The sequence below is a fragment of the Pezoporus flaviventris genome, unplaced genomic scaffold, assembly GCF_033815535.1.
Source record: "Pezoporus flaviventris isolate CSIRO_AGI_PZ_B2104156 unplaced genomic scaffold, CSIRO_AGI_Pfla_v1 ptg000007l, whole genome shotgun sequence".
In the NCBI taxonomy this organism is placed as follows: domain Eukaryota; kingdom Metazoa; phylum Chordata; class Aves; order Psittaciformes; family Psittacidae; genus Pezoporus; species Pezoporus flaviventris.
Genome location: NW_026892555.1, coordinates 64,952,643 through 65,024,731, shown reverse-complemented (window position 1 = coordinate 65,024,731; position 72,089 = coordinate 64,952,643).

The window sequence follows — 72,089 nt, the reverse complement described above, 5'->3', positions numbered from 1 at the left end:
CTCCTAGAGCTTTTTACCAGTAAATTTTGCAGGCCTGCTGCTGGACCTGCTTAGTCCTCTTTATACTTTTAACTATATTGTCCACAAATTCTTTAGTCTGAAGTGCTAGTCTTTCTGATATGAAATTGATTTTGCCATGTAAGATCCCTCAGGTTACTGTGTCAACAGTGTGCCCCACCAGAATACAGCTGGATGGTTCTTCCCTATTCTCTTCAAGGTAAGCATTCTGAAATATTATTATTTTTTTTTAGTGAGAAAAGTAGATTATTGGAAATTTTCATTTAGTAATTCTGCTTCTAATGGCTCATGAATGTTACAAGTTGAATAGCTCTGCTATCCACAACAGCAGCTTGACATGCAGGCTTTCTTAGAAAGTGACCCTCCACTGTGGATCGTCTTTTTACTCTCTGGCACGTCTTTGGCATTGTTCTTGTGTTCTTAGTGCTAATGCAGAAAAGAGCAAAAATCTCCATGCCCCTCCAGCCCAATCTTTGCAGAACTCCAGTCTGACATTAGATATAAGTAAAGAAAGATGTTTTGACTAGAGTCAACGAAGTTTGTTTTCAAGATTTCTGTCTTGTATGTGTAGGAGATTAGGGAAGGAAAGCACATTGCAACAGAAAAGTGATCATGGAAAACAAGAATTAAACAAATATTTGAACCCATAAAAATTTAAACCAGCATAACTAATATTTAGGGGAATATTTACACGTTAGGAAAAAAATAGCAAAAACTCAAAAGGCATCTATTTAAATAACCATCCTTTCAAGAGGTTAGATCAGCATATGCTGACAAGAGGCTTGTGTTGTGGGTTTTGTAGTACTCTTAGCCTAATTAACAAATGCATTACTGGCACAAGTGAGCCTGGAACAATTGCCAGTCAGAACACTCAGAGAGAAGCCACCAGGGAACACTGGATAGCAATAAAAAGCCATGGCTGCTTATTTTTAATTCTTTGGAGGGCCAATTCAAACAGCAAATGTAATTACAATTCTGTAAATAGAACACCCGAAAGCACTCCTTCTGGCATTAGTATGCATATCTTTGATATTTGTTTAACAAATGATCAAGTAGCCCTTTTCCTATGTTGTTTCTTATTTAAGGGGTTTGCAAATTTGAAAAGCAGTGCTGAAAATACCATATAGTTGTGAGGTTTTCACTTTCAAATGCATTGGAAAATTACTGATTGGCTGGTGAAAGAGCCTGAGTTACTTTCTACTTCATGTACAATAAGCAGAAGAGGTAGGTTTGCAAATACCTTTCATGTTGGTATTCCTTTATTTGAAGACCAGACACTGATTATGTTGGAGCAGGATAAACCCAAATTATTTCAAAGGAAGTGATAGCATTTGAACATCTAAATGCTAAATTAAATTATTTGTGTTCCTGCTCTACTTAGCATGAAAACAAGAGTCAAAATACAAAGAAGAAAAGTTTGCTGTCCTTCAGATGTGGCATACTTTCCCATTACCTGACATACCGAGTGTCTCAGCAGGATGTTATCCTACTTTGTAGTACTTTGTGCAGCAGGCTGGCTTGCTGTTGTAAGCTAATTCAGAGAGAGAGTGAAAGCAGCTAAGGCACAGCAAGATGTGATCATAAATTAATAATGTTCAATGGACTGTGACTGTGAGAGCTGCTATTGGTGTTTCAGGTCAGGATAATCCCTAGACTCAGTTTAATTTAAAAAATGGCAGCCATATATTTCATGTGCAAGTGGAAGAACACAGAAGACTTGTGGGGGACAGAAAGCTCTTAGAGAGATGAAGGCAAGTACCAGAGGGAGAAAAAGGAGAAAAGAAAAGGCCAAAGTAAAGTATCCTACCATCTGTACATGAGTACTTGATAAATACAGTATCATTAACAACATCATACCTGTATTTAAGACTCACATGATCAAAAATATGAAATTCTTGCTAAGGTATTTCTGGTTTTCCTATAATTTGGGGAGTTAATTGACAGCTTTTAGGTGGTCAAAGAATAGTATCAGCTGTCATTAAGATGTAAAGAAGGAAAAAGCATCTTTAAAAGTTCTTTCTGTGCCTCATCCAACCTTCCTGCCTGCCCCAGTTTCATAGTTTTAATTGGGTTTTAGGAAGCAGAAACCACCTCTTTGGCTACCAAAACCCATATCTATGAACTCTTCTAATTTCATTATTGCTCAACAGCAGTACTTCACACTGACTTTAAAAGGCACTACCACATTCTCAGCAGTTAAAATCGTACCAGCTTATTTGTGCAGCAGGCACAAATATTTGCCTTTTGTTTCTTAAAAGTCAGTCTTACTGCTGGAATGTATTTACCTTTCTGAATTTATGACAGAGAGGAAAGCTCTGTAAATTGACTGACTCCAGTCTGCTTTAAAAGTACCTGTCCTTTCAAAGAGGTGTGGTGGTGCAGAAGAGAGGCTGGCTGCTTGTTTATCCCAGCTGGTGCACTTCACCTCTGCCCCAGCCTTCCCAGGACGAGCAGACTGCTCTTCATGACAGGAAACAGTCTGCTCTGTCAGGGATGCTTTGGGAATGCGGTGTGGGGCAAGGAGAGAGAGTGGCATCACAGGATACCCAGTTTTGTAACTGAGCACGCTTCAGAGAATGCACTTCCTTAGCTGCTACCCTGTGGACATGCTGTATACAACGGCTCTGTTCAAGTTTTTTTGTGTTGCAAATCAATACACACCAAACCAATGAAGTTAAAAATAACTTTTAAAAAGGTTATTTGTAACTCAGATAATTTCAGAGAGCTGATTTACAGTATGCCCTCCAAACCTGTTGTGTGGGCACTGCTGAATGGGCAGTGAACTAGAGTGTGAGAAAAACTGCTTGGGAAAAAAGAGTCTTTTAATTTGGCTTTGCTGCCAAAGTCAATATATCTTGTACTCATGTCCTGAGACAGACAGCAAACAGGGTGCTTGCAGCATGAAAACCAACAGGGAGGCTTCTCAAAGAAACAGGAGCCCTGGCCGCAGCAAAGACCAAAATCCCAGCCCAAAGGCTCAAAGGTGACAGATGGTAAGAGGCCTCCCTAGGGACTGTGTGGGACCACTGTAGCTGAGGAAGCCAACAAAAAGACTGGAGGGAAAAAGTCAATTCTCAAAAAGACAGTGCACAGACTTATTTTTCTAAACCTTCATTTTACCTGTTTCACTTTTTCTCAGCAGATCTGACTTCCCTGTTGGAGGTATTGCCTTCTCCTGTTTTTCTTTGCTGATAGACTCAAGCTTTGGAGGCTCGTGGTACACCCATGGCAGGGGGAAGAGGAGGCAGATTGTGCCTCTCCATGGTGATCAGCACGGCATTTCCTCTCAGGAGACTGCAAGCGTTTGTGAAGGCTGAATGTGAAGACAACATTTAGCCAGCAGCTAAAGCTAACCTTGACAACATGAGGACTTTTGTCTTCCTCTTAAGTAAGAAGGCAGAGTTAGGGAGGACAAGGGTCTTCGTGGTGGAGAGGCCAGTAACTGTCTGAGCTTACTCCAGGAAATTAATTAGTACAGCTGTAGCAGGGGAGCACTGAGCCTACAAAGCAGTGTTACTTTCAGTTGTAAAGGTGACACAGCAAGACTTGGGTTAAGGTTGAACATCAGAGACAAGCCCCGGTACCCACCTCCCAGGGCCAGAAGTTTTGAAGCTAAGGTGAGTGATATCAAGAGCATATAATCTCTTATCTAAATTTTGGATTTGGTCTTTAAGCTCTGGTGAAAACTATGTATTCCCCAACTTGTCTTGCCTGTAGGGCTGAAACTTCTATATGAAGCTGACCAGTGGTGAAAGTTGTCACCCAATTTGTGACAGACAGGGAGTCAAATCAGTCTTGAAAGCATTTGAACTTACTTGTTCCAGTTCTCATATGAATGATTTAACTACCTTGTAGGAGATACTCTGGAGGCTCAATCTGTTTATTTTAATATTTCCCATCTGTTCCATATTGCACAAAGTAATAAATCCTTATTGGGTGTAATTCTACAAAGCAATGGATACAGGAGATACAGGGTAACTCCTGCTTCAGTCACTGACATCTAATGCTTTCGCTGATGTGTGGGTGTGTAACTGCTGAGTGCTTCCACTCTACACATTCACTCAAGTATTGCCATTTATGGCAGGATCTTACATAATCCAGGCGGTTGTTTACATCTGGCCATAGCACAAAGTAAAGTAAGCAATACGATTTGTAAGAGCTAGAACTAGGTTTTGTCAGAGTACAGAGAAGAAAAAATTGATAGTAATGACATACAGGAATGCAGACTACACAAGCAAAAAGAGAAAAAAAAAAAAAAGAGTAAGAAACTACACGAGAGTTACCAAAAAATCTCTCCCTCTTCTTGTCAGGACACTTCCTTTCCTTATCGTTTGATCTGATTCTAGCAACATTTCAATGGAGTCCTACCTTGCACCCAGTTTCCCCTAGTCCCTATGAAAAGTCTTCCCTATCCTTCCTCTAATGTCTATTATGCTTTTTTCCTCTGTATTTTACCCTTAACTTCTTAAAAATTTTCCTTTACTTATATTTTCAGAAGTTTCCTCTCACCCAGAATACTGCAAAGAGGCAGCTTTCCCCTCTTCCGTACAACCATGGCCTTTCAAAGTTGCTGAAGGGAATGTCTAGAGAGCACACAACAAAAAAACAGCTACCCTGACTCACTGCTTCTGAATTCTTTCGATATTGGAGTCAATATCTCTTCAGAAGGTGTCCTTGGGTTCAGCAGCAGCAGTCATTTTTTCTCCTTCTTGGTAGCTGGTGCAGTGCAGTGTTTTGACTTTCAGCTCGGGAACAGAGCTGATAGCAAGGATGTTTTGGTTTGGCCAAGGACTTTGTGAGCCTCATGCTCTGCCAGGGAGGAGGGGAAGCCGGGAGGAAGCAGAGACAGGACACCTGACCCAAACTGACCAAAGAGGTATTCCATACCACAGCACGTCATGCCCAGGATGGAACTGGGAGTGAGCCGGAAGGGCTGGGAGACTGCAGGGTTGGAGGAGGTATCGGTCGGAGCTTGGTCGGGCTTGGGGGGCGAGTTATCGGTCAGATGGTGGTGAGGTGTTGTATTCTCTTCCCTTGTTATTTCCTTTATCATTATTATCATTGGTGGTAGCAGTAGTGATTTGTGTTATACCTTAGTTACTAAACTGTTCTTATCTCAACCCATGGGAGTTGCATTCTTTCGATTCTCCTCTCCGTCCCTCCGGGAGTAGGGGGAGGGAAAGAAGGGGGGGGAGTGAGTGAACGAATTACCTGACTGGGTTTAAACCACGACAGAAGGTAAAACTACTTTTTCCCTGACATGCACTTTGGCCACTGGTCTGGTGTAGCCTAATCTGATTCTTTTGCAGCCTAATCTGATTTATTGGGATCTGTTTCTCCGAATCTCTTATTTCTCGCAGTCTCCACACGAGAAAAAAAAACGTATAAATCCAAAGGTTCTGTCCCATTTGCCCTTTTCTAGCAACACTAGGAGTGTTGGCTGGCCCTGGACCTGCTTCTGCTTTCTGTGTCCCAGATGGATGCTCTGGTGCAAGAGAGCTCACCGCAAACCACGAAAGCTAGCTAGGAAACAGCTGGTCCTAAAATTGGTGCTACCAATGCCTGAGCTAGCTCCTTCACAGCAATGTCATTAGTGTATATTCAGAAGCTCAGTTGCACGTTTTCCGTGTGGTTCATGTTTAATTTTCTGGGATCAACATTTTAATCAATTTCCAAAGTTTTATTTTAAGGATTTTTTTCTCTCTACTTTAGCAGATGCATATTAAAAGTTTTACCTCATTTGCAAGGCTTGTCATTTTAAGAAAGATTTCTAGAATTCCAAACAGGGACTTCTCTTGAGCTAGAGTTTATGAAAAGCAAGACAGAGCTTAGCTGTTAGGTTCTTTTTTAACATTTGATGACTAAATATGGAAAGGTTTTAATTATTTCTGCTAAAATAAAGTATAAAATAACTATATGTTTTAAAAATGAATTATAAAGGCTTGGTAAATACTCAGATGAACAGTCAATTTCATACAAAGATATGTTGTCTGAGAAATAATGTCATGTTCAAAAGCTTATTGTGCATTTAATTCATCAAAATATGAGTAGGAGTAAATAAAAGAACGTGTATATCAAGACAGAATTCTGCTCAGTTTTAAAATTTCCACTAGCTCTTATTTTATACAAAAGCATACAGTATATTTTTAGATGTCTGTGAACAATTCATAGATCCACAGCACAATATTTTATGCTGACCTTTTACTTTTTGGTTTGTTTTTTTTTCTGAGGAGAATGTGACAAGCATATGATGTCAGGTAATAAACCTGTTTTTACAAAGCAGCAGCCTAATATGCAGATGTGACACTTTTGACACTTTTGCTTAGAATAATCTGTATTAATTTTTTTTAATATATATGTGGTATTCATGAAAGATTGCTTACTTTCTTTTCAAAATTATTTTATCAATTTAGGACTTGGGTTCTTGGGGTGGAGTAAACTGGAGATAAAATAAACTTCTTCAAGCATGGCTCTTTGGGTTCCCAAGAAGCACAAACCCCCCAACTTCTGAGCAAGTCTGTATGGTTTCCTTTTAGAGCCAGATCAGAAAACAGCAGCCAGCCAGCCATACTTTGTTTTTTATCTTTGCAATTAAAATATAAAACCATAACCAGCAGAAAACCCCCACACGGTTTCTCATCCCTAAGATTGTGTTCCTTCCTTCACTGTGGACATTTGCATCTTTGAAGGCTTTTTTGTGTCTAAGGTTCTATCAAACATTTTCTTCCTGAAAGACATAAATAGTTCATCTATGTGCAGACATTGAAAACATCTAATTATCTCTGGCACTCTGAGTCCAGCAGAATTGAATATATGCCATTTTCTCTTATTTGTTTCCTAATTTCAAGTTTGAAGATGTCTATATAATCTGCAGAAGCAGGAAGTTTAATTATTCTTTACAGAGAAGACAACTATACATCTGTAGGAAGAGGAAAAAAGAGAGCAGGTGCATCCCTCGTTGGAGAGATCCCACAGTAATAAGAAAGGATTTAATCAACATGATGCCTGAATTTAACTGTATGGTGTGGTATAGCCACAAAAGCTTTGAATTTGGGAATGAACGTCGGTATTCATTCATGAGGATATTTCTCTACCACAAGAAATGGCAACCATATAATAAAGCTGCTTTGCTAACACATAAGTTCTTTCAGCGCAAAAGAGTTCTTTACAGCTGTGGTTTCACAATACTCAGGTGTGGGGTGTTGCTGGCAGTGTTGAAAAGAAGCTCTTGGGTCTGGAGGTTGATGGTGGCTTGCTGTGCTGCCTGGGCATCTCTGCTCATCATTAGAAGAGGTGAAGCTGCCTGTGGCTGCACTAGGGCTGAGGTGACTCTGAGTCTCTTCAGCCAGGGCCAGGGAGGAACAGAGTCTTCTGGAGTGGACATGGCTGAACTGATGCAGGCACCTACTTAAAATGTGAAGACCAAAAGAGAGGGATGTTATGAGCAAGGGCGCTAATTACTCCCAGGTGATCCTCCAGGAGAACTGCATATTGTCTCACAACAGAGGTGCATAGGGGAAGCATCACACAAACCTTTGAAGGCTGGAGCTGTTCATTTGTCACATTTCTGGTGTGAGTAGCTATGGGTTTGCTCCTGTGCATCAGGAGGTAAGGAGGGATGTAAACAGAGGGCTGGTAACCATCAGGGTACAGCCTCTTCTCTCCTTCCTTCAGGAACAACTCATTGTTTCCCATTAGAAGGATGTTGTCCATATTGTTGTCATTGGGGATTATACACGTTTGTGAAAGTTTCCTCAGCTAATTTAATCAGACCCATATAGCCTCTATGGAAAAAGAAAGACTGAGTTTTCTGGGTTTTGCTTAATGACTCTCTCATGCTTTTGTGCATCCTTAATATGTGCCACAGTAAATTGTCTGATTTTCAAAGTCCTCAACACATTCCCCTGTTAATGACCAAGATTATCTTTGAATCAGTTGTGTTGCAGAAGACAAGGTAATATTTTCTCCTTTATTTTCTTTTTAAAGCAATCAAAAATATCAGTTGGCTCTGCAACAATTTTGAGATTATTTCAAGAACAGTATTTTTAATGTCTTTTACATTTCATTTTTCAGTTTTCTCAGTGTTTCAGGTTTTTTAAGTCTTCCTTTCCATCCATTCTTTCTTTTTTTTTAATGCACAAAAGATGCAATTTGTCTCATCATTTCATAACTAGAACATCCTTGTATCCTACATAGTATGTCTTAACTATAGGATACTGTGTACCATGGGATACCAAGAAATGGCAAAACTGAAGCTTTCTTTTCTCTCTGGACTATGCTGTTCCTTCATAGGCTCTCTGCTATGAATGACAGAGGTTTGAAAGGACTTTGTCTCTTCTTCGTGTCCTTCCACATTTCTTTGAGCATTCTCTCCTTTCCTGCACTGGAACAGAATATTGAAGAAAGATGAAAGCAAGTAGTTGGTGCTTGAAGCACTTGATTGTGTTCCAAAGCACAAAATTATATATAATGACGAGAAGTGAAAAAACGCTGTTGATAGCAGAGTACAGAGTCAGTATGCTCAGTGGTGATAAACTCACAAGCCACATTGAGCAGGTGAAAAGGGAAATGTTCACTGCCTCCTGTTGAAGATTTGGAGGGCATCAAACAAGCAGGTAGCTGGCTCAAAACAGGCAAGAGAAGGTGTTTCTTTTGCAATGTATAGTTAAATATGGAACTGATTGCCGCAGGACATTACTAATGCTATTCATACACGAAATCAAGAGACAGATAGAAAAACTCATGGTAGAAAAGTCCATCAAGAATAATTATATACAAGGTTCTTCTTCCAGCTTAGGAAACTTTTGACCCCCAGATCTCAAGACCACTGGAAGCCCATAGTTACAAAATCTCTAGAGTTTGGGAACACCTTATTTGTTTCCCCAAAAGCTGGAGGCCTTATAGTCTTACCTAAGAATGCACAGTTTGATTTTGTTGGGGATGACTGGGCTGACTGTGTTTTCCATGCGATCTAGTGTGGATATTTTTATGACCTTAACCTAATGTTTATCAAACATTGCATTATCTATCCCAGGTCAAAGGAGCATGACTGTTGTTGACAATTCTTTCTGCTTTTTAAGGGACAAATTTTGCTGTCACTCCATTTTTCCATATTTTCAGAATATAATGCTCATTGTGTCCAGCCATCCTGAAGTTCCCTCTGTTATAGACTAGAAGGAGATTCTTGGTCTGTGAAGAAACAAAATTGCCCTTAAAGGATGTCACATCACTTTTCAGTCATCAAGTATATAACAACTCTCCTTCTGTTTTGCTGCTGCCAGATAATATGTAGGTGACATGTGAGAAAAGGAGGGGGCAAATAATTACAAAATGGAATATATAAACCTTTAGAATCAGTTTTAAGTAATGTTAGGTTTGATGGCTTTGTAACAGTAGCAATGGAAAATTACTGAGGTGCATGACACATAGAGAAAAAAATAGAGCACAGCTAGAGAACATACTGAGAATTCTCACAAGATAAATCGTTATAGTTGTGACATAGCTTAAGAAAAACAGTCTAGAAGAACAGGACACAGGGATAAGGAGTATCTGGGAACCGCAGGTGTCCAGGATGGGCTACAGTTAAACTAACTGATAAGTAGGAGGATAGGAGGATTATTATGTCTCTGGTGCTAACGAACCAATTAGACTGGTATGAGCATCTACTGCACATGCTTCAAAGGCTGCCAGAAGTGATGAAGATTGTTGGAAGAAGTAAACGATCCTCAGAGACCACCACCACAATTCTGTAGGTATCCAGGGAACTTTCTGGAAAATTATGCAATCCATACGTAGCCTCATGAATGTGTATGTATGCCCAGTGGCTATAAAAGGACGGCTTGTGTAGCAGTATGGAGACACACGTTAGGAGGAGCTATCCCCTGTGTCTCCCAGCGCCACAATAAATAATACCTGCTTGTCAGCTTGAAAACTTTGTTGGCAAGTTTGTTTCTGTAGTTTTCTCCGAATCACATGAGAGGACCAAAATGGGGAGGCACACACAGAAAAAAACTTCTTGTGGGACATGAGAAATTTCACTCATCCTTCACCCACCACAGAAACAAGAAAAGAATACAACGTAGATAAGAGGTTGGCATTTGGAAGAATCCTTAAATTGTGAATTTCACAGCTAAGATTTCCTTTGACAGTGTGTGCATATCTATTGAAAAGAAGTGAGAAATCCTCTATCCAAAATGAAAAAACAAAATCCCTTATATGATATGGCTTCCCTGAGTGGCAGAATAGAAGCTGCAGGGAGAAACAAAAAAAACAAAACAAAACAAAAACCAAACATAAACTACATGGTAAAATTATACAAAATTATATGAAGTTTATTTTTGTCTAACACATATTGATCTATAGGAATATTGCATGCTGATCCACTAAGGTGTAACTTCATAGTTATTCTGTCACTTGGTACCACAGTCAGCTAACAAAAATGAAAGAAATCTGAAACCATAAATCAGTCTCACAGCTACAGTACTTGGATAAACACAAGGAAAATGAAGGGTTGGAAGTGTTTTTTCTTGTACGCGCTGGTTAAATTGATTTATATCTGTCTGTCACTGAAACTCTGCTTTAAAACTAATGATTGTGGCTTCACGTAGAATAGTTGATATTCTGACCCACATCCTAAGGGCCTCCTTCAGTCCTTAGCAAACAGAAATAAAAATGACCCCAGGAGCTAGCAGCCTCCACTGAGGTGCTGAATCAATGACATCTTCTTTGTCCAATTCCACTATTTTTTTTCTTTTAACTAAAGAAAAAAAAAAAGCTTTTTTCACCCCTTTTTTTCTTTTTCTTTCTTTTTTTTTTTTTTTTAATAATGCCTGGGGGCAAACTCTTCTACCCCTTCCCTTTTTGAATGTTGCTGATGTACCAGGTTCTATCCAAGCTCCAATAACAGGCCACTACAATATAACTTGCTGGGCTTGGCTGCCAATCTATAATGTTCTTGGCCATGATTAATCTGATAAATAATAAATATATCAATCTAGTCTTTTAGACAAGGACAAATTCTTACCAGCGGGGAGGCACAAGGCCTCTTTTACAGCTGCCTGTAGTGCTGGAATTAATTATTTAATGCTTAATTCTTCAGGAAATGAGAAAGTTTTGATTAATGTTGTCCAGTGTCATTTCTTGCTTGTTTGATATGTGTCAGATAATTTTTCCTCTGCAGTCGCTCTGAAGAAGCCAGAGGCTACTGTCACTGGGATCAGACACTGAATTTCTAGAGATTAATTGAAGTGAAAATTTAGAGAAATGCACCATAAGTGCTTGCCCAAGATAACCTTTCAGAGGCTAAATTTAGCTTCCTTTGGTAATGTTAGCCTCCTATTGCCCTGGTGTAAAACATATATTTTTAATGCTGTTAGAGACCTATTTTGTTTCTTTGATTTTTTTTTTTTTCTTAACTCCATGTATGTCAGCATGATTAAAATATTTAGGACTTGATTCTCCTTTCATTTACCCACTGTAATTCTGTAATTTCCATGGAGACTCATATAATGTTTATTAGTTTATCATAGAAGGGGATGGGTAGCTAAAGACAAGCCATAAAATTAAAACTAGGTAAGCTAGGTATTAGCATTACCTGCAGATTGTGTTAGCTCTAGCTCTGCATCAGAATAAGTCTGAATGCTAGAGGCTCATTTCTCTTACTATCTGTGGCAAGGGTAATTCAACTAGCCTCAACATATTTGATGATTACATATATTAGTGTGAATTAAATATCACTCCTGTATTCACCAGATGTTTTGTGCAAGATGAGGTTTTCACTGAAATACTTAAGTGTTTTGGGAAATTATTGCAGTGTCTTTACACATTTACACATTTCTTTTTAATCTGGCCCTCAGTTTGCCTGAAGAATATTTCTGTGTAGGTTGAAATAATTGAAAATAGTTGTTTTCCTTCTCCTTATAGTTATGTGAGTATGACATTAAGAGATGAATGCTCTGCGTGCAAGTCGTATGCTTCATAAATCCCATTTCTCCTCTTTCCTCCATATCCATCAGTGTAGTATAGTTAGTCTTGAAGACAGGCTTCCATCAAGACAGAGAACCTGATACTGTTGTAACTGCTGTGAGCACTAAGATAAAGGTCACCACATAGCATATGGTGCTGCACATTCGCATGGTTGTTTTCTCTGCAGCTCACCACCCTCCAAAATACTGTTTTCTTGTGTTGGTCTTTCCCAGTGTTTAATTTACTTCCATTGCTGTCTTCCTTTTCTAGTAAATAAAGGTTGTATTCTACTTTCCTAGTTTACTTCTCTTCTAAAATCCTACAAGTGCTTGTGCGTGTTACATCATTTGAAGATGAAATTGTTTAAACGCTACACATTTTTATCAGATTTTCCTCTCACAAAAGATATTCTAAAATATAACAATTTTTTGCTAGTTAATCATGCTTGGCCAGAAGCTATATATTTATGATGTATTATTATGGCCCATTACATTGTGCTAGAGGTAAAGTTTCCTTTCCCTCAGCACTAGTGAGGTCATGCCTGGAGTGCTGTCTTCAGTTCTAGGCTCCTCAGTACTAGAGAGGTGTGGATGCACTAAGATGATGAAGGGACTGGATCATCTCTCCTGTAAGGAGAGGCTGAGAGAGCTGCGACTCTGTGAGAAGAGAAGGCTCACAAGGGACCTCGGCAGTGTTTATAAGTACCTGAAAGGAGGGTGCAAAGAGGCTGGACACAGGCTCTTTTCAGTAACAGGACTGGAGGCAATGGGCACAGAATGAAACACAACGGGCTTTGTGTGAACATAGGGAAACACATTTTTGGTGTGAGAGTGACCAAGCACTGGCACAAGTTGCCCAGGAAAGTTGTGAAGTCTCCATCCTTGGAAATACTCAAAAACTGTTTAGACATGGTCCTGGGCGACTGGCTTTATGTGGCTCTGCTTGAGAAAAAAGGACTGAAAATTCTTCTCCAGAGATCCCTTCCCAGCTCAACCATTCTGAGAAACAATTTGTGAACTATTGCTACAATACAACTTCTTCCTAATTTATTACAGATTCAAGTTTTTGGTATGATTTAAGAGGTTTCATTAAGTGATGCTACAGTTATCTCTCAAACTCACTTCTCCACCCCGGTGTTGTACCATTTAGATCTAAGGAGTAGGATGGGGGAGTGAAATATTTAAAACATACCCATAAATAATCTACATAGTTTTTTTCTAGACATAAAGAAGTATTGAACTAAAATGTGTTGACCCAGGCACTGTCACAGCTTTTGGCCAAATGTGCAGAGATCTTGTGTCTGGCCTGGCAGTGAAAGGAAACAAATAAACCTTAGAATTGTATTACCTGTCTAGAAAACAAAAAAAAAGTTTCCAAACTGGATACTGTTACTCTTTTTATTTGAGAAAAAAAAACAACTGTTACAAGGAAATTCTAGTTTAAGATTGAATTCTTTTAAAATCTTCTGGGCTTTGTTTCTTTTATTCTAGATCTGTTTTCAATATCAACTGTTTAAAGCTGTACGGGAGTTGGGAATCTTAAAATTTTAAACAGGTATAATAGGTGGTGGAATTGCAAACATATGATTAATTGCATAAAGTTTTGAAAAATACATTTACCGTTTCTTCCAATTATCACATGAGAATCACACACGTGCACATGAACACAGAGATTTGCTCACATTAAGTACAAATAATTTATGTGAGGATGTATCCATTAAACAGATATTTTAGATTTGTGAAGGAATATAAATCATCACTTAATGTGAATTTCTCTAATATGTAGGTAGAAATTGAGTGTGTGAAGCATAGGCATTGTCAGGAAATAAACTGTCATATAAAAATATTTCTACATTTTTCTGACTAGTTCATGGAACGTCAAGGGAATCTCACATTTTATTTCATTTGTTCTCAAAAAACCCAAAAATATTACTGGAGCAAATGAAAATATGAAAACTAAAAACTACAAAAAGTTTGACTACTTCTTGGCTCACAAAAAAATACCCCAAGCAAGCCTAGAACTTAACTAACCTAAGCTAAATGCAGGGCACAAGAGAAAGGGTTTACAATGTATGAATGCAACTTCTGAAGTCGAATTTGTTTAGGGAATTTGTATTTTCTGCTTCTTTCTTCAGGAACCTATTTGCATTTTAAATAATTAAAACATTAAAACTGAAAAATTTATAAATGAGAGCTGCAAAGAGAATCCTGCTTGGCAGACAATAGAAAAGAAATTATTACCCTGCTAGGTTTGCTTTAATGTCATATCTGTCACTCTCCCTAAGGTAGGTTCATTACCATACCAAGTGCACCCCCTGCCACTACCCCCCCCCCCCAACATTCATACTCTTTTTCTTCCACTCCCTGCCACTTAAGGACTCTGGATCTCTAGGGGACTTTGATCTCATTGTACACACTAACCCAAACAGAACCTCTGCTGTTCTCAATAATTTTTCCCTAAAAAAAAAAAAAAGAAGAAAAAAAAAAGGGGAGAGAGAGGAGTGTTGGGGGGTGGGGAGGGGAGTGAATTTGTGTGAAGAGTGACAGAACGCTTTGTCCAGCGCAGCTTTGGCTGGTTGTAACAAGCGTCAGGACATTAGACGCAACAAAAGCTGGATTGGCAGTATCATCAATCACGGGTCTGACAGTCTACTTCAGTTTGTTTGTTCCACTCTGCATAATAAGTGATTGGATCAGGTTTAATTAGATATTGGGTAATCAATCATTGCCAACAAGGCAACCCAGCTTGGGATCTAGATGCTGCAAAGGGGGGAAAAGAAGCAAATCTCATCTAGGGCTCATAAGTACTCAAATGTATAAGCACATAGGGTGAAGCTTCAGAGGAAAGGTACAAAGATATCTGCAAGATGGCACATAATAGAATCGTTCACATCTGTACTACTTGTTACCAGACATCTGCAGTTTGACATTTTACTTTCGCTGCATAATTACTTTTCAATATAATATAATATACTGACCTGAGGGAGAAAGACAAAGCAATTAAATTATGCATAAGATCCTTTCCTCCCCAGCCCTTACCAGAAAGACAAAAAAAAAAGAGAAAAAAAAAAAAGAGAGAGAGAGAAAGCAAGCATAGGAATTAGCATTCTTATGGCTTTTTACAGAAAAAGACAGAAAATTCTTCCTTCTGTCTGCCATGAAGATGAGTCCCACTTCATAACTTGTCAAATCAGCTACTCTGAATTGAGATTAAAGTAAATGATTCTTTCAATTTTATTTTGCAGTGTGTACCTATAGATTAAGGCCCACACAATGAAGTAAAAGGAGTGATAGATGGAGCAAATTAATCCCATTAAAATTAATTAATCCCATAAATTGAAAGAAGACTTTCACAAAATTCTTTAGAAGACCCAAAGGGAAGTGTACTTGCATTTTTTATAAACACATAATGCTGGTATAAATTAACACAGGATAAGATGTATCACTCATTAACAAGGACCTCATTATCAGAGGCCACTCTAATGTGCAAAGCAGGGCATACACAAGGTAGGTGCGTGCAATGCAATGCCCAACTCTGGTGTGTTCTGCTGCCTAACAGTGCACAGATTGCAGGTGGATGCATTACATTTCTATACAACATGTGGGGAGAGCTCTGAAGGAAAGCAGGTTCAGAGAAGCTGGCAAGCTGGGTGAAGAGTCACACATGCTCAGCAGCAGGCAGGAAAAACTCAGACTCAAAGTTCATAATATTTCAGTGGAACCAAGGCAAGCGTCCTACCCACTGTTACCTGGTGTTGGCATTCTTTCACTGAATATTTAGGCGCCTTGCAGGGGATTCAAAGAGCTGCAGCGAAAGATTCTGCAGCGTAGGGTACAGTGCTGCAGAAAAAGAGGTCTGTCTGGAATAAAATCGCTGCACCAATAAGGAAGGATTGCTCCCTGCACCTCCTACATCCTGGATGAAAGTTTCAGCTGAGACTAATTTAAGGGACTTATATTTTGTTTTATCTGATCTTGTACTTGTGTTCTGACAGCTGGGAGCCCCAAGGATCTATGCTTCGGTTATGCAAGACACTCTAAAGGGTAGATAGTATTAAAGGTAATGACCAGTCTTTTTAAAGGATGGGACAGTCACTGCTGTCCTTTAGACCTTTAAATCCTAACTGAGGGAGAAACCTACTAGAGGCTGGTGACTAACACCTCATGTAGCAATAGAGCCAGTTTGCATTCCTTTTTCCACAGCTCTCATTGCCAAAGTTTTCATCTTTGTAGTAGGAGTGAAGAAAAGGCAGCCAACATGGTCAGATATGATACTGCTCTGTTGAAGATGTGTCAGTTTGGAGGTAAGAATCAAACTTGATCAATCAAAAAAGCACAACCAAGAGAGGGTTTGTACAAGCAGCCTGTTTGATGACAGTAACAACCTGGTAGATTTGTGGAGTTGTCTGGAATTTGCAGGTGTTTTCTGTTCAGAGTGGGAAAAAATATCTGATTTTCTGTATTTTGGAACCAGCTATAAAAAGAAAAGGAAAGGAAGGCTACAATAAAGGCTTTCCCCTACTCAGCTGCTATGTGCTACATTGAACAATGTTTCATGTTTGACACACACTTTAACCTGACACCAGCATAGTGATAGCCTGAGTATTTTGTCCACTGGAGAAAGCTTTTATCTTGATTTGTTGTGTTATGTATTGCACATTTTATGATGTATCTGGATCAGCTGCCATGATTCCTAGACCTGGGAGTAGCCATCAAATTATCAGAGTCAGCCATCATGTCATTCTAAAGAGATAGTCTCCCCTGACTCCTCTTCAGTCTCCTCAGCTGTAAATCGGGAACAGGCCAAGCTTTTTTCAGACACTCTAAATGCCAAATTTATTTTCCTGCCATGACTAGTGAGACTGGACTGCTCTGTAACATTTACAGTGTAACTTTCTCACTTCCAAGCCCCCATTACCTGCTTCTCCCGATTCTGTTCAAACTTACCTAGTTTGAAGCCAGAGCCAATGATGTTTCTAGTCTGTTCTGCTTTTAATGCAGGGTGTTGTTATGTCTGATGCAGCTGCCCCATACTAAGTCCATAGTGGCCAGCAAAGTAGACAGCTTTGATTTGAAGATGTGAAGAAACAGGAACTTAATAGTTCTGTTAATCAAGTCACTGTTCACTGGTAGTGTTTAGAAAAACCTATGTCTGCTTTCATTTTTGTGGCCTGGATTTGGATTTCCTTGCAAAAGAGGTACCAAAAAATTTTGAAATATGCCCGTACCCTCTGTTAGAGCAAAGGACTATATATTTTTTAGAAGAACCATAACATTGATTGGCAGATAGGACACAATCAGGGAAAGGAGCTCTTGGGTTGCTGAACCTTGTCCCCTGCTCCAGCAAGCCATCAGGTGCATTGCTGTCATGTACAGAGTGTGTCTGATATCCAGCACTACCAAAGCCTTGTAACAAAACTATTCACCATCTTTGACTACCCCACTGGAAATGTGTTTTATTTGTTCATGGGATATTAGCTAATTGAGGATGTGTTGATTGCTATAGCCATAGGAAACTTCTAATAATTACTTATCTAAATACCTGATAATTTTCATGAAGTCACTTAAATTATAACAAAAAATAAATAAAGGGTCTGGGATTTTGTTTAGTACTGACATTTCTATTTCAACCTGATTTCCCAATCTCATTTGAATATAGCTGTTCATTAATTGTCCTCAGCTGCCTAATTGTGTCAGAATATTCAAGTGGACCATTCAGTAGTTTTGAAACAAAGTGGCTTCTGCTTTTTTTCTAAAATTTCTTCTATGCAGTTTTACATAAACCAGATTCTTATTTGTGAATAGCTTTTCACCACTGTTCTTGTTCAGAGCTACCTTTTCAAACCTGGTATTGATTTGCAAAGTGTTTTACATGACTTGGAAGGCTACTAGTGATGAAGATGAGGGAGAGACTGTGTTGAGAGCCTCAGTGCCATCTGCTTGGCAGTCTTGGAAGTATATTGTGACATGAAACTGCCAAACTGTGCAGAAGCTACAAATCCTGGGAATTTAGGCAGCAGATCCCCCATCAGACTGCCACTCAGGCTTCTGAGGAACCAAATGGATGAGCAGGCATGAGACCTGACTGAATTGGGTTGTAACCTCATCTAATTCAAACCTTCTAGTGAAATGCTTGTGATGTAACCAGTCTAAGAGATCAGTCAGTCAAAGGGAAACAGCCTTTTGAAGAGCTTTTCAAAAGCTCATTTTATTATCACCATCATTACTACCAGTGCAACAAGTACTATTCCTTTTTGTGTCCCAGGGCTCAAATAAAGATCAGTGGCCCATTTTGCCAGGCTTGAGATAGATTTGCTAGGGCACAGGCTGCTTCTTTCACAGTAACTTCATTGGGGTTCATATACAGTACCACAGATAATTAGGTCTCTAATCCATCTGTTAACTGTTCAAATTCACATGACTTCACTTTATTCAGAAATTCTGCAACAAAATAGCCTGTTAGCTCATCTTAGACTTCCTTTATTCCCTGACACTATATAGAGAAGGCTTCTTTTTCTCTTCCTGCTGCTCCACTGCAAGTAGTCATACAGCATGTGAAAGCAACTCTGCCCACAGACTCTTCTAATTCTTATTCCCTTTGCCTGAAAAGGACTTTTGCAGCTGTAAACTCAGAAATGGCACTTTCATTGACATTTCTCTGGCAATACCTACTCTGAAAGCTTGGGAAAAAAGCATTCATGCAAGTTCTCCTTGAAGCTAATGTTATTGATTTAGTGAAAGAGAGAATAGATGAAATGGACTATGGACAAATCAGTGAATGCTTGTTAGAAAACAAAAATGGAGTGGAGGGAAAATATTTTGATAATGCATTTACTAACTCAAATTAGACATTGCTTGAAACTGAATTATAGCAGTATTCTTTTCAGAGAGAAAATTGGTTTTCCCTCAAGTGTCTCACAAGATTATTTTGCAACCATCTTGTAAATAAAATTATGATTTCACAGTATTTGAGAAACAAATAGTCTTTGAGGGGAGGGTTAGTTGGTTGTCAAGTTTTTATAGCTGTGGCCAAGCTTTCTTAAGCAAAGTCCTCTTTTGAATGCTGTACAGTGAAGTATTTGTGATCCCAGGCATACTACATTTTTGTGATCCCCTTAACTACCTTTTTCCTATTTGCATTTATATATGCCTTGCTTATGTACAGATCCAGAAAAAAAAACCTGAGTTTGCAGTGTGTACACTTCGAAGAGATTCCCACTTTAAATATCTTCCTTCTGGGCCATATGGTTTAAGGATATCTCTGACTGTCCTCAGAGCTCATTTTCTTTAATCCTGGATTAGCCTTGTTGCCCTTCTTTACCTTTTCAAGTACTGCAAAGTCCCCCCCTTCATCCCCCCAGTGCAGTAAGGAGAAAAGAACATAATACCCAAAATGATTTAAATTTTGACCAAAGCAATTTGTAATCTCGGCATGTCCTCCCTGGATTTCTAAGCTTGCCTAACATTTCATTGGCCTGTGCAGAGGAATGCTTTTCCTACAACATCTTGACATTTTTCAAAAGAAGATGACAGTTGTGTTGCGGCCTTTATGGTATCTCCAGTAATCTTATCTGCTTTGAATGTTCTTGCATAAAAAACTCACTTTATGTCCAGTGGCCATGTACACAAACAATTGCAGTTAGTTTGTTAAAACAGATATTTACTATCAAGTTGTAGACGATTTAGGTGTAACACTCAGAAGTAACTTGGACATTTCAAACGATGATACTGAAGCACGTATCTGACAGCAGGACGAGAGTTGCTTATTTGGGATCAAGAAAAAGCCCCACTATAATTATGTAGTAAAAAGGCTTCAAATGGAGAAGCTGTGTTATATAATGCTTTGTGAATGCCAGATATATTAAATGGAATTTCTGAGGTTTTATACTCCTTTTTCTAATCTAGAATAGTAACGAGAGGATTAAAGATTGCTTCCATAAATCCTACTTCTTACACTGCCTTGAAAAATGCCATTTTAAAAAGGATTCATCTTCTCCCTGCAAGTACAGAATTGCTGAATGACACTCAAATATTAACAAACAACACTTGCAAATTGCGTGGCTCTAGCTTAATAATGAAGACTCTCAGATCATGAAAAATCACTGGCAAAACAGAAATCACACTTTTTCAGGAGCATCAAAATAATTTTGTCAGTCTGCAGTGGTGGGATGTCTAAGCAATTATTTTTTAATGGAAGATTAACACCTGCCAGAGTCCTGCATATTGGTGGCTTCCTAGCACTGAATGCCCTCTCAGAAACAACTATTATGTTCTTAATAAAAAGCAGAACAAAAATAACAACATTTAAACCAAACTAACCAGTCAGGAATAAAAAAAAATAAAAAAAAAGAAGTAACCCCATACGTAACACACAGAAGATACCTCCACGCCTGTTGTTATCTGTGCATATTCACATTCAGTGCTTATAAATGTTTTAATGTCTTGACATATTTACCCTGATTTTGGTAAAAATAGCTTCATAGTGTGGATGGCCTCCTTACTAACTCTCCCCCTTGTGCACTGAAGTTTGCTGGAAATGACTTCATGATGCTAAAGAGGAGAGCAGGGCTCCAAGGTGTAAGTAAGAGAACAAGAGAGAGCTGAAAAGAAGAAGCTGGGTGAGATTTTGCACTCTTGCCACCAAGCCAGCAGCCGGCGTAGATGAGACAGTGTTACAAGTTTAGAACAGCTGCCAACTAATGTTTGATCAGGGATAAAATATGCCGAGGTGACAACATCTTGCTCCCCTGCATTTCAGGGACTATCATTAAAAATGCAGCAAGACTCGTACAGGCCCAGAAGGTCCTATGTTCTCTCCAGATACAAGGGAGAGAGACAAGTTCACAAGATGTCAAGAACAATATCCATTTGTGTTTACTATGCAAACCCGCTGAGTAACCTTTCCATGCATGTTTGTACTAAGGACCATTGAGAATTTAAGAATCAAAAAGAGCTGCTTAGAACAAGGAAGAGGCAGCCAGGAAGGAGCGAATAGGCAGAGGCATGTATTTGGGAAGCGGAAAGTCACCACTGCATGGATAACTAGCTTCTCAGAGGAAGGAAAAGAAAAAGAAGAAATGCAAGATCGAAAGGTGTATATGTTTATACCAAGCACAGCCAGAAAAGCTGCAGCACGGCTACAAGTCAGTGTCCGCAGCCCCTTCCCCCCTCCCCTTTTAATAATATATTGATGTAAGCAGCTTGCGCATGCCAAACAAATTCTCTACATAAAAAGTCAACTGTCGGAAGGAGGCTCATCAATCTGGCAAAGTGCACTCAGGTAGAACGCCTCTTGGGGAGCCTGCCCTGGCAGCCATGCTGCTCGAGGGAAAGGGATCACTCCAGCTGACGGGCTCATAAATGTTCATTAAAGGGTCTTTCCACCAGTTTACAGAAAAAGCAGCTGTTTTGCTGGAATACTGGTAATTTATTTCACAGTGATATTATGGAAAGCTGCTGCAGATAATAGAACTGTAGGAAGTTTTGCTGTTAAAATGGCAGGGACAGCTAGCTGAATGCGCTCAATCAGCACCTCTTTACTAGTACAGCAGCCACAGCAAATCCAGAGATACTCTGTTTGGGATTCATTGCTGCAGCTATTTGAAGGAATGTTACCTATTGCTTCCCATATTTCTCACATTGTCTCATCATTACTTCTTCTCCAAAACATATGAAGAAGAGGAAATGCATTTATCTTTCTGCTACTGCTATGATTTCCCCATGGATGACAAAGTGATACACAGCTTTAGAAGTACTATGCAATATTGTCAAGCAACTACAAAAAGCACTGCTAACACAGTTAAATTAGGAAACATACTTTGTAGCTTTAACTGTGACTAAAAATTACTTGCCTTATTGTGAGGTTGCTCTCCTTTCTCCTGAGGCTAGTGGTGAAGGCCCTATCTATTTTCTGCATAGAAGAGATCACATGAATTAACTAGATATTTTCCCTAATTGTTTAATGTTTTTGAAATTGAGGTCTGTGCTTTGGTTTTAAAATTGTAGAGGTTGTAGTAGTGATTTATAGCATGAAGGCCTTGTATGCATAGTGGGAGAACAAACTCTTCAGGTAAAAACTAAAATAAATAGTGGGATGAGATCCCACTTTCATTTTTAATAGACTGCTTAAAAATATCTTACTTTAAACATTCTCATATATTAAAAATAGAGTGGTTAGCTTAGTAAGACAATTTGATAAAGACTGCAGGTTTGCATGAAAGTTTTATAGTCCACATTTTAGGAAAAGAAGCAAAAAAAAAAATGTTTGTATCTGTTTTTTAAAAATGAGTAGTGTCAATGTAAGTATTTCTATTTTAAAATGATCACTGTAAGAAGTATGGTAAACTAGCATGAGTACTAATGCAATTAGTTCTCAGGGAACTAAAACAAATCTTTAGCTTGATTTCAGTAGAGTTCCACTGGTTTGTGCTGAGGAGGATGCTGGTCAAGGATGATCTTGAGAAGACTGTCTCAGAAGATTAGATTTCGAAAACAGAATGAAGAATTTGCACAAAGAAGGTCAATTTGCTTTACCATAGCAATTTTCTACCATGAAACCAGAGAGCAGATCTCTTTGGCATGTTTCTTTAACAGTGCAAAGTGATTGTACAAATCGGAGTCTTCTAAGACTCCACCTGCAAAGTGTGATTTTACATACAGGTGGGCTTTACTTCTGCTTAAATTAGTTGTGGATGGGTTGTTTTGTTTGTTTTTTTTTATTTTAGTTTTGATACAATTGTTTAAGAACCAGCTTGAAATGAAATATGTCTGGTTTAAAATGAATGAGAATATCCATTCAGTCTTTTGGGTTGGTTTAACTGAATCACCTTTTAGACCCACAAAACTCCTACCTGTCAACCAAATGAAAATGAAGCGTCTTATCATCTTCATATGAAACTCTAAAATGGTTAATAAAGAAGCCATTTTTTCACAACCTGGTGGCATTTTTACACTCAGAAAATAAGGAATCTATGAAATATGTAAGGCAAATGCAGTATGTTAAAGAAACATCTTAGATACTGTGATGTCACATAACCCTTCCTCTGTGCACCAATGTTTTATAAAGAAAATTATCTTGATAATGGTAGGAAGAAAAATCATGCCTTGAAAACTCATAGCAACTTCTTTTAGCTCTAGAGGTAAGTCATGATGAATATCCTAAGGACTCACCTTATTTTTTTCCATTATTTTATATCATACAGAAAAAGCAAAACATCTCTAATTTAACCTAAGACTAAAAAGAACTCAGAGTAAGGTGAATAAAGTTAAATATTAACAGAGAAGCTGGCCTATATTTGGACAATATCTGAATTATGGGTCAGCAATCAAGACATTTCCTTTACACTGAAATATTAAAAATACTAGTCCTATTTTCTGACTTAGAATAAAACAAACAGTACTGTGTTTTAAAGTAACCACAAAGAGGGCAGCATAGACTGATGCAGAGCTCTGCTTCCATGGCTTGCTTTGTCTGAGGAGAAGGGAACAGAGGTCAGTCAGTCAGAAAAGGGTGTAAGTCATACAGATTTAAAGTCTTTGCAGCTCCTATTTGCTGTTGGCTGGTTCCAGGGTCTCAAAAACGAATGAATATGTGGAAATATTAAGCATTTATCACATCACTGTGTGAATGCAAGAATAAATTTTCTGTCACATCTGAGAGAACAAATCAATGTTTTGGTTTTCTTTGGGTTGGGTTTTTTGTATACCTCCTATAGGCTTTTGTTTCTTGGTATGATCCTCATAATTCTGTCTTCCTTCCTTTCCTTACATTCTATTTTTCCTTTTGTCTTCTGGCATGGATTGGTAGTTTGCCAAACCAGATCAAAAGTTTGTATATATACACAGAACAATCCTGAATCTGTTTTTTTCCTTTGATTTGATGAAGTTAAAATACAGACATTGCCTTCCTCCTAGTGAGACTGAGAACATTAGAAGCCCCTAAAGCATCAAAAATGTCTAAGGAATTTGAAATAGTAATACTAGGTAAAAAAGTTGTATTTCGATTTTCAATTCTTGTGAGATTTTCCTAGGTCATATTTAAACTTCATATTAACTACCCCTAAAATTTAGGATACCTTGAGTCTTAGCCTAAGTTGCATGGGGTGGCACAGTTTTTTCCATTGACAGTTATCTCAGGATCCCTCATCGTTAGTGCTGCCTCTTCATCTCCATGTTTTTCATATTCACAGCTGTCATTTTATTTTGCCTTTTTAGCAGCACCTTGGCCTCCCTTTGCACCACTTCTAAGGATTCAATATTGTTGAAGAAGTCTTCCTTTATTCATGTAACAAGTGATTCTCATTTTAGCGATAAGCCTCAATGTTGGGATGTCTTCACTTCAAGATGAGCAGCTCTACAACACTTAACTTTGACTTCCCTCACTAACAAATGCCACCTGCAGTTGGTGTGAGTTGCATGTACATGGTTATAGTACCCACAGGCACAGAAGTGAAGGGGTTACATACTGCAGGTTTGGTCTGCAGGTCTATACCTCATCAAGAGTTGTGCAGCTTTTAGTGGGTGGATGTACTCCTGGCCTCTAGCCCGTTCATTGTGGAAACCAGTTAAGCATTCAGGATGGGTCCAGCCCAACTATGTGGTGCAGTTGGCCATGGAGACAAATTCCAGCAAGGTCAGCAGGAACAGGGGTAAGACCCAAACTTTTTCCAGATCCCTTGCAATACATCAGAAATATCTGGACTGCTATAAGCTCTGGCTAAATTCAGAGAACCAGTTACCTCACAGTTTTATTTCTGTGTCACAAAAAAAAGTTTGTGACTTTTCTTTTTATCTCCAGCTTTCAAGTGGGCTGTGTGCTTTAATCAGCTTGTGCTAGAGCAGTATGTTCCTGACAAACTTGGAGAACTTGGAGTTCTTTAAAGGGGAGCTTCCTTATCATGTGGGGTTTTCAATGTTTGCTTGTCTCTACTAATTAGAAATGCTTATAAATTAATGATAAGCCTGCTTTACAAACCACTAGGAGAAAAAAAGTGTGCTATGCTGGATATGATTAAGATGTAAGAGCAAAGAATTTGAGAGCAAACACCAAGAGATTTTTATTGAGTGGCCCGTCTTTTAGCCTTTTTCTTGTAGCATTTTCCATTATAAGAATAACTGTTCTTTGCTGAAAAAGACACAAGCTTCATTTGTAAGTGGAACTATGACTGTTTTAAAGCAACATTGCAATGAAGGCCTAAAATAAGATAAAAAATGAAAGGTGAGAAAATGTATTTTAATATGCAAATACATCCTTTACTTTTGACCTAGAGAAGAAGTGAATAAAATCACAGTCAACATATAGACTCAGGAAGAAGTGTATCGCTCCCCAGAAACCATTTCTGTTGTACTGTACTGGGACAGAAGGAGTTATGTACTGTTATATAGAATTTTACACCTTTCCATCTCCACCTCAGTACTGTCTCATTGCCAGTCTCCCATAGGGCTGGAATTGTGACACCAACCTTTTTGTATCAGTTCATCAATTCATCTTTTTTTACCTGCTTGAGGAGAGAAGTATCTAATACACACTTGAGGTTCTTCCTTCTGTCCCCTGTTTATAATAACAGATGTTTAGAAGTCCTATCTCAGTTGTAAATAAAACCATTGAGAAGATATGAACAGATGACAAAGATTAGAATAAATAGTCAAGGGAAAAAGAAATTAAAAAATCAGGAGTATGCAACCTTACTGTTGTATGCGATTGTCTCTCAAAAAAACAGGAGTGTAGGACCAAAAAGTGTAAATTAAAAAGAGGTTGTTATGGTAAAATGAATTGTAAATACATTGCCATCTCTCTTTGTTTGTTTTGGTTTTCATTGTTGTTCAAGAATCTTCAGAAGAAGGCAAAAATCAAAGAATTTGAACTAAAAGGGAAAGATCAGTGTGTTTCAGCTTCAATTTGGCTCTCTCCTTTTTGTTTATGAGACTGCTCAATACATTGTTAAAACACCATCTCTGAACTAGCCTGAAAAAAATGTTAAGACTCCCTTCTGCACACCTTTAATCTCCATGAAATACTGCCAGTAGCTTCTTCACCTGACTTTTATCTTGTATCCTAATCTAGAGACTTACTGTGTCAAAGGATACCAGCGCACTGACACTGCCTAAATTTGTTCTGCCTGAGCCTGAATAGACAGTAGCCCAGACCAGTCAAGGGAGCCAGGGTACAGACACATCAGCTGTAGCGCTGACCTGCTTGGTGAAAGGCACCTGTCTGACAGCTCAACTACCCTGTATTCTGAGAATGTCAACAAAAACACATATTCCTGATCTCTACTCTCCTTTTTCTCTTTTGGGACTTTGTGTATTTTGTCACATTTAGAACTGAATGACAGAAATAACCTTTTCCTCCCAGTAAGAAGGATAGCTTGACACAGAAAATTGACCTGAAGTCTTCTGTCTGAAGAAGGCACTTTTTGATGAAAAAGGGACAGTTGAAAAACACTTTGTGCCTTCTTAATTATTTTTTGTTCCTATTCCCTTAATTTCCAAACTTTGGCATTAATTTTGAGACATTTGCCATACTATTGACAAGCTAAGGTTTTGAAACTTTAAAAACTTGAACGTGTGTAAGTTTGTTGTTGTACGCTAACATGTCACATCATACACCTCTGACTTTCTGGCCCTATCACTCATTGAAATAAAAGAAAAAAAAATACTCTTAATTTTTGCTAAGAAAACGTGAAGCACAGTCACAACAAAATACATGCTTGTGCCACCTTTCCTTCTCTAAAGATACATTGCAATCTGCAAAGGAGTGGAGAAAGCACGGCTGTAAGGGGTGATCACCATTTGAGCGAGCCACCTTCAGTGGAACTCTGAGCAGATGTACATAATCTCATGGCTGATATAGGTTGTGGCTGGCAATATATTTTATGAAGCTTAGTAACACAGTGCTCATACAGGGCAATGCTGAAACATGGAAGATTTTTTTTTTAATTAATATTTTTTAAGAAGAGTTGGATATGTCCATCTATCAGTGAAGTTGCTCCTCACTGGGCCTTGGCCAGTGGTCCTGAGAATCCATAGCAACTGTATTGTTTTAGTGTTTCCATACTGTCTCCGGTCCCTGTTCACAAGCTGCTATCTCTGTCAAACTTACATTCACTGAGTTTTTCCTAACTAGACTCAATTGTGTTCTAATATCACACTATTGCTGGCAATATTCATATGTTGATTAATTCATATTTTGACTAAAAGTGTTGTGTTTTGCTGAACACAGTAAGTACAGAAGAGCACACTAGTGAAGGCTTCACATGCCAGTTTTAACTAAGCTGCTATTGAGTGCTGTTAGAAATTTTCATTAACATTCCTAAGAACTTTTCCATATTTTACTGTGGGGGTATTGTCTCTTACCTCTTAAAATGGTTCTTCTACTTTGCTTTAATTTTCTTTAAAATTCTTTTTATTGCTTCACGTTTGTTATATTTTTCTGTGTCTGTAAGTTTTATATCTGCTTACAGTTCTTCAAAGACATACTGAGAGTTACCCACTTTTTTGTTTAAAGAGTTACCTTTTTTGTATGCTCTAGTAGTGTCATTTTCATTTATTTTCAGACTGAAATGGGGGGGTTTGTCCTACTTCTTCCATGTTTGTTTTAAATTGTTCCTGCATATTCCCTACTTCCTCACTATTTTCACTACTTTTCATTTTAGCAATGAACTTGAGCTGACTTAATCTGTCTCTTAGGGAAAGAATCTTTGAATTTTCTTGACACTGCTAACGTTTTCAGGGGTGATTGGAAAAGAAAGTGGTGACTTGTACTCCTGTCACTTTACAGACCTTTTCTGTATCAGCTGATACTAATTATAATTTTGCCATAGGTTTCTATATGAATTAGGTACTGATTTAAGTCTAATATGGACCATGTGAATTTAGTATAGCCTAGTTTCTAATTACAGAACATTAACGTGTGCTGTTAGTTGTTATTACGATGATGCTTTGAACACTTTCTTCCAACTTTCTGACCTTTTTTTCAGGAATGTCATGCAAAGGTGTTGTTTTTACTCTTGAGAATTGACATTTGTCTTTTGCTTTACACAGTTTTCAAGAAAGATTTTTATTATGGTTCTTTTTTCTCACTATCACAGTCATCTGAGGCAGAATATATGGTTCATTTACTTTGTCAAAGTGATTAATTTTTAATTTATCTGTTTCTGAGTAGTTCATAGCATGTACATACAGGGGTACAGAACTTGAATATGTACGTCAGACAGATAAATGCATCATCTATTAGGTTTACATTATTATTGATAAATACTATTAATTTCTTTCTTTGGAATCTTACTTTTAAAACACTGTTCTCTTCTGACATATTTACCTCAGCAGATCCACAATGATGTAATGGCCACAAGAAAAATTAAATGATCCCAGGCATATCACAGTTTCAGACTTTCTCTTAGAGACATGAGAGGAATGGGAGACCTTGTAGTTCTGAGTATTTAACTTTTTATAATATTAAATGCAGCAAGTATCAGTTCTAGTTGTGCTTAATGTTCATGTACATATCTACAAATATATATTCACCCTCCTTATGCTTCTACTTGGGCATCAGACACTTTTATCCATGAATTTTACATATTGACCTCTTTCTGCACTCCTTTCTAATTATGAGGTTCAACAGAAATGAGCAAGTCTTGTAATTCTACTCATGATTTATAATTTCAGAAAACCCTAGGTGCAAACCTACATTCCAAATATCCTCATTTAAAAATGGACTGCTGTAATTATATGATCATTTAATTTCAAATCTGTAGGGGACAGTAACTCAATATAAAGCATGAAAAAATTAATGAGAAGCTTAATTATAATAATATCATTAAATCCTAATAAGAGAAAGTCTAACTTCACTTTATTTTAGCTTTGACACCTAATATAATTTTCTTACAGTGCAGTAGTGATATTTTCTGAATTTTTAAAGAAACTAATAATGTAATGGCAAAGACTGGGTAATTTTCATTTTCCTTTCCCTTTTTTTCTTTTACTTGTAAGTAAAAAGAAAAAAAAGAAAACCTCTTGACAGTGTATAGGTATGTGAACAGGATCTAATACCGCTTAAGTGATATTAGCCATAGATTTCCCACCAGCACTTAACACTTCACTTTACCAGAAAATTTTAGCATCCATTGCATAATTTTTCAAAAAAATATATTTGTTCTCTCACAATTCAGGGGCTAAGTACCTTGATTCGTAGTATCTTAAGACCGAATCTTTAAAGTGCATTGCCTTTTACTTTAAAGAGCAATGTACAAATGATAACAGCCAAACTTCTGTTACTATGGCTACAGATTGAAGGTTGTACTCCTGCTGTATTAATATTTAGCAGATATCAGAACTTCCCTCTTTTTTTCACATTTACAAACCAGATACTTTACTGAAGCTATTTATAAAGAGCACAACATTCCTGAACACACAGCCCTGCTGGTGACAAATGTTTAAATGTGGAGCACATTAGTCAATAATGCATGCTCACCACCATTTAATTATTGTGAAAACATCTGTTGAAGTAAAATATGTTCCAGAGGGGAATAAGGAAGTCAAGTGCATTAGTGACTGTGTTAACCACATTTCACTCTGTAACACAGAAAACCCTAAAGGAAAGACCAGGATTCAAGGACATCAGAAGAATATTAAAATTCATCTTCACTTCTATTCTTTTCAGCTACTGAAGCGGTTTAGCTAAATCTTTTGTGTAGGATTGGTTTTCCAAATTTTTTTAAAACAGGGCTACATGTCATGTATCAGAACATGTATCAGAAATCTTTTTTTTCCATGGTAAACTTGAATGTATGCCATTCGTCTTCTGAGAGATCCTAAACAATCTAAACAATCACTGGTACAGCATATGCCAGTTTACAAGATTACTCTTGGCTCTGAGTGAGGGGGAGCTGATAAGCCTCCTCTCCTTTTGCCTTGCCCTCGTGTAGTGTTTGGTTTTACCCTAGAAACCCTAGGTTTATTTCTTTTTCAGCTTCGTTTTTCCTAACTTATTTGAACTGCTAGAAACAAAGCAAAAAATTCCTTCCATGGTTGGTTTCAGAGCAGGATGTATATAAGTTTATGTATGACAACTTAAAATGTATGACTATTAATATTTCATCATACTATCTTTCATAGATTGTTTAAGGAAGAAATGGAGAATGCTTATTGAGGTGCTATCTGACATATTCCACTCAAATAATTCTCTTGTCCACTTTCTATAAACAACATTGACCACCATTGTCACTGAGTTAACTTAGTGGGTCATTATTCATGATACAAGGAGCTAATAGGCTTCCAGTCAGGGTGTGCCAATACAGACATGCCACAGGCTGTATGAAGCAGCAGTCTTAAATTATGTGGTCATGAATTCAGAAATGGACAGCATGCTTCTCTAACCACTGTGCAGAGAGGAAAGGAGCTGAATAATGAATACAACAGAGTAGTGTGTCACATTCGTCAGTTAAACTTTCCTCTAAGTCCTCAAATTCAGTCAGTGAAGATAGCCCCAAGCCTCCAAAGAACAATGTAGAATGTCCAAGCAAGGTATTCACTGGGGAGCTGACAACAGCACCCAGCAGGGAACAGTCAATGCTGACCTGAAGGAATCTGTCTGTGGCTGAAAATGCTACCAAGGAGTAAAACAAAGTCGGACTAAAGCAACAATAAAGGGCAGCTTTGTGAAGAACAGGTGATATCATGGTCCTGGAGACAAACTTCCAGCATGGGAGAAAATATGAAGTTTCAGGGAAGAGAAAAACTCAGGTTGAAGTCATCAAGGAAAAAGCAGTACACTGCTCTAGAGAAGCTGCAGTCTGATGTACTCCTGAGGTGGCAGGAGGAGGCAAACTCCTATCTTTAGGTAATGGATACAGCTCCGGGTCCTTGGCTTCCCCAGCTAAGGGAGAAGGGTCTGATTCTTTCAGCAGTGTTTAATTTTCTGCAGGGTAAGCTTGTCTATCTAGTGACTATAGGTGAAAAATGATTGATGAGTTTCCCAGCTAAGGTCCTGTCATTACATGTTCAAAGTTTGGTGAGATGAATCCAGGCTGGGAGAATATGGGGTTAATGGTCCTATATCTTTATCTCAGCAGGCAGCCAGTACTAGTGTTAATAGTGGGAACTCTCTGAGAGCCATTAGAGGAATTCTGGGGAGCTCTACTGCTTTGTGGTCCCTTTCATCAGCCTCTTTAGTATGACAAATAGCTTCAGGCTGCCTACCAGCCAGTTATTTTTAAAGGTGTGTGAAAGTGGCTGGAAACATCTGTTCAAAGCCGTCATTTTTAAGTGTCTTTTCAATGATGTAAAATAGCATCAACCTAATTTAAGATGAATATGCATAAATACTTTTTCACTATTATATTTTTTCATTTCTTGATTTCTCAAATGAAAAGCTCATTTGTCCTTATAAACTAGACTTCCAACAATAAAAGAACACTAAGAAGAAAACAAAGCTTTCTATACACTTAAGTCTGGACTTCACAGGTCATAATCACCCTTCACTCTAAGTTACTGATGAAAAAGTATCACTTTGCTCTTCTACCAGATTTCTGTAAATATGAGAAGAAGCTTGTGTCTAGAGCTTTTACATTCTTAATAGTTTTTTCTGCAGATAGATGTGGAGAGCATGGATTTTTACCACAACTTTCTGGCCATCATAAGTGAGTCAATACTAGACAGAATGTTTATATCAAGGAAAAAAATACTCCACAGAAAGATATTGAGTGACAGGGACTCTGGCATGCCACAACCATGAGCTCAGCAGTGAACAAAGTCTTAGTTTGTGCTGAAAAAATGTTTCTGTGGAAAAGCTTTTGCAATATGCAACCGTGAAGCGGGTAAAGAAATTAGTGTTTTATTTGCATGGTGTGGAGATGATAGAGTTAGCAGTACTGCAGTTCTTGAGTTCCTGCATTTCTATTTGTCTTTGTCCAAATTCCAGTACATTGTTCTCAGAAATTAAATCAGTTGTCCTTTCTGTCTTGCATACTATAAGTGTTGTAGCCCTGCACATATATGATGCAGCTGTTTATTTTCAGCTGTTTATTGGCTCTTCTTTTGTTCCAGCTTCTGACGTTTTTCCATGTTACTTGAAATATGACAGTTTAGAAATAGTTACAATAGAGAACTGGCTGCATATAACATTTTTTTTTTCCTACTAACTCATTGAGAACATACTGTTTGTTATTTAGTTCCAACTTTGAGTTTTAAAAATGGAAAAATCAGAGAATACACAGAAGTTTCTGTCAGTGAGTTCTTTCCATACACAGTCAGGAAAAAAAAAAAATTTTGCATATTTAGCATAATTTAACATCTCTACAGCCTGAGTAATTATCCTAATAGCAGGGAACCGAGGCCTACTGGTAAGTTTTATCCTCCCTTTGTCAGGCTTGTTTCTTTGATATTAGTATCTAGATGCATACCACAGGGCAAAACTAGGCTTTATTAAAGGAGGGTCAGCATTTTGTTAATCTAATTTAAAAGCATTAAGGGGAATAGAGGAGCATTAATTGATTTGTTGGGAGGGTTCTGACTCCAGCCAACCTGATCTTGCTGTTTACATTCTCTCTTCATTTAGACTACATTGAAAAAAAAAACCTACTTAAGCAGTAACACAGTACATGTTGTGTCTAATTTTTTAAAAGTCCTATAGCAGATACTGACAAAAATATATAAGTACATGTTTTTATCATGAAGTGACTAATGTGAAGTGATTTAAAACATCACAACTTTCAGTAATCATTGAGTCAGTTCTGACATAATGGTAATAACTCTGGCAAAGAAAGTCTTTAGTACTAAAAAATTAAACTATTTCAGTAGTATGGAGCAAGCTGCTTGCAGAAAGAATTTCATTTTATGAAAATGTAGTGTTAACATGACAATCTCAAAATACTGAGAAAAAATACATCTGGAGTTGCCTGGAAATATTTTGGATAGAAAATTAAAAATCACAAACTGTTAAAATTGTTGAAAACTTTTACATTTACCGATGACATTTTTGAAGTTCAGGTTCTAAAGTATACTTGGAGGACATGCTCCTTTGTTTCATAATTTGTTTTTCCCCATGACTCTGACCTCCTCTTACCCTTCCCTTTTATAAAGAAGGAAAAAAGCTGAAACAACAAAGGAAATTTAGTTACAGCCTGAAAGAAAAAAAAAGAAAAAGTTATGGAAGCAGTTCTCTGTGCATAAAAAGCATGGACACTCATTTTTATGGATTCATACCAAAGATTGATGAAGTTGGCATTTAAGACGGTGCAGTCTCTGATGGAAAATGTGATTGAAGTTTTCCCATAGTGGGAGATTTTACTGAGTTCCCTTCTGTGTGGATTCTTTCCACGTGAGCTTTTTCTTCAGTGGGGACAATAATAAATGTCTACCAATGTCTATTTTGACAGGGCTTTTAGAAGTTATTCTCTCCAACAGAACTACTGTTTTGTAAAATTGGGTGACTCTGCTCAATGAATGAAAGGAAAGAAGGAAGACAAGCATGCATATTCATGTGTAATAGTGATATTTTGTTGTGAGAGAAGTGAAATACTCAAATATTTCCAAAATACAAATTTTTAAAACTAAATATACTTTAAAATTTGTAAAGAAAAAATTACCCTGATAATTTCTGACTGTATTTTCAGGTCCTACAAGTCAAGCTCATAAAAAATTATTTTCAATTACTTGTATGCAAGAACTTGCAAATACAAGTCTTTAGAGACTGCAAGCAGTAAAAAAAGAAAAGCAAAATTATTTCACACCCTTATGTTATTAGATCTGTACACTAGAGGAATTGGCTGAGTCTTTGATTAAACTGATATCAGTTGGCTGCAATTAACCAAATTCAGATTTCTTATACAATGTAATTTGTGTAATGGCAGCAATTTGGGCATCCAGGGAACGTGCCTTAGATTTACCTTTGCATAATATCATCTACTGAGAACATATCCGTGCTTCTGACAGAGATCTTAAACTAAGGAAATAATACTGAATGAACTAGAATCCTTCCCAAGAAAGCTCCATGTTCAAGATGAGGGACAGTTGTCTGTGTCAAAGCTAAGGGAACGGCTCCTGTGCACAATATGAAACCTCATTTATGTTGCAGTGGGTCACCAAATCTCTGAGGTAACTAAACTTCCGTACGTATAGCTATAGCTATAGTGGAGGAGCCTACACCCATAAGTTCTGAGAAGGAAAAGACCTACTTGTGTGGCTTTAGGTGTGTGGCATACAGGCAAGAATTTTCCTGATGTTTGAGATTGACTTTGTGGAGCTTTTGTAGTTTTCCACATACTCCTAACCAAAGGAATGGAGGGTGCAGATAATGAGGCACTTGTGAGTTATGGTTATGATGAGTTATCATATCCCCTTGCCACATGGCTGCTTTGGGTCTCAGTTCTTTGAAGTCATTTCCCAGTGTGTGAGAAAGAGAATGTCCAAGTAGAAATGTTGCCCCTTCATAGGAGACATTCGTCTGTCTCTCTTATTGTGGGGTAAGAAGAAGTTGCTTTACTTCTTTCCTAACCCTCCCTTACAGAATCACTCAGTCTGGAATTTTGATGATCTCAGTTTGTCTCGATGATAGCTGTAATTAAATATTGAAAATCTATGCTGGGAAAAAGACATTTTTGGAATAAATGCAATGATCTACTCAGGTAGATGTCTTGTTAGAAAGTAATTTACCTGCAATTCATACCCTACAAAGATCAATTTTCATTTAATTAACAGTTTCCTAATTCTTCTCCATGCAAAAGAGTTCTGGTAATTTCTGGTGGGGTTTTTTTTCATCTGATTTCTGAGTAATTGGGGGAAAATTTGAAATATATCTTGACAAATACCTAAAACCCAGCATTTGCAAACACCTTTTTCAATTATATGAGCTTTCCAACTTTAACCAGGTCAGCTTTTATTTAAATGTTAAATCTTTTCAAGTCTGCCTTACTATACAGCAGCATTTGATTTTCATGGTTATGTAATGAGAACGACACTGCCAAATAAACTGATTAAAAAAACCCACAAACTTTCTTATTTTACAACCTTGAAATAGTTTCACTTCTCTTTTCTTAAACTGTTTTCATATGTAAAAGAAAGCAAGACTCACAGCTGAAAACCTGTTTTCCTGCAGTAAAAGACAGAGCTTGTCACGCTAAAGACATTTCAAAGAATCTGAAGGCTGAGGTTCAGACACTTAACTTGCAATGGGAGTACCCCATGTAACTAGTGCAGTTTAAATTCTCACATCTTGTGTACAGGCATGCTATTTCATTACTCTAAATGAAATCTGTAGAAGCCAGAAGAAAGCACTTAGAAAAACAAAATCCATCCCCCTAAAAATGTGTTATATTTTAAAGATCCCTCCACACTTTTTTTTTTTTCTCTAGAAGCCATGCTTCTTCAATAATTCAGGAGGAGCAAGAACCAGCAGATCTTACAGCATATTTGATGTGCCAACAAACAGACTGGAGATTGTTTCATTTCAATTAGCCCCTTTGTTGCCAACAAAAGACTGACAAACACACTGAGAGAGGGACAGGCATATGGCACTTTTGCTTTCCACTTCACTTTTTATTTGATGATAGTCCTCTTATCACAGCCACTCGCCAATTCTTCTGCCTCATGGCCGCTTCCTCCTTTGCCATACTTTATCTACTATTGTTCTCCTTGTATCATCTTACTTGGGATCAAGTGATTCTCTCCAGCACAAAAATAAGAAGACGTATTCTTTTCCAGCTTCTTCTGATCTCCCAGGCTAATTGGCTCAGGTGTAAACCAAGCCAGCAGGGCTGCGACTTTGATGTGACATTTTAGAGCAGCGCACCTGGTAACATCCCTGTTTGTGTGTCAAATACCAGCCGGCCTTGCCTGCTGCTCAAGCCCAGCTAATAAAAACTCTAGTAATCACGTTGTATTACAAGGCTCAAATTCATGCTGTTACTTTATTGCAAGGTTGTCATTAATTTTGCAGGGTGAACCTGGAATCTGATCTGACCTGTTTTTAATAAATGTGGGTCTCTGTGCAAGTGTGTAAGTGAGTGACAGAAAGGTGACTGCCAGCTGTTTCTTCTTTACATATGGTGTTACCCTTTGCTTTGATCAATAATGCTGTTTCACTTTAAAAAGAAACTCATTTTGTAAAGATGCAGAAGAGAGGCCTTCCTACCTCCCTTGTCCCTGTGGTTTATTTGTAAAGCATACACAATTAGCGAAAGGTCAGTCAACAGCAAGTAATATCTTACTGCTTTACTAGAGACTGTTAGTTTCTTTTGCTCTGTAGAGCCGTACCCATCATTGAACAGTTGTTCAAGCATTACTGTTGTTTGTAATGGTATTTGGTAGAATTACAAACCTAGGTAAAGACTGAGTAAAATACCAATACTTAAAAAAAATTGCAGGACAAGGTCACATCTAAAATTATTAAGCCAAAATTCTTCTGAGTCACAATCTGCTTTTTAAGTCTAGTCCTGAACAAATGTTATTATACTTTTGTATAATACATATAAAACTATACATATGTATGTGCATATGCATCTTTGAGTTTTAAAATACTAAATATTTACATTTTTTATCGTGGGGAAAATGTTAAACCTTCCAAAACTCTGTGTAACTATAATAATAAATACCTTCAATATTTAACAAAGATGTTATCAACAATTAATTTATTCTCTCATCAGACAGGAGCTACTAGAAATTGTATTTGCAAGATAGGAATGCAGGATAACAATAAGATTTGATTTATGGGTATAGAATTTTCAACAAATGACTGTTGAATATTGCTGCTACTCCTCTTGGTCACAGCGGAGAAATATTTTTGAATGCTGATAGAGATACATCATACAGAAGCTAAAATGCATGAGAACTTGGAATAATTTAAGCACCTAAGTAACTAATGAAACAAAACAATGGCCTTTTTGAAATTTAATGACAATGATAACTAATTTCTGGACGTACTGAGGGAAAAAATCTAAAATCTCTAAAATGCCGAAATAAAAAATTGAAGAGAAAACATCATAGAACATAGAAGGTGGGGAAAATATGCATCAAAGGTTCCTTTATTTTCTTCTTGTATCTTTGTTTGTTTGTTTTGTTTTATGTGCTTTTTTGTTGTTGCTGTTGTTATTTGTTTTCAAGTCCATGGGACATAGATTTTGAGCTTGCAGTTTTACAGCATGGCCAGGAGTCCTTAGAACGGTACTGGAAATTAGCAGCTCAAACTGAACCCCTCAGAGTCCCAAAGTGAGCCATTTAACGTTCAATCTGCAATGCAAACACTCTGTTGTTTGTAAGGACTAATAAAATCCAGTCAGATCTTCCCAAAACAGAGATGCTTTGTAGTGTCGTAAGTTCTTGTAATTTAAAATTCATTATGCTTATAGAGAAAAGAGGTAAATTCACTATGCCCAAAACATGAGTTACTTAAATTTGAAAATAATAGTGGTTTGTGTAAATTATTTTTCTGTTAAAAACAATTTCCAAAATGTTTGTAAACAATACTGTTTACAAACAGTAACTCGAATTGCTGTCTTGAATTTTCTATGCAAAAGGGCTGAAAGCAAGTTGATGGTACATATGGTGAAGCAAACTGGAAAAAAAAAAACCCTCAGATATTGCCAGTTAAACCAGAAAGAAGGTGAGGTAAAAATACTTTACATCACCTTTGTATCATCAGTATACTCATGATGTAAAAAATGTAAAACAATACAGCTGATCAAAAAATGATCCAAATTTAACATGAATACATAGGTAGCAGAAAGTAGAAAGCTGAAAAACATACAATAAAGTGACAAATCCAATTTAGCACAGTTTTGAAGTTGTGCTTAGAGGCTTTTGTTGCCTGTCCATTTGAAGTGACTTAATCTGTACCATTACATCCTTTTCTCAAAAGTTCATTTCTAGAAACAGAATGAGAAATTGGAGGTAGCTCAAAGGAATACAAAAGGAATATCAACTGGTAGATAGAACTGATTGATATGCAAGACAAATTTACATGTCAGAAGCTTGGTGTCCTTATTGCAATAGAAATTTTTAGGGTTTTGCATTTATTTCCTGTATTTAATCCAGTGAGTAGAGTAATAGACTTTCATGGAAAGAACTGAGGTTTTGGCAGATAAAGATCATAGAATCATAGAATAGTTAGGGTTGGAAAGGACCTTAAGATCATCTAGTTCCAACTCCCCTGCCATGGGCAGGGACCCCCACACTAAACTATGTCACCCACTCTGTCCAACCTGGCCTTGAACACCACCCAGGGATGGATTATTCACAGCTTCCTTGGGCAACCCATTCCAGTGCCTCACCACCCTAACAGTAAAGAATTTCCTCATTATATCCAATTTAAATTTCCCCTGTTTAAGTTTGAGAAGTAAGTCACAATCTAGGTGTATTTTGAGGACATTAGGGCAAAACGTTAGCTAATACTGTAGAAAGTGAGATAAAAGTGGAATATAAGGTTAATATTTCCTTGCAGTTTGGCTTTCACTTTTCATTCGTGAAATCATCTTCATCCACACTTTTACATCTGCACAGCACAACACAAAGTATCACACTGAAGAAGAAGGAAAAGGGAGACACAGTTTCTACCCCACTTTCTTGACTCTCTAATGGTCTGGGATTGCTGAAATCACTCTTACTCCTTTCTTTCCTCTTAGAAAAAAACTCTGTGCCCATCTTTAATCCCCATCCTGAAAATCGTTTCAGAAATCATTTCTTAACTACCTCCTAATGTCAGAAGTGGAGCGCTCATTGTCCTCTTTAGCAGAAGTAGGTTTTCAACGTTCTCTTGAAATACCAAGTGGTATTGGGAATGGAAATCTGAGAAGAGATACCTACTTAAACCACTAATAAAAGGATGTTGAAAATCGCATTACTGTTGTCTACTGCAACAAGTTACAGTGTATGTTTTGTTGTGTTTGTTATCATTCCTGATTGATGGAAATGTAAAAACAAATCTTCATTGTAGTCCTACTCTGTGTCTCCTGGCACAAGATTGTGAGAGGCTTTTCTATTTTTTTATTCTTTTTTTTTTGTGGCCTATCCTTGTGGATCTGTAGCAATATATTATGCTTAAGGCATGTTTTGAAGTAGGACTTGGTGGGAATTTCCCTCTTTCATGTGAGGGAGAATCAAATTCATCAGGAGGACACTACACGTTAGATTTCTACAGTGCAACAATTGTTACATAGTTTAAAAATGAGAAAATAATTTGTTAATACCTTTCAAATTTTAAATTGACAGTAGAAGTCAAGGTAGAGATGACTGAACTGAAATGGTTTTGTTCATTTGATCCATTTCTGCTTGAATGAAAAAATACCTAAATATGACAATTCTGCCTGTATTCTGCACCTTTTCATTGCCTTGACTGTTTTTTTAATTTCTTAGAAAAAAACAAAACAAAATACAATCAAACAACTAGGCATAAATACCTAAAAGTTCTAATTTTCTCTTGGATTTGCAAGTAAACAAAGTGGTTATTTGAATAAATAAGTAATTTAGATTCTTATTGACATGGTCCTGAGCCTGTGTTTCTTCTGGTATTCTTTGAAGACTTGCCCTTGTGCACCCTTGACATTTCCAGGGTGGCAATGAAATATTGTGCCTTGGAAGAGTTTCAAAACCTGGCCTTTGGATTTTAATTATTACTGAGGATAGGAAAACCTGCAGAGGAAGAAACCATTTTAATTGTTCACGGGTATTCTTGAAAACAGTACTAATTAACAGAACTAAAAGAAATTAAATCAGTGTTTGTCTGGTACAGAATAGAACAGGCTAAAAGAATAAGTGACATTATAATATATGCATGTTTTATTAAAATAATTATGAGCCAGATTCTATCCATTACTTAAGCACTTCATTCTCTAATGAGCTCAGTAGCTCAAGTGAAGACCATATATCTGTCTTAGGATAGTTTATTGTCTGGCACTGGAGAACCATAGAATCATAGAATGGTTAGGTTTGGAAAAGACATGAAAATCATCTAGTTCAAACGTCTCTGCCATGGGCAACCTGTCCAACCTCACTTCGAACACTGCCTGTGATGAAGCATTCGCAACTTCCTTGGGCAACATGTTTCAGTGCCTCACCACTCTCACAGTAAAAAGTTTCTTTCTTATATCTAACCTAAATCTCTCCTGTTTATGTTTGAAGCCATTACCCCTTGTCCTAGCACTACAGTCCCTGATGAAGAGCCCCTCTCCAGTACCCTTGTAGAATCCATACTTCTGTGCCAGATATCCCTCTTCTGCCTCACTTCTGTGACAGAGTAGGTTCTTCATTACGAGTACCTGTCTCTCTTTTGTATGCAACACTTCTGAATGTATTTCTTTCTCACACTGTGAAGGAATGCATACTCTGCATTACTAACAAAAAGCATGCCAGTTTATCATTCTGCACAAAGTGAACTTCCTTAAGTTATATGTTCACATGTAGTAATCCTGCTCAGTATGAGAGGAACCACAGGTTCAGACCCCTGGTGCATGCACTTGGCTGAGGAGCCACTGGCACAAAGCTACCATCTGCAGGCTTGTGACTGAACGCCTCTAAGAACCCGCCTAGACGCTTGTTGTGCTACTGCATCATCGGTTGCTTGTGATTGACCCAAGAGATGACAGTCTTGTTCAGAATGTATGGGTAAAGGTCTTTCCAAATCTTTGTTAGCAAAGACAGGCCTTACTCATAGGAGAAGGAAAACTCCTATCTTCAAACCCGGGCTGATGGAGCTTGTCTAGCCTTGTATGGTCTTCCATTAGAGAAGGACACTCTTACAAAACCTACAACCTGTGGACTTTGCTGTCACCATCCTAGCTAACTGGGCCGTGGCAGTTAAACCTCAGGTTTAAAGGGTGGGGCTAGTTCTGTGCAAGCTGCGATTCACCTAAAAAATCCACTGTGCAGGACGGAAGGGCTCACTCTCATTTGTCTGTATGGACGGGCGAGGGTCTAAACGGTAGGTGACAAAGTGCATGGGAAGCTGTAGATCCAGTGTTGCATGTGGGCGGACCAGTACATGGGTAGCTCGAGTTAGCTCAGGAGTTGACAGTTGTGGTCGGACACTTCCTGATTGTCTAAGCAGCCTTTTTTCCAACCAGATTTGGATATCCCACTTGCCCTTGGTCATCATGCTTGTAGTAAGTGTGGTTAAAGCCCTCCCCAAATCTTCGCTCGTGAAGTCAAGCCATCAATCAATCAATCAATTGTAACAAGCACCATCATGGCTACTGTGCTAGTCACTAAAATCTAAGAGAGGTGGGAATCCAAGCGCTTAACCCAAGCTCTACTAGCAGAGAATATTTTGGAGAGTGTAGCTGAAGATCACTGGAGTTTTGGAGAAATATTTTATAAAAGTTTATTTTTTTTGTGGAGGGTAGAATGTATTCCCTTTTTACGTCTCCCTTCCTGGCTCCACCTAAGTATATTTGAAAATCTTCAAAGAATATTTCCAGTGAAACAATCAACATAGATTTTTGGAAGAGGTGTGGTAGGAAGACTATTACTGTTATCTGTTTTCTTTTTGTGATGGGCATTAGTCCAATCAGCAAATTTGTAACAACCATAATTATTTTTTTTTGTAATCTATTAACAATTTATTTTAAACTGCATTTATTTCTTTCCAAACACACAACTGAGAAAACAATGTCCTCATACAACTTGTGGCCTCCTTCAGTTTATACATTTAGATAAGATTTCATACGGCAATTTTCATCATTTGTCAGATCTGTGGGATATGTCATTGAGAAGGGAATCACAAAACAAACGACTACAGAAGATTGCACAGCGTGAGTTCTGTGATGTTATGCTTCTTATCCTTCTAGAATAAGTTTTCAAGAAGAGCATGGCAAACTTTTAAGATGGTGGTTAATATACATGTAAGTAGCTATTGAAATATTTCTTTTTTTTAAGTTTGGAAAGTAAATGTGTCTTATTAATAACTATTCTTTTCCTCCTACAAATGTTCAGCCCTACCCATTCTTTAAAGCTTGCTTTATTATATTATTTGCATGAATCCATTTTTTACTTGTTTGTTTATTTGTTTTAATGAAAAACCTGCCTCGCTGCTCTCTTTGGAGTCAGCAGCAGGAACAAAAGAAGACAGCCCTACCTAGTTTTTCTGGTTAACTCAAATCTGCAAGGAGAAGCTCCATTCACTTATACAGAAACTCTCTGTACAAGTCAGAAATGATTGTGTAAGATTTTCTGTTCTCTTTTGTTTGTCTTGCCTCCTTCCTTTTCCTTTTTCTCTAAAGGTGAGAAACTATTGTTGTCCCTCCCACTATTGACCTGGTAGCACATCATTGCATTTTCTCATCTGTTTGATTTTCACCACTTGCTCTTGTCTATTTTACAAAATATATGCACAGTTCAATTACCTTTCAGGCCAGCACAGCAGTGGTCTATCCAGTCTCACAAATAGTGTTGGTTTGGTTTCTTTTTTATTTCTTGGTTCTGAATGCCAGCCACACCACTAAGCAGTCAGATCAGTGATCATGACTATGGACACTGAAGTAATGACAGAAAGGTTTTGCCACCATTCTGTGATGATCAGTCTTTCTGCAGATTTTTTTTCCCATTTCTGTTACACTTCTTTAAATGACTGGGTCAAGTGTAACCCCAGGAGGGAGGAGAGACTGTCTCTTCCCTTAGAGAGCAAATAAGCATGTTGGGGCAAAAAGGTTTGGAGACCTCAGGGTGTGGTGGAAATAACATAAACCTGGGAGTGTGCAGCTCCTACAGAAAGATTGAAAGACCACAGGAAAGATCAAGGATCAAACAGGTAGGCTTCTGAGGGGATGGAAATAATGTAGCAGGGCCCAGAAGGCACAAAGGCAGAGCTTACTGCAACTCAGAAATCCTCTGAATTGCTTGCCTAGGAAAAAGACAGAGTGGGCAGGCAGACAGCTGATCGTAGAAACAATTTTTGTTTCCATTCTTTGAGTTTACTCAAAAAATGTTTCTTACAATTATTATGAATATTATTTTTAGTGTCACTAATAGAAGCTTTGGAAGTCTTTTGTTCCCTTTTTGGAGCTCCTTTTCAAAGGTGATATAGGTAGATCCACCTCAAAGTTTCAGTCAATACAAAGTCCTGCTAGAAGAACATACCAGACTGTGTATGAATGGTAGAGAAATACGTGTATCTGTCCTAGGCCCAATTTCAGATCCATTTCTCTGAAAAATATTGTTCCATTTTTATCTGTTTTGTCTCATAGAGCTCTTGTATATTCAGATGAATCATGAATTAGTTTTCTGATTTCCCTTCCAAAATTTATGAAGAACCCTAAGAAATCAAAAAAGGGGGGGAGGTAACCTTACCTGGGGATAAGCAGAGTAGGTACTGTTAGTTTTCCTGCTAAGAAACTTCTGAATTGAGCGTAATCACAATGCATTCTACATCAAGCAATATGTCTTTTAAGACAAAACAGGTCTTCCTGATCAATTTATTAGCTACTACTTTCCTATTTACATGGCCTAATAACCAGTATGGCTGTGCTTGGCATTTTTCTTAAGAACAGAGTGGGGTTTTTGTAACAGAACAATTCTATCTTTCTCTTGCTTATGGAACCATCTTTAAACCCATTAATGATTGTAACAAATCTGTGCTCTGGTTAGCTGTCCCATCATGTATTATTCTATTATTTTTTTTTTTGGTTTTCAGGGCATAATTCTGTCTCTGACACTATGAACCTCATGTTATTTTAATAATTTGTTCATAAATAATAGCTTGTCCTGGGTTCAGCAGTAGCAGTCATTTTTTCTCCTTAGTAGCTGGTGCAGTGCTGTTTTTGATTTTAGGCATGGGAACAGCGTTTATAACACTGATGTTTTTAATTGCTGCTCAGTAATGTTTAGTCTGACCAAGGACTTTCTGAGTCTCATGCTCTGCCGGGGCGGAGGGGAAGCCAAGAGGAAGCAGAGACAGGACACCTGACCCAAACTAACCAAAGAGGTATTCCATACCACAGCACATCATGCCCAGGATGTAAACTGGGGCAGTTACCCGGAAGGACTAGATCACTGCCGGGGTAGGGCTGGGTATTGGTTGGTAGGTGGTGAGCAGTTGTATTCTCTTCCCTTGTTATTTCCCTTATCATTATTATTATTGATGGTAGCAGTAGTGGTTTGTGTTATACCTTAGTTACTAAACTGTTCTTATCTCAGCCCATGGGAGTTACATTATTTCGATTCCCCTCCCTATCCCTCTGGGAGCCAGGGTGGGGGGGGAGGAAGGGGGGAGTGTGGGAGAGAGAGACTGCATGGCTGAGTTTAAACCACGACAGAGCTGTAATACTAAGTACATTGAGTAAAGGTGCTGGTTTGGTTTGGTTTGATTTTTTTCGGGGGACAGGGGGACGGGGGGACGGGGTGGGTTACAGCATAAAATGTGAATATTTGTTATTTTTAATATTTCTGTCATTCTTGTATAGTTTCCATGCATCCTGACCCTCAGATTTTAGTATTTGATGCCCAACTAATCTGAAATTACTTCTCTCTGTTTTCCCTCATCTCTATTATTAGTCATCTTGAATTAAAAAAAAAAAAAATCATTAAATTTCCATTCTTTGCCTTTACTATTCTCTATAATATTTGGAAATTCACCCCATCCCTGTGAAAGATACATTGTTTAGGTACTGCTTACCCAGATAGTGAGCTGGGTGTAGGTTCAGTACTGTGTTTGTCAGAGAAACTGGGAAATTTCCCAGACCCATATATTTCTTTTCCTTTGGCATGTTCTGTCCTTTGGGTCTTTTGACTTCTTATTTTACATTCTTCTACTGTGTCTCAATGACTCAGCTTGTACTATGCCTTAGTTTTCTGTATGACTTATTTTTCTGAGGATATTTGTCCTGTTTTGTTTCTTCTTTACATTTAAGAAGTTGGCTTGTTTTAAGAAAGTCCTTAATATCATCTGTTTCATTCTCTACCCTAAAATAAGTTACAACAGATTATGAAACATTTGTCCCTATCTGCTCTCCAAAGTAATTTCTTATCTGTGGTTCTATTTGTAGAAAGGATTCAAAGGTTTATAGATACATTAACTTTTTAGGATCTGGGAGCATTTTAATTTGATTTTCTTGATCAGATGCTCCATTTCCTCAGAATTCTTCAGTGGTATCCTTCCACCCTCACTTCTTTAAAATAAAACACAAATCTGCTGCTACTTGCTTGGTTTTAGTCTGACTTTGCTAAATTCCTCTAAGTAGACCTACATGCTACAAAATTTTGTCTCATTAGAGATTAATTCAGCTGTTTCTATTCTGTAGTATATGTTATTTCCCACTCTGATAGCTGGCTGTAGATGGCTCTGTATCCATTACAATATTCACAAGCGTATTCACTCCTTTCATACTTACTCTGATTAGATTTTTTTTTAAATGCAATCTATAATTTTTCAATAAGAGATTTTTTTTTTCTCCTAATGCCTGTAAATCAGTCAAAGGCATTTCACGCTGTCCAGTCCTGGCTCTCAGTGTTTTTTGTCAATACTTCACCTTTACTGGAGGTTTCATTATATGTCTGCTTTCGTTTTCAGCACATTTCTTTTTCCTTCCAGTTTTCCTGCAGATTAAATACTGCTGTACCTGTCTTGCAGATTAAGGCCCTGAAGTCTGCAATGGCTTCTTTTTTCTTTCCATTCAAAAATACTACATGTGAAGAGACAGTATGAAGCTCTTTAACCCTCTAATTCTGCTACATCTTTACTTTCATGCATGGTAATGTTGAACATATAGCTATTGGTGAAAGCAAGCTATCTGTTTGGACTGAAAAACATTGACTTTTTGGTATTTTCCAATTCCATACGCATCCACTCACTTTGTTGAATAACTTAGCCAATACTGAACTCTGAGCTAAGATCTTGAACCACTCAAACTAAAATGCATTTTTTTCTTGTCCTGATACGATTAATTAGGTATGCATTAGCATAAGAATATTTATCTTATTCTGTAACATTTATTATATTCTGCTTATTAAGGCTGATTTTAATTTTCTGGTTCATAGTTCCTGATCACTTTACCAGATTAACTTGTTCCAAATATTCAAGTTCAGAGATCACTGGGAGGATAAACCTGAAATAACTTTGTTGTATCATGCTTCTCCCCTTCTTCAGATCATTAGAATACAAATGAGCGGTACTGATCTTCAGGCAGGACACTAAGGCACCTTGATTTCACTCTTTTCCCACCGTGAAACTTATTGTTTATTCCCCCTTTTCATGTCTGTGGTGATACTTGCTGCAACATTGTCTTTAGCAAAAGGACCTTTCTCAAAGACTTTGTGAAGGTTCTTACATACTGCTTTAGGTAGTTCTCCTTTATCCACCACTTTGTCGATATTTTCAAGCAATCTTAATGCATTTTTGTACCCTTACTTGTACCTCTCCTAATACACACATGTTCTATATTAAGTCATGCCTTACTTCACTCAGCTACTTCCTAACCCTGGTTTCTTGCAATTACCTTCACAAATAGACCGTTTCAACTCTCTTTATGCAGGGCTCCTCTTTTGTTTTCACCTGGCCTTCCCTGACCTGATCCCAGTGAGGTCAAGAGCTGTTCTGAAATCCCATTAATCCCAACCAAGATTACACCACATCTGGCCATCTGTATTGGGCTAGCTGCTGTCCTGAAATACTGCGTGATCAGCTGTTTCTGCAAAACACTACAGAAAATCTTTTATACTAAGGAGTCTGGAAAAGCTAAAGAACACATGGACTAAACCAGAAGTATTTGCAAAGGTTCATGAATGTCAAACTCTTTTTTTCCATGACTTAACTTCTTTTTTATATTCCTTCACTTGCAAATGCATTGAAATAGCATGATTTTTGAAAACACAGCTGGAAGTAAGATATGACAGTAATCAAGATTTTTTGACAACTTACAAAACCCATTATGAATTCTCCAGGCTTAAAATGTTTAAGGGTAAACTTAAAAAGAATTAACAAAACTGTTTAAGAATATAAATATGCACTTTGGGCACTCAGACTACTGTAACTCTGTCTTTTAGTGAAATCATAAAACATTATTTTTAAAGACTTGCCAGGTTGTTTCCTTTTTATTTTTTTTCTCACGTCCCCTCACTGGAACAAAAGCAGGAAAGTAACTCAGAAAACTTCCTATTATTTCCAGTGGGATTTAAATTGATTTGCCTTGCAATATCAGGAACAGAAAGACCATACTGAATGTGTTTCTAAGAACTGAGAGAAAAAGGGAATTATGTTTCACAATCTTTCGCCAATAGGAAAAAAGTATTAATCCACTGACATCATCAGGTCAATATTTACTGCAACTAATTTTTTTTTGACACTCTAGTACTACAGCAGTTCACTCGGATCAGCTTTGTTGTCCATTAATGTCCCTAGCTCCCATCCAATATTAAAGCATGCAGCATTTTGAGAAGAGAGCAAAAGAGGACAAAGTGTGCGGTAAGTACACACAGTAACCCAGTTTTACTTCCAACTTCCAGAGGAAAGCTAAGCTGCTTCATTTAATAACCCTTGATGAACCTCTTTTCCCATTAAGTTGCCTAATTGCATTTTAACTCACATAGACTTTTGAAATGTAAAACATCCTGTAGAGTAAGCTTCAGGTTTGTAGGGGAGAGGTGATTTCTTCTTTTGAGCTATATATATATATTCTTGGAAGATACACTTGGAAGGAAGAGATAAGTATGTTTCTGAATGGAGAGCCTTTAACTCTCAAAGAGAAAGGTAAAGATAAGTTTACTTTCAAAAGTTAAAAAGAAACTTAATCGTCACTTTTTAGAACCCATATATCTGAGAGAAGGGGGTTGCTACCAGGTACACCAGGAGGCTGAGAATGGCTGTACAAACCCCCACATCTTGCTTACATATTTCTCCACCTTTTGTTTCCCTACCAGAAAACCCGTGATTAAAAAAAAAATAAAAAAATAGTGGTACGTACCATTTGTTGCATTGTGGTTAGGACAATTTCCTTTTATTCTCCCCACCCCCCCCCAGATTCACAGAACTGCATCTAGGGAGAAAACGCTCCAATCTGTTCTGCCTTGTATTGTTAGGGAAGTGTCATGCTAACAGAACAATTCTTAGAGTTGTCTGTTTATAATTTCTTTCTCATCTGTCCTTACTCTAGCTTTAGTATGGAAGACTTTGGATTGGTACGTGTGATGTGTTTGGGGAACTGTTTCTGTGTATCCTGAAGACCCTTTTTCTTAAACCTTTCTGACAATCAGCAAGTCATAATTTGCAAAAATGCCTACCTAGCTTTGTTGCTGAAACAGGTATATTTCATAAAGTCTTGTTTCTTTACCAGAGTGGGACACCAATTCATTTTTTTTTTTAAGTCCGTTGGCTGAAACCAGTCACCCCCTTTTTGACCATGTGTCTTAGCGTAGTTTCCAGGAGACTCTTCACCATGATCTTAGTGGGCACCAAGGTGAGACTGAGCAACCTGTAGTTCCCTAGGTCTTCCTTGTTTTCTTTTTTAAAAATAGGGGTTTTATTTCCCCTTTTCCAGCCAACAGAAACTTCACCTGACTGCCATAACTTCTCAGATATGATAGATAATGGCTTGGCAACTACATCCATCAGTTCCCTCAGGACCTGTGGATGCATCTCATCAGGTCCCATGGACTTGTGAACCTTCAGGTTCCTTAGATGGTCTCAAACCCGATCTTCTGCAGCAGACGTTCTTCATTCTCCTTGTTCATCCATGCAGGCCTCCTGGCATTCTCGTCCAACTTCTCTTTGTCAGGATGCAATGCTCCTAAGCCTTAGGTGCTGAAAATAAGTTCCTTAAATAAATGAGTTAATTGTTGCCAATGAGAAACTATTAATCAGTTTTCCTGCTCACTTGCAGGAAAAAATAACAATGAAGTTGGTCAAATGGACCAAGAAACATGAGTCCAAAGCCTGGCCCATAGGCTAATCCATCAGGTCAGGAATTTCTCTTCATCTGGACACAGGAAAACCCCAGTGTCCTGTCTTCTGGTCTCATCCTGCAATTGCTGATTCTGATCTTTCAGCAGGAATTCCAGAATGTCTTTTCAGAGGTCGTGTAAAAAGTACCTTTGCTAAACCCATAGGTACGGGCAGCTTTCCCTTGATTCCTCAGATATGTAGCAAAACATTAAATGATGAAGACTCAGAAACAAGACTGGAAGAAGAAGAGAGTATCCTGCATTATTCCCTGGCACATTTTGGTTCAGCTATATAGTCTCTACCATTACACACTGAAAAGTCTCATTTACCATGTAGGAGGTAGAAAGGCCTAATTTGATGGCTTCCTATTACAAAGAAATGTTGCCAGGTTATAAATCATCAACAGTATGTTGGAAACGTCGAGGGACCCTTCTGCCTCAATTGTAGACCAAATAACCTAGAGCTGGTATGAAAATCATTGGCATAAGCTACTTCTAAAGTAAAATAAACAGTGACTTGTACTATTGTTTGATTTGAGGCTTCCTGAGACAGGATAGAGATAAGGGAAATTGAGTGAAATATATTTAGAAAAATAAAGAAGGGTGTATTGGAAGTGCAATAGGAAAACCAACTGTCTCATCAAGTGGATGTATTAGCGGACTTGAAAACAGAACTGGAAAAATACAAGAGATGAAAAGACGAAGGAACTTGTGATCTCTACAGTCTTAAGAAAATGTTGACCATCAAGAAGCTGAACTCATCAGAACTTCTGCTGTAGACTACCTCCCAGTTCCCAAGACTGAGCACCAAGCTGCCAAGATCGTGTTATGAGTCATGTGTATCTCCAGTAAAGTTTTAGAAGGCAGAGTCTCACTTGCTGCCTTCTTGGTTATCTGTTATCTAGATTTGCCCCTCTAGCAACAGATTTGGAGTCTCTGAGTGTCAGAGTCAACAGAATTCAAACATACTGAGGTGGATAAGGCTTCTACAATCTCCCAGTCCAGTAGGATAAGTGCTTGCTGTCTTTGTCAAGCAATGGGATCAATTTATTTCCAAACCTACCCCCTTTGTTATATCAGATGATGTAGACTAAAATATGGAGCAATAGGAAAAAAAAAGAAAAAAGTATTTCTCCATTTTTCATTGCAGCAACTTCAGGCTTACAAGATAGCATGGTAGCAGCAAGAAGGTTGGCCATTGACAGCCATTAAAATATCTAAGCCTAACACCAAGTTTAAAATAGGAGTTTGAGTTCAGCAGTCTCTGATTGTCATTCTCAAATATTTTTCTATGCAGTGTTGCAGAGAATTTTTGGTGTTCCAGTACTTTTGCCCCATTAAACTTATACTTTTACTTTCTTTTAAGCAGAAAACATGCTGAAAATTTGAAAAGAGAATGCTCTGAAGCATGCATCAGCCTGGAAAAGTCAGTCTGGCTTTTCAGCTGGCTATATCCTTCCTTGTTGGCAGGCCTTCGCTGTGTCACCGTGGAATAGACAGCCACTTACTCCCATGTTGGCTGATGAAAAAGCACTCTCACCTGTGAGCCATGCTGCTCAGTGCTGAGATCCTTAAGCCTCTGTCAAGTGACAGCACTAATGTGGCTGTATCAGAGAGACAGATCAGTGGATCTATTCTGAGCCTAGCGTAACACTATCGAAGATGTTCTGATTCCAGGACTTGAGCCTACAAAGTTGATGGTGCTGATTGTCTTTTCTTTCTTTTCCCCTGTTAACAAAGAATCCTTGGTCATACTCCTCTGTTTCTCAATTGCCTCATGTTTACTCTGAAAGTTCTGGGGAATTGTGGCAGTCTTCTAGTTTCTGATTTACTAAAATAAATTCTTTTTGTATTTTTATTTATGCTTTTAAATACTTGCCCTTATAATTAAGTCCTCACTATCCTAGATCTCTTGCTAAAAGTAATTGTTGTTTGGTTTTGGTCTGCTTTGTTTTGTTTGCTGTTTGTCTGCTATGTAGTACCTGGTTGTATGTATGTCTCATGAAAATATCTGCAGGTCCTAGAAATACCTTGTTCACTAAACCTGGTAACCTGGTGGGTTGATTTTTCCTGTCTTTACTACAAGGGGCTGTCATAATCAGCTGGTATTGTACTAATGGTATCTGCATCACAGAAATTATTTGGACAGGTGCAATGTGTCAATTAAAACATAAACAAACACAAAATGCTTAGATTCACTCCAGCAGTTTGATTTTTTTTTCTCAATCCTAAAGTCAATTTGCAATTAATTTAATACTAAAGCAGAAATGACAGATGATCTAATTGTTAATGTGGTACAAGTTTAGAAAGACATTAGTGTACAATTCTGGAGAACTGTTGCGCATAATTGCTCAGGTGTTCAGAACACATTTCATTCCCCCTGCTGTGCAAGGACTTCTGTTCCTGGATTTTCTTTCAATGGTTCCCCCAGAAGTGGGAGTAAAAATAGAAACTTAATGATAATGAATTGAATTGTTCACATCTAAAGGGGGCTGATTGGCAGGATGCCGGAGACAAAGAGATCCCTGACGATGGTTAAAAAAACAAAAGTAATTGGATTGCACAAAGAAAATAAGATAAACATTCATTAAAATTACAGTAACAGACTGTGATTAATGATCATATACAACTGCAAGCAGTGCATGTCCTTTAGGCCCTGCAAGGCCTACATCCAGTGGTATAATTAATAATTTTTAATTGTTTAGTAAGTAATTGTTATGCACTTTCCAGTTCAAAAGACATGAACTGGTTTTCCCTAACCTGATTTTATCTGTGACTACTATGGAGTCATCAAAGGTATTGTAATTGGTGATGAAGTTCAACCTGCCCTCTTTTTGATTGTGAAATTTGAGTTTATGTGGTTCTGCTTGGGAAAGTCTTTATGTAACTTGAACTCATTGTGAGGGAAAGTTCTATGTGTGTATTCTCCCTTAATGCAGCAAAAACAAAAGTTTTATGTTTGGAAGGCAGAATGTTTAGTGCTGGCGAAAATACTTATTTTTGTGCATTAAGTGGAAATTTTAGCTATATAGGTTACATGAGCTTGTTTAGCATAAGTCTGGTAATTGAGTCAAAATACTCTGATGGGCTGGAGATAAAATCAACCAGAAGTGTAGTTTTGAGTTTTGCCTAAGGACTGAAAGGACTACTGTTGTATTTTTTTTGGAAGTTCTCAATATACTTTTTGTTATGGCATCTGTAGAGCCAAGCCTAAACAGTAAACTGCATGCATAAACTGAAGCAAATCGACAACTCTCTCTATCCTTTGGTTCAAAAATCCTTAACATGGTTCCAGAGCTCCCAATTGAAAGCAAGAGGTCAGATGGTGTCCACATATCTACAACACTCAGAAACAATGACCCTTTTAAGGGTCTTAAGTTCTGTGTCTTTCATAAGCGTTCTGCCTGAATGAGTGCTTAGCAGGCTGTCTACAGGATGTCGTTCCACTGTGTTTGCATGCAAAAGAGCTCTGCAGGCTTTTGGAAGTATTTCTGAATAGACAGGTATTGCCGGTAGGGAAGAGCAGTGAGTTTGGGGCAACTAATAAAAAATGGTGCTTGCAAATTTGGAGTTCCAGAGGAGAAGCTCTGGAGAGGAGTATATTCATCTCCTGAAGTCCTTGGAAGCTTTCCAAGCATATTAGGTCGTGTTTATTACTGATGCACTTCTTATTGTCCACAAGTAATCTCTCTCAGCAACCACAGCAACAGATTGTCAAGTCTTCTAGCTGCTGGGAACACTAGTTGTGTTTCAGTCGCTGCATTTTAGTAGGCACATTAAAGCAGTGGGAACTTTACAAGCCCTCTTCCTAAATATTGCATTCCTGGACAAACAAAATCAATGATGAGCATCAATGTCAAACTGTCATCACTAGACATCAATATTATTGTTCCTTAGGGTTACCATTCATAGGGTTTTCATCCCTATTGCCAATGCAAAATTACTGTACTGACATTGTTACCCAGCATGTATGCCTGATGGGGATTTTGAAAGCCTGTTTGAAACATTTGCTTTTTCCCTAACATTCCCTTAAGAACACAGCTATATTGACAGAAAGCAATGGTGAGTCATAGGATGGTGATGGATGTTGAATAAGGTGGGTGATAAAGAACTGCACACCTGCCTGTTTCATGCTAGAATGCCTTCTTTTCCTGATTGCTACAGTCAACTGTATTTGAGCCCACACACACATTTTGCTAGAAACTACCACAACTCTTTATTATAAAAAAGCTCTTCTGATATCCAGTGTTGTGACCCAAGAAGAAAACCTCTGATGCTTGTTTTTTCAGCAAGTCTTTGCCTTAAAAATGGCTGTCTGTGGTGTCAGTGGCACCTGCTCAGAGCTGTACTTGTTCTGTGCTCCCAAAACAAACAATAAACTTCAATGCTCATAGTAGTACAAAATTACTAAGATAGGCAAATTCTGTATTGCCTTATTTTTATTTTTTTTTCTCCAAAACCTGAAAACCTGTGCCAGCTCTCCCAAAGCTTATCCACTTCAAAATGCTGTCCTCTCACTTCTGGGGACCATAGTTGAAAATAATGGCTTTTGTGAATAAATTGCGTAATGAAAAGACTGATGCCCTTCCATTGTCTGTCTTCTGTAACTCAAAATGGTGAAGGTATGTCATTTCTTCCTATATTGTGGTCAGAAAGTATGAGAGTAGCCCCATGAAGCTAGGAAGGAAATATGGATCTTGAGGGGTTTGAAGGGAAACACATATCTCTAGGGGACTGGAAGTGAAGAATCAGCTCAGGTTTTAGAATGAAAAACACATATACCAAGATTGTAGGTGAGTTTCTTAATGTCTTGAATTTGGAAAGGTGAATACAGATTCCTTTTATGTGTTGTTTGCATCTTTCTCTATATGCTAAAGCTCACATTCCTGTCCTATGCAGCACAGTACCTGCTGAGAACATAGGGTATTCTAATGTGTCAGAGACATATTTCTTTTTTTTTTTTACCTACTTTATAAACCATAAACATGGCAGAGTGCATCTCCAGAGGTTCTGCCCTACAATGCCCTTTGGGGCACAAAGGTTCTTGTAACCTGTCCTTACTGTCTGGGTGAGGAGGGAGATACCATGGTGAAAAGAGGAAGATGAGTATGGTTCAGGTTTCTCTATAGTCCAGACATGCACAAGATTAGTGGTGGGTTAGAAAGCCATTTTGCAAGTGCTGTAAGCATCTGCTGCTCTCTGCCAGAATGCTAGGCATGAAGAGTGGCCATAGTTCACATGAAAACATAAATGTTATTGTTGAGAGTTTTCTCTTGTTTGATCTCTTGTTCCTCAGCTATAGCCCAGGTATTGACTCTCAATATCTTCAGTGTTTTCATGTCAATGTTTTCCTTCCTAACCACACTGCACTTTACATGCTTCCTGATGTACATAAGGTGTCTGTTGTAGACATGGTAAACTCACAGGGGTACTAAGAACAAGCAGCTAACGTTATCACATCAGTGGTTTCCCCAAGAGGATTATTTTTGATCAGTTAAGTGGATCAAAGTCTTTTTAAAAACTCTTAAAATTATAGATTATATTTGTCCGTCATGCGTAAAGTTGTTATAATCCTGGTCCTGCTGCTTTAGGAAGAAGTGTTAAGAAAACAAAAAAGAAAATATTGTTTTAAGAAATTATGTCAAGCCATACTCACAAAACTTATTCTTCCACGAAGGACAGTATTACTTAAATTAGAAAATTGAAGGATGGACTCATATGGATACTCTTGAGTATATGTTATATTTCTACTACAGCAGACTGACTAAATGACCAAGTGTGGAGATCCAAACCAGTTTCAATTATGATTGTGTAAAGTTTCTCCATGTTTACTAACTCCTCCCTGCTCCAGCCATCCCTTATGTGCCTTTTCAGTATATGGGCTGTGGTTTGAAAGTAGGTTGTCATGAGTTAAGCTTTAATGACTGAATGGAACAAGTGATCTTAGGGTTTTTTCATAGTCATACAGTCGTAGAACTGTTTATATTGGAAAAAACCTTTCAGATCATTGAGTCCAACCATTAACCTTTCACTGCCAACTCAATCACTAAACCATGTCCCTAGGTGCCATATCAACATGGCATATCTTTAAATACCTCCAGAGATGGTGACTCAACAACTTTGCTGGGCAGCCTGTCAACCAGTGCTTGACAACCCTTTCAGTAAAGAAATTTTTCCTAACATCTAATTTAAACCTTTCCTGGCACAGCTTGGGGCCATTTCCTCTTGTCCTGTTGCTTGTTGCTTGGGAGAAGAGACCAAAACCCACCTCACTACAACCTTCTTTCAGACAGCTATAGAGAGCAATAAGGTTCCCCTGAGACTTCTCTAAATTAAACAACCCTACTTCCCTCAGCTGTTCTTCATCATACTTGTGCTCTTCCACAGCTTTGTTGTCCTTCTCTGGACCTGCTCCAGCTCCTCAATGTCTCTCTTGTAGTGAGGGGCCCAGAACTGAACACAGTATTTGAGATGCAGCCTCACCAGTGTCCAGTACAAGGGCATGATCACTTCCCTAGTTCTGCTGGCCACACTGTTTCTGATACAGGCCAGGATTCTGTTGGCATCATAGAATTATTGAGTGGTTAGGGTCATAAAGGACCTTACGATCATCTAGTTCCAACCCCCCTCCCATGGGCAGGGACACTTCACTCTAGACCATGTCACTCAAGGCTCTGTCCAACCTGGTTTTAACGCTGCCAGGGATGGAGCATTTACAACTTCTTTGGAACAACTGGAATATTTACAACCTGTTCTAGTGCAATGTATTTAGAGAAATATTTTTTTACTGTCTTTTAAGGTAGCTTGTATGTTCTTTTATGGAAGATTAAGCTCTAGTTGGCTTTGACCCTTCTAATTTTTTCCCTTCATAACCTCAAAGCATCCTTGTAGTCCTCCTGAGTGTCCTGCTCCTTCTTCCAAAGGTCATAAACTCTTTTTTTTTACTGAGCTTCATCTAAAGCTCTCTGTTCAGTCAGGCTGGTCTCTTTTCCTTCCTGGCTCATTTTGAAGCACATGAGGATGGTATGCTCTTGTGCCATGAAGATTTCCTTCTTGAAGAATGCCCAACCTTCCCGGACTCCTTTGCCCTCAGGTCTGCCTCCCAAGGAATTGTCAACCAGTCTCCCAAACCAGCCAAAGTTGCCTCTCCAGAATTCCAAGATGGCAGTTTTGTTGACCCTTATTTGAGGCAGTACTACCAGGGAGTTCCTATAGTGCCAGATCAATAAATCAAACTCCCAGCTTAGACCAAGAGCACATGAGATATAATGTCACTTTGCACATACACAGTAAACCAATGCATTGCATAGATTAACTGAGCAACACTGTATGTAGTGTGCATGGAGATGATTTGTGAAAGAATTTATCTAACTGTTTTTCCAGATACCCAAAGAGTTGAGTATTTGGAAAAACAGCTGATCACCATGAAAACCATATTACTGACAGATTGATGGGCTTCTGGGACTCTTGAAACTGGAGACCTGAGCCCCAGGATATATCCCTATCCTAAATAGCCTCAGGATGCTCAATATAAATTAGCTGCAACCAGACCCTGTGCAAACTGAGCACAATGCCCTTTCTCCACTAATACAACTACGTGTTCCTTCTTGCTTACCTGAGGGAAATGAGCCATAGAAGGAGAGTCCTGAATCATCAATAAAGAGGTATTTTATACTGGCAAGATCCCTTGTGGCATAACACCCTGGTTAGTGGACCCTGTCCCATTAACTGACAACAATCAGAATGGGACATGCAACGTCACACAGGGGTGCAGAAGAGTGCTGTTATTAAATACCTAGGTGTTGATTTACAAAGGGTGTTTTCTAGAATCAGAAGGAATCTTGAGTCACCCTCATGCTGTTAAAATTGAGGGGAATATGGTGACCACAAAATAAGGGATTAAAAACTACTGGCGGATGATCTTTGGCTTAAACAGGACAACTGTTGTTGCTCCTTGGCCTTTTAGATTTCTGTGTTGTGCTATTGACATCAGTTTTAACACTGCTGAAAGCAATGGATTAAAAACCAACTAAAAATCACTTTTCCCTTCAAAGTAACATTTTCACTTAAATCATGCATCTTATTTAAAGTTCCTAGTTCAAATATTCATCAAAATAAATCAAAATGAGCCCACTAAAGCTCATCTGTAAGTACTGATTTATACCCAGAAATGTTGGGCCTAGAGGTTTAGTTTGCTAATGATTTTCAATTTGTCTAAATTACATCATGCTATCAAGATAAGTGAGCTAAAAATATTTATATACATGCCTACTTTGTATGGAGTGAAATGCAATGAAAGAGTGAGGTACAAAGCAAGGAAAATACAAGACACTTCTGGAATTCACTATGTAAATTGGACTTTTTTATGGCATTCTACTTGCATATTGTAGACACCCTATTATGCTTTTCACTCATACTGATAAGAGAGAGTGTAAAATGTTTTTTTAATAGGCATTTAGGTAAATTACTATATTTAACACTATTTTTCATATGTAAAACAAAAGTAAAAATTTGCTTTTGCTAATCTTTCAGACTTCATCTCAAACAGATGAGCCACTCCCTCTGCTGGGGATATTTCTACAAACTGCTCTGCAAATGAAAAGGATGTTAAGTTTTTCAGCAAAATGCTAGAAACCCTTCTAAAGTCACATAAATCCTTAGCAGTGTTGTCATGTACAAACATTTCTCAAGAGTATGTGTCTTTGTCCTGTTCTATACTCTTAAAATATCTACTTCATTCCAAAGAAAAAAGAAGAAAGAGAAGCATGAAAATGTAAAGATTTCTTAGCCAATTAGGTTCAGGTATTTTTTTCTTTTCACATATTTATACATTTATTTGCAGCTTGCCAAAGATAACTGACCGATAATCCATCATCAGAGGGAAGTTTTCCTTTTAGCTACAGGTTAGGTTTAGCCTGAACAAGAGCTGTAGGACATGAGCAGCAAGTTTTTTACCTTTGTCTATTAACACTCAAAAAAAAAAACAACACCTGGAGGGTAACGGTTATCAAGAAAAATTTCAGTTCGTTCCCAGCTTTTGTTCAGTTACTGGTCTTTTGGATGAAGCTGCAGTGGATTCCAAGGAATGTTTCTGATGGAATGCCAGAAAGTGCTCCAGCCTATATTTATACATATACTGATTTCTTAGTCAAGCTGAAAAAGTGCAAAAACATTTGTATTTTAAAAAATAAGTGTATTTTAAAAGATACAGAAACAAAGGATAAAGGATCTAGTTATTTGTCCTCTATATTTCTGTTCTTGCCTACCTACTCTGGCAGTAATTCATCTGTCTATAACAAGCAGGTGTGAAAGAAGGATACATATTTCAGAAACAATGAAGATCCTACAAATTCTCTGAAAACTCATATCCAGGTAGGGGATGATACAAAAATTAGGGCTACTGCTGAAGGCAAGGTAGCAGATCTCAAATGTCTCCCGTTACACGTTTTGCTCGATAGCCACGATTCCTATCAGGCTGTATGCGTAAGAATGTCCAAGTTCATGTACAACTGCAGAACAGCCACAGCATTGCTGTTGTCTTTCCAGGTAAGAGTGGCAAAAGAAATTAATTCTATTGGGAATTATGTCACTTCAGTTCTGGTTTTCACAGAACACCTTTTATTTTTAAATTTATATCAATGTTAAAACTAATGAATTTAAGTAAAAAAGTGGAATTTGTTCTGAAAATAAAAGATGAAAATTGCATCCTCCCCAAAGTTTTGCCACAGTTTGTTTGCAGATTTTTAGCTTGATTAAGAACAATTTGGGTTCAGACTTCTAAGCTGATACTTCTTTTTCTTTGAATATTGAAGAATGAAGTGCCCAGCCCAGTGTCTTTGTGGTGGTTTTGTTCTTTTAGTGGCAACTTGTTCAACAGGACAGGATAAAACCACTAAATGAAGACTGAATTCTAACAGCCTTATATTGAAAAGTACTGATTTCAGTAAGACTATCTGAATAGCCTGTAGTCTTTGAACATGCCTGAATAGGGCAAACACTGGAATGGTAATTACAGTGGGAATAGACTACATGGCTGGCACTTACCTACTTTCAAATTTCTACAGGCTCATTTTCCTTCTCACAGACACTGGTAAACAGAGGGAATCCTAATGGCCACAGGTGTCAGTGGAAAAGATGATCATACATAATGATTCACACAGTATTATTTAGCTATGACTGACTTACATTTTTTTCTATGCTCAGGGCCTTTCCCTACAATTCTCTTGTACAATGTGCACAAGGAACAAAAGATGGAACATTTGGGAACCAAGAAATAGTTTTTTTTTCTTGAGAGCTGGAGAATCCAGCAAAACTCAGAATTATGTGAGTGGTTTCTAGGAAACAGGGAAAAGAGACGAGAAAAAGTATTTTATACTAATAACAAAAAAAATATGCAGGTTGACATCCAATTTTTTAAAAGTAAGTGAAGCCAGTGACCAGTAAATGAAGTAATGTGAAGGTGAAATTGTGGGACCATGCCACTGTAAAAAGGTTTAATAAATAAATTTTAGGAAAATTCTTGTAGACAGAATCTTTGAGAAACTGTGTAAGACCGGAGGGACTCCACTGAAACCAAGGAATTGACTCAGCTTTAGATAGACCTTGTGTATTTAAGACTTTATTAAAATTAAAATTGATAAGAGGAAAAATGAAGAAAAATTTTAATCATTACTTTTGAGACTTGTTATATCTAGCCTCTTTAAAGTATCTAAAGTATCTATTTAGCATGTTTCAGTGCATTAAAACGTCTAAACCCTTTCAATATGGCAGAAGCAATAATTGAACATAGGGATGTTTTGTAATGTACATAAGCCATAGGGCACTGAGGTCATGAAGACCGATCATCTCAATATGCCAGTACCACTTATTCAATTTAATGAAAATTCCATAAAAAGTTTTAAGTTGTTGCTGTTGATTCTTATTGTTGTTAAATTGTATGCTAGAAAAGTATGTACCTCTAATTCAAGCCCCTTTACTAATGTTGTGGTATATAGCATATGTCTTTTTAAACAATTCGTGATGAAATATGGCTGTGCTACTTTTCCCATGGCCGCAGATAAAACTGAAGGTTGACAGAAGCACAGTGTTGAGGCAAGAGAAAATGTGAACCCAACAAAGCTATTAGGTGCACACCTGAAGTCAGATAAGCATTAAATCAAGAATTAAAAGCTACAAATGTGGTTTCATAGTATTTTACCTTGAAGGAAAAGAAGAACCACTAGGACTTTTTTCCACAGGAAACAGAACATACCGACAGCTATATGGTGGGCTAAGTTAAGTGTTTAATAAATTCAGAAAACATGGAACTGATAGGTGCTGAAGGTAGGGCAATGTGTTCTGCCTGCTGAACATACAGCTGCTACTTTAGCAAATGCAGCGGTCATTCTTGCTTCTCTCCTGTGGCTCTTCCAGGTGTTTCAGTGAACGTAACATCTGGAGGATAGCACACAGTTTTACTTAGGTCATCTATTGTTCTGAGGATTGCAAATGAAGTCCTGACAATTTAACTGTGTGCTTGCTGGAAAAATAATATTAAATATTGAATATTAAAAAAAATGTGGTCAATAGTTTCTCTAGCTAAAACAAACTAACAGATTAAATTTAAAAATTTAATCCCCTCAAGCTGTCTCCTGTGTGACCACAATCACTGCTAGCATTTTTGAGCTTGGGAGATTAGGCAATACCGTGGAGTGGCTGGCTTGTGTGAAAACTGAGCCCAGAGCCTGTGCCAGCTCACAGTAGGTCGCAACTTTGCTTCCACTATTTTTGCCTTTACTTGTCTTGTCACGGTGGCTTTATCAAATGTATAAGTTGAAGTATGTCTGCCTGACACTGTGGTTGTTCTAGCCATGCAAAACAGGGCAAAAAATGGTGTAGAAATATGTGACTTTTCTTCACAGATTGTAGGAATATCCTGGACATATTTAGATACATTGTGCCTAATTTTTACTCAAAAGTGTCCTAACAGTATTATGTTTTCTGTTTAATATTCTGTGATTTGTGCTTCTGTAGTAACAGAAATGTGATTTTTGTTATGTGTGCATTTAAATATGCACATCATATAATTTAGCTATCTTATTTGATCCTCACAGATCACATTTCACAACAGTCCTTAAATAAAAATTTGTTGCATTTCTTATGTGAAATGAATACCTCTCAGAGCCAAATTTTTCCTTCCCCTTGTATATTAAACGTTATACACGTGATTTCCAACCAGAGATGTTAACGGAATTTTAATGGGATTTTATATTTAAATGGAAACTTACATTTAATGGATAAATCTTTGCACTGAAATCTTGGCATCTTGGTCAGATGTAAACAGTTTTCACTGAATCATGAAAAAGCACGTCTGTATTGTTGGAATGTTCCAGCACTGTGTACTATATTGCTGTCTCAAAGTAACAATATCTATGAATATAACATCTGTGTGTCTGTGTGTGAGTACATATCACATTCTGCCCCCTAGAAAAGTTTGATCCTCATTGCTAGAAGTTGTTTAAATTATTTTCAGTCTGAAAAATGCATGTGGAAACTACAGTTACAAATAAGGGAAAAGAAATTTCAAAATGAAAATATTTAGGTGACTTTCACCAGAATTTCACTGAAATATAAACCCTTAATTGTTCCCATTCTTTTAGCGAACAGGAAAGACTCATAATTTCTGCCAGCCCTCAGGTTGTGCAGCACAGAAAAGATGGAAAACCTTCTTTTCTCCTCTGCACATATAAACCATTCTATCCTAAAGGATAAGTTTTCTGGGAACTAAATTAGTATCCTCTCGTGCAGTTTTCCTTCCTCTCTGGCTCAGCTTTGCAATCTTTTATGAGACAGCAGTATATGCTTCTAATAAAGCCACACACTTCTCAGATTATTTTCATCATGAAATTAGCTGCAAATAAGGTAGGTTCAGTCTGGAATAGTCTTAAGGGCCTTGCAGTTAAGAATATAAATCTCACATAAATGTGACATGTATTAGAGTGCATTTGTTTTAGACCTGGCCCTAGATATTTAACTTTCATTATGGTTTGCATTTTAATAACAAAGTCTTTTTGGGGTGTCCATCCTAAAGTGACACAGCATGTCAGACACAGAGCTAGAAAGATAACCCATATGTTTCACCTTATAGGGTAGAGTTGTAACTACTTTTAATGTACTATTGTGTCAATAAACCAATATAGGTTGAACCACAATGCTTTCTTTTGCTCAGAGAATGAATTATCATGTTTTTGTTGTTAAACTGATGACATATATGGTCTACACAATGTATTCCTTCTTATAAGTGTCAGTAATTTTTATTTTTTTTAAAGTCTGTTACAAAAGCAGGTGCATGGGATTTTTTTTCATTTTGAAATGTAATAAAGTCAGTTTTTGGCCTCAAGCAATACTAGGATTTAAAATAGGAACTACTTTGAAGCAACATGAAGTTGCACCCAGCCTCTAGGTTATTAAATGTGTTTTCTCTCTCTGGCTTCCTAAATACACCTCATTGTTTAATGGAATTCTAACTGTAAGATTCAGTTATAGGCATTTCAGCTGGACTTCCTTTAGAAGTACATAATGATGCATCCATGACTTCAAAATACATAAAGAAGATCGCAGGGTGGGGGAGCCAACTTTTTTTTTTTTACTTCCAGATCATAGGGAGAAATAAAAAATTATCAGTATTTCAAGAGAAGCAATAATATGCCTGGTGGGTAGGTCATCTCGGAGGTCTGGGCAAGTAGAACTGGACTTCAACCTTCAAGGACTTTCTTTTAAGAACAGCTTAGTTTGTGTAATTCACAATCAACAACAGCTTGTTCTTTAAAATCACATTGGTAAATAAATATTCCATTCCTTCAAGCCATTGTTCAATTTGAATGAGTTTAAATCATGTTCCTCAGGAGATATGTAGTTTACCTTGAAGACTCTTGACTCTCTAGTTACACCAAATAAACTCTTTTGCAAAAGCAGTCATATACTATGGAGGTACTAGCTGTGAATTCACAGTAAAGCCAATTTATATATTGCAAGGTACTGCTGTAATGATATCGACTTGGAAAAATATTGAGTCAAAGTATCAGATCCTAAGAAGAAAATTACTATTTTATTTTGATGAGGAGCAGAGTAAAGACAGAACAGCAAGGACAGCTGAAGGCAAGCTGAGGGGACAAGAAGAAAAAGGAAGAGGAAGATGCATAGGAATTTTTTGCTTTATATTCTTTCCACAGACAAGGTTTCTATTTACAGAACTGTCAGTTTACCCTTTCTTTTTTTTTTTACTTCTTTTGTATTCAATTAAACAGACTTTAAAAAGGTACATTTAATTATTTCAGTATTTTCCTTTTAGGAAATGTTTCAGCTTTCTTCTTCTTCTTTTTTTTTTTTTTTTTTTTTTTTTGTTCTTGTAGGCTTTCTCCAGAATGCTAATATCTTCTCCCTCAGCTACACTCCAACCCCAAGCAAAATCATGTTGGAGCACGTAATGCTTTTGAATGAAAGTTTTATTTTCACACAGAGCCAAAATGAGTTATATTGCACCTGCACGAATGATGTTTCCGTGATTTTATGAGGCTGGAAGACAGCCAAGTTGTGCAGCGTTTCTGTAGGTGCAGTTTTTTCACACGCCTCTTCCCAGAACCACCTGCTTCAATGATTTGGGTGTTCCCCTCAGGTAGGTCACAGTTTAAAACATGTTAGTACTCAGATTGGCCACACCCAGAGATAATACACTTAGCCAAATATGGCATAGTGATCTCTGTTAGTTATTTTCTGAACTTTGCATAACTGTGTTTGTTACTGGATGTCAGGGGTAGCTGACACACCATCATGAATCTCACACAGAGATTTCCAGAACCATAACATGAGATCCTATTAGATGGCAAACAAAAACATTTGGACAAAGGAAATGGAAACCAGAATAAGACCAGTAGTCCAGCTAGCTCATTACCTTGTCTCTAACACTGGATGGCAAAAGACTTTGAAAAGTGAAGAGCAAGAAATGCTGCAGAGGACAGTAATTTTCTTATCATCTCCTGCTGAAGTTACAGGCAGAGTGGGACGTGGGAATCTAGTTTGCAATGACCACGCTCTAACTCCTCAAACAATGAATTTCATTTCCCGCTGGTCTCAACCCAACACCTTTTGCAGCAGCTTGCTCACACAAAAAATAAACTAAATCCAGCTCCACAGTGGGAGGGTCTGTCTATGTGGGGTGTAAAACAATTCAATCCTAGTAAATTTTCTGTCTATTTTTCTGCTTTAAACAGCTTTTGTTTGATTAATTGGTGCTGTAGGCAGATAACCAATTTTCTCCTGTGGAGGGATTAGCAGAATTCCATTGTTGAGATGTTCCAATTGTTAATTTGCATGCTTAAGAAAGATTATAGTTTTGATTGTGAAACCTACCAGGGTTGATTTTTATTTTTTTTTCCCCTTGAACAAAGTAGACGAAGTAGTTTTTTGTACTTAATTAATATCTACACTGTATCAAGCATTGGACAACATCAAAGACAATTACGAAGCACATTTAAAGAACAAATGTTCCTAATTCTCCCCTTTGGTAACCATTCATGGCAAGCTCCATCTCCAGAGGAAGCTAGATAAACCCTAAGGCTGAAAATATGTCTAAAAGCTCTTAAGCTCATAAAGGATTGCGGAAGCCCAGCAAACCTCAGTATTGCCAGTATTGCCAGTGTTCACAGTTCATATACTTTAGGAGTTCCTCTTCTTTATCTTGTTCTTCTTTTCACAGTGAATACTAAAAAAAGGTTGAGTTGAATGATTGGAGGTAAAGTCCTACAGAAGATGAGGCACTTTGAAGTTTTCATATTAAGTAATAGATTGTGATAAACTTATGGGGGGGGGGGGGGAGAGGATGGGAACTTTATTCTTCATATATGCCTAGCAGCTCATCAGAAAGTTATTAACTCTTATCAGGTCTGGGAATTTTATCCCATTTATCTAACTTGGGCTAAAACCTCTTCCAGCATTTGGTGTCATTCTTGGAAGATGCAAGAGAAATTTCAGTTTCTACTTTAGGAGAACATTGACACATTTTTGTTGCTGCTGCTTTGCAAAGATAAGTGTCACCAACATTGTCCTCAGATAGTATCAGTCACTGCTAATTTTAATCTCTGCTTTATTCCACTGCTTGTGCTCTGTTAGTAAATGTAACAGTAAGAGGAAAAGATCTGGTATTTTGAATTTCTGATGAAAAAAGTCCTGCTCCCTCATGGTCTGCTGGAGCTTTTTAAAGCTGTGATAGATGATTGCAAAATTACCACAAAATGCCCTCACATAACATATTTTCTTACTAGGATAATGGAACTCCCTACATTAGACAATGGAAATTCAAGACTATCTGCATCTTATGAATAAGTAAGGCTATTTTACAAGTTTGTTACTTGTGTACTGCTAAGCAGTACACATTAAAAGTTGTTTGTTTGGTTTGGTTTTTGGTTTGGTTTGGTTTTTTACCTGACTGGAAGGGAAAAGATAAGTGGAACAAAGCAAACCAAATGAAATAAAATGTTTCCTGCAGATATGGAGAGATAAAGACTCTGGTTTCTGTCTTAGGTACATTTCATAACAAAACAAATGTCTCTGTGAGCATTATAAATTTTACTGATTATTACGTTAAGACTTTTGGGGGAATCATACATTTTATTTATGTACTGGCTTAGTTGCCTTCTATCAAAAATATCCGATTCTTCATAGTGACTTCAGCTAGACCTTGTTCCACCTAGTTAGATGAGATGTCATTAAAAAACTTGTATTGGGTTCATGTGTGATTACCATGTTGAAGAGTGTTTGTATATTAAATATCAGTATAGAAATTTTTTTGTCAGCAGTAAGCAATATAGAAAGATGACATAGGGGAAGTGTCTTGTGGGTAGGTGTTCACAACGCCTGACACAACTGGTGGATGTCATAGAGTTTTTGAGTGCACAGTGAATGTGTAGATGGACAGTTACCAAATTACTGAGGACACTTCTCTAGGCTGTTGGGTAACATAATGTTGGGCTAAAAGGAGTCATTGCTTGGATTTGTTATGACAGAAGTCAGTAGTATTCTCCATGCAAAAAACCCATGAGAACGATCAGTTGCTGTGTTATGGTTTATGCTATTTTAGCGACCAAAACTTTTGTCCTGAGACTGCACATGGGTCACCATTCATGAGATCAGTTCCATAAACCCTGAATTTTTCCCAAGGATATGAAAAATATAGACCTCAATATAAACCCTTCTCCCATTACATGAAGAGTGTATAATAATAGATCATTTAGATAATCAAAATCTGAAATTACAGTGAATAACACAGAGCAAATAAAACCTTAGGTGCCCCACCCTGAACTGCTGCTTTAGCCACTGGGATATGGCTGAACTTGTGCAGCCCTGGTTAAAATGGAAAAGCCTCTGTAGCCACAAAGCTGAGGAATGCTGAGGAATTGACCATTGCAGCTGCTGGTGCAAAAGGCAAATCCATCTCCAGACTCCGGAGCACAACTGCTGTTTCCTCTTTGTTCGTATTAATTCAATCCCTTTGCAAAGTGCTTCAGACTAGTTTTTTGACTGAAAAAAAGAATGTCATTCAACCATTACTATTACTACACTGTTTTCTCATAACAGCCCCAGAATAACTTTAAACTGTTTATAAGTTTTATTTTTAGTTTGACTGCTTAGCTGGATAATAATTTACTGATCATCAGTGCCCCAAGAAACACAATTGTGAAACTGAATAAGTTTCAGACACAGGCAAAAGACATATTTATACAGTAGGCCAGGTGGGATATTTTTTTCAAGTTGGACAATTGTGGGATATCCAAGATTCTAATATTTAATATTCTTCATAGCTTTCTGGGAAAAAAAAAAAACAACAACCCAAACAACAACAAAAAAACCCTAACCCAAACAACCAAAAACTATGGATTGGGTTGAAATAAGGTTTCATTCAATCCTCTCCAGGATATTCAACTAATTCTACTTGAAGCTGGCTTGGAATATTTAAAGCTTGACTCTATGTTTCAGTTCTAGATTTTGTACCTTAGTCAATGGCTTCTAGGTCTGAGAGCAGCAGTGAAAAAGTAATCTAACCAAGGTATTTTGAGAAGCACTTTTTAAATACTAAAATTTCCATGAAAGAATGTTCTCTTGCAGCTTCTGGGTCTGCATGCTTTGAAAGGCTAGATAAAACTTCAGATATCTGTACAGTTATGTCAGTGAACCTTTTGGAAGCTTATGCATCTTCTGTGCCATGGCTCTGACCTTAGTCCCACAAGAACAAATACTAAGGACTGATGTAACCCATTTTCAAGGCATTTTAGCTAAGAAAATTCAAAACTGTAGGTTTTGAGTATTATACATAGGAGAAAGCTGTCCATTTGAAATTCAGCTTGATTGCTCACAGACCATGATTAGTAAGGCACAGGCAATTTTAATTGACTGTTTGTAGATCAGAAACAGCACTGGGCTGCAGAAGTCAAATTAGAGTGGTCCCAGATTGCACTGTATGCAGTTTACTGGGTCACACCAAAAAACTTCATTAGTAGTATAACATGTCAAAATTAGCCACTAAAGAGTGTAAACAGCTCCAGAAACAAGAACGAGCAGGCCTCCAGCCATCTGCTTTGTGAGTTAGTCCCGCTTTTTCACTGTAGGCACTGATTTTTGTTCATTCAGCCAGATGATCGTCATCTTAGATTCAGCTGAGTGTCCTGAAGTAGCAGAAAGCTGGAGATGTCAACAGATTGCAATGCCTTCCGGTAGGGGCACAAGTCTCTGGGCTCAGCAGGGAGGACCAACATCAACAGCTGGTACATCCCAGGACCTATTTTCTATCTTCTCCTCTCATTTTTTGCTACAGATGTGAGAAGCAAACGATCTTGTCATTATTAGCAAAGGCACCCTGGAGTAACTCTACATTTCTTTTTAATTCAAGCCAGCAACAAACCTTCCTCCCCACCTCTCCCTCCCTCTTGCTTCTCTGCTCACTCTGTTCTCTGCTACTCTGACATTCTGAATTTCAATTCAATTTGCAGTACATTATTTTCATCAAAATTTACAATTTCTACCTAGCAGATTATTTTGCTGCCTGTTCTGCAGCAACTGATTCTTATGTAGCTGACTCCTCATTATATAAAACTAGATTTATTTGGGTTAAATTCTATTGAGGTCTATTTGTAAAGTTCTATAAAACAACACAGAGATCTTGAATAGAAGTAATTTTTTAATTTTTTTTTTTTGGCACTAAAAATACAGAAATTGTACACTAACCATGCAACCAGAAAACAAATCCTAAAACACACGATCAAAAGAAAACAGCAAGCTTCTGAACAGCAGTAGCAGCATCAATTGCTAGTTCCTATAAAACAGTCTGCAGGGGATTAGGCAATTGCTGTACAAAGAATAAACCAATGATTCCTTGAAAATTAGTGTTCAGCTGATAGCCACTTAATTAAACTGTTTTCTTTAGTGCTGCAATTTTAAATGAAATTTCAAGAGAGGTTAAAAGGAGGAGCTGAAGGATAAAAATTAATACAGATACAGAAAGCTTTAATTTCTCTGCTAAATGCGCAGTACTTTGATATGTCATTCGCAGCAATAGACTTGTACACAAAATATATGAACATAGCAACAGCATGTGGAAAAAATATACTAACTTTAACTGAAGAGTAAATGTTAGTTGGTAGTGTCTCTACTGTACAGCCATGCTTCAGAGACAGTAATGACCACAGTGAGAGTAAATATGTTACACCAGAGATGCAAAACTCTTTCAGACTAATGAGCTGCTCCAGTGATCTGTGTGGAGAAAAAAAATGGCATTGAGAAATAGCTTAGTGAAAAAAAAGTCATTTCAATCGCTGATGAAAAAATGTGAAATGATAGACACCCTTACATCAAAATCATGATGAAGTTAGGGGCCAATATTTCAGTGTATCTACTAATCTGTGGGAGCAAGGAAGAAGTATTTCCTAGGAATGACCAGGGGAGGAGCTATATTGGTGAACTTTTACTACCTTTCAAGCTTCCGACAGTACTCTGGAAAGAATATTACATTTAACTGCAGCTATCGTATTCTGTGTGGATCACATCACCTTTATTACCTTTGTTTCTGAACTTAAATGCTGTGCCTGTTACTTAGACAAAAAAATTAGTGTATTATAATCTAGGGAAGGCATGCATTAGGAACTGTAAGTCAGGAAAACTTTATTCTCAGTTATAGACCCCAGCTATGATAATAATATAACCTCTCTGTCATTACCAGAGAACCTGATTGTGTGGCAAAGTTTGAATGAGATTCTGTTTTCATTTGCCCTTTAACAAATGTGTAGAAGTAGAAGGGGCAGGCTAGTCGGTGAAGTCCTTCAGGCCTCTGACAGTCCTGATCCTGGGGTCAGGTTGAGAGGACATCTAACCTACATCAGTTAGGGTAATCATAAATGTCACGAACATTTTAATTAAACACCCACAATTATAAGATGAGTATTTTGTATAAAACAGCTTGTCCTTCTCTAACCCCCTCAATGCTGTTAAAGCTCAGCTCACTGTGCACAAAGGAATGAATGATTCATGAGATGGAAAGACAGGAAAGGAAGGGTAACATGGCCCTGTAATAGTGATGGGCAGCGTACTTGGTAAGGCAGCAGTGTATCTTAATGACTCTGTCATCAGTCTATACCCCTGTCTTCACAGACTCGTACTGCCCCTCATCTCCTCTTTCCAGATGAGCTTCTACTTAAAAGCTGCCTTCGGACTTTACCAAGCCCCTTGCAATCAGCAAGAATGTACTAAACCCAGAAGTTACACAATACTCTGACCTCCTTGCTCCCTTCTATCCACTTATGAGCCTGTCATAATATTTGATTTAATAGTATTATTAGACATGGTAATACCATGATATATTTTCATTTTCCTGACAAAATCAGATGACATTGTTCATTCCTATGCAGTTATTTAGAGTTTAGGCTGCTTGGGATATATAAAATTATTATATTAGCCTTTAATTCCTACTGTTCTATTCCTAATTCTATAATGAACTTGCCTGGGTCAGGTCGACACTAAGTTTTGGCACCTCCTGATATTTATGTAGTCTTGGGAAAAAAGTCAGTTGGCATACCTGGTCTGAAAAAATATTTGGTTATCACAATGTCAAATAGTTAAATCACAATTATATTAGTCTTCTAATGGAATAGACTGAAAACTTCCTGCAATATAATGTCTTGTGTTCATTACCCAAGAAAAAGCAAATCAGTCTAACCTGTCCATTAATTTACCCCCAAAATTTTATGTATAGAGACATAACAGATGCTGTGATGGAAGGACCCAAAATGTTGATAAATCTAGTCAAGTACAATGACAACAGGTTCTGTTTAATCACAACAGGTTCTGCATGCTTGTTGTCCAGCCAGTTTAACACCAAAATTCTGTCTTTCAGGCTACTTCTCCAGGAAAGTGCAATAAGTATAGGAGAGAGGCATGTTTTGGCTCAGATAGAAGGAAAACAAGGATAATGAAAAACACATATAAATTCAGCTGTGAATGTAATATATTTGCTTTTGAAGAAATTTGTGAGCAGATTTCTGTAGAGGGTGGGAAAACAGTAATCCCTGAGGTATTATCATGGGAACACAGAGGTTCATGGGTCTTCAGTAACATTGTGTGGTGATCAGTGATATAGGCACAGATTAAACAGACCCTCTTATTACTGTTATTTATTTGCATTGGTTTCTTTTCTACTCACAAATTCGTGTTAAGAAAACATGAATTATGTAATAATTTAATATAGTCATTAAGGGTGTGTAAAAGAATCTGATTGATAGATCTTTAAGCTCGGATTTATATAAAAGACAAGAAAGCTCAGTTCTTTGGAAAAAACAGATGTCTTACAAAATAACATCTTCATTTTATTTATATAGAATGATGAGTCATAAGTGCTAGTTAGCAGATATTCAGTTAATGCAAAATACCAGATTTTTTTTTATAAATGTAAATTAATACTTTTTATATTTTGTCTACTTTCTTCTTTCAGTTTAGTTTCCCTCAGTGACATGAAACATCCTCTTTGCATTCCCATTTAAGCAGAAAAAAACATACAGTCATCCTGATAATAAATACACAGCAGCACTAGGCACAAGAAGATTTGTGCAGTCTTCATTGGAAGAAATAATGCAGCAAATATACTAGACTGGGTCAGAATAAATTTTTGTAATCAAGTAGAAGCATGCTTCTGTCCAAAACAGCTATGTCTCATGTGACAGCTCCATTATATTAAAAAAGCAAAAAGTGAGAGTTTCATGTAGTATGATGCAAATCATAGTTCTGTTTAAAGAAGACTTTGGAGTAGTAAATTATGATCTTGTTTAAATCTGTGATTCGTCTTGTAAGACAGAAATGTTCTGGAGTACTTCAGAGGCTTTGGTTAAAGCTTTCTTCCTGTTTGAAAACTTTAAGATTTGTTCTTTTTTTTTTTAATAGAAAAATGCTCTTAATTATAACGTGACACTGTGAGAGTGCATATGGCTAAGAACTGACCCATTGAAGAGAGGAGCCATATACTTCTTATTTCCATGGGTTATCTCTAAAAACATGGAAGTGTGAAGCAACCAATGTACTTAGTGTAAGGTGGGATACCCAATAGCAACTGTTACATGTTACCCATCAAGTATGAGGGGGTTAATATTGGCCCTCACAGCAAACGTCAGATTTCCCTGTATAGGAGAAAATTCTGCTGGTGAGCAGAGCCTGGTACTGTAAGGTCAAGGAGTCTTTTAGTATGTCATCTACTACTGTTATAAATTTTTAACTACTATGACTTGCTCAGTGTAAACAAGAAGTGTCATAAGATGTGCATGCTAGGCAAAAGAGAGTTGTCTGGACAAGTTGCTGTATGGGGCACAAGTTGCCCCCCTCTTTGTCCCCCAGCTTAGGCAGAGGGAGAAGTCAGGACCCAGACTCCCTGCAGGCACCTCCTGACCCAACACATTACTCCACTTCCAACCCCTCTGGGGCACTGCACCTTCTTGAGTTGCCATTCCCTTTTTCCCTCAGGGAATAGTCCTCGCTTTCACTTAGGGTCAAAAATGTCTCCTGGGACCTTTGTCAATATTAATGTCATGTATTAATATGGCAATTGCACTCAAAGGTCAGCAGAGAAATAGGAAACCCAGCCGACTTTTCTGTTGTGGCATCATTGTTGCACATAAGCTGTATTTATAACCTGTTCTTCCCTCACAGATATCCATTTATCCCACAGCTTCTACAAAACATAAATGTCCT